The sequence below is a fragment of the Pseudopipra pipra genome, chromosome 1 (assembly GCF_036250125.1).
Source record: "Pseudopipra pipra isolate bDixPip1 chromosome 1, bDixPip1.hap1, whole genome shotgun sequence".
Taxonomy (NCBI): domain Eukaryota; kingdom Metazoa; phylum Chordata; class Aves; order Passeriformes; family Pipridae; genus Pseudopipra; species Pseudopipra pipra.
In genome coordinates this window covers 28,654,520-28,715,467 of record NC_087549.1, presented here as the reverse complement: position 1 = coordinate 28,715,467, position 60,948 = coordinate 28,654,520, and the positions used below count along the sequence as shown (strand labels likewise).

Genomic DNA, 60,948 nt, shown 5'->3' with positions numbered 1-60,948 from the left:
AACCTCGAAGTTTCCATTCCTTTGCTCTCTCCTGACTAAACTGTAAATTATATTAATACTTTCTTTAGCATCTAGATTTGCAGATGTACCTGCTGTACTTCAGAAATCCTTAGCATGTATGACCCAAGTAGCTTTTCAAGATTTTAAAAACACTTATGGTTGTAAACCTAACACTATTTTAGTAGGCAAGGTTCACTCTTTTCAAATATGTGATATCTGACACAAGATTTCACGTATTTTCAATAATATTTCAAAACTTTATTGAGTTCACTCAACCTCTATGAAGATTCATGTAGAATGTAAAAAAAGAGATTAGTTCCTTTTTTATTTTAACCTCCAACAGAAGTATAGTAAATTTCCTGGTGTTTGTTACAGCATTCTCATTCATTTTCATGCAGACAATTTTTGGTACAAAAAGGACTCAGACCAAAAGCCGAGTAACTTTATGAAATCATTGAGGTAAGAAACATCTCTTTCTAACAGTGTTTTATCCTTCTGCTAGACAAGGCATTAAATGTTTTGGTCTTTTCTACAATGGAAAAAAGAAGACAGGTGTTTTGTCCATAGTTTTATTTCACCAGGAAGGTTGATACAGTTCTGCATAAAGGTCATTGTATGCACAGTCTGAAGTACAAAGCTCCCTTTGAAAACTCCAGCACAAAGACACTGCATATTGACAACATTAAACAACGATGTGGGTGGTATAGGGAAAAAATTAAAACAAACCAGCATTCTTCCTATTGGAAAAGCAGAATAAAACAAGGCACTTTCAGTAAATAAGTGAACAGAAACAAGCTGTATCAAAGACTCCACAGAACTGACCGAGAGCACTGTAACAAAATTCTGCAGTAATGAACAAGTAAAATACAAAAAGGCACTACATAATCCTCTCCCTGCAACTCCCCTTTCTCAACCAATTAGCCAACTGAACTTGGCACAATGGAGTCTTAATTATAAAGTGCATCTCCTGTCTCAATACATTTTGAAAAATAGGCTATACAACATAGGTACCAACATGCCCATGTGTAAAATATGTTGAAACAAAAATACGTTGCAACTAGATTAAATCTAGTTATGAACTGTGCAGGAAAAAAATATGGCTTCTTTACAAGTCTTTCAATAACCTCCATATAATCTTGAATATTTTTAAACAAACATAAATGCATAAGCAATGTGGTAAGAGGTAGTGTTCTGAGTAAAAGGCAAACTTACCGATTTTATTGTTACATGGGTATATAGCAAAGGTATCCCAGATTTTCAAAGCAGCATTACTGAACAAAAAGTATTACAGCATGCTATTTTGGGATGAAAATACACAGTGTTTTGGGGGTCTCATATTAGTTCCTTCAGCAAAAATGACCAGTTTTAAAATGTCCAACTATAATCCCATTTCGTAAGTACTCCTCTCTCGGTACTGGAAGTTTTCCTATTGCATTGCATTAAAATTTCCAGGGAAACATTCTTCAACTTCAGAATTTAAAACCAACACATTCTCCATTCTTACACAGAGATGAGTCCGTTTTTACTTCAACAAGCATTAATTTATGGCTATAAGAATATGAAAACACAAATACCAAACACATGAACACATCAAACGTGTCACAACAGTGGCAACATATGACATGGGAGTTAGATGTGTTCAGTGATTTAGTGTGGAACTTGTCATTCCGCTAGGAAAGTGAGCCAAATTGTGTATGTACACTATCTAAACTTCACCTGATTTTAGCCCTTATTAGACTTCGATTTATTAAATATATAAAGGCTAGATAAAAACTGAAATCAAAGCAGCACTAGGTATATTTCTTACATTAATAATTTGTAAGGATTTATGTAAACATTCAATTGTGCATTCTTGCTCTTTGCTGTAAATTCTTCACAGCTACTCTAAGCTGCTACCCACAGATACATCCCAAACATGAACCTGTAACAGCAGCTGCTGCTCATCTATTCTTCATCTGGAGTATATGCTACTTCAGCAACCTCAATTTCTGGGACAGGATTTCCAGCCAAAGAGCCACTCCAGCATGGCTCATGGTTCTCTTTGTCTGAGCTGCAATGACAGATCAATAAGCTTTGTCAAATGGGAACTAGTATGATTCTCCATAGTCATTTTATGCAGACAATCCACAAAACATTTACAACGCTTTTTCAATTTATCATATTCCAGATCTAAAATTATCTATCCTAAGGGCTTTTATGCAGCAGAGGTGTGCAATAAAATGCTGAATTCCTCAGCTGTGCAGAATTTATGCAAGACCAAACATTTTAAAAAATGTACTTTAAGAATAACTAAAATATAAGTAAAATAATAGTATTTACCAGCTGTCCTCACCCAGGGTACCCTGGTCTGCTTCTACTGCAGAAGACTCCACCTCACCACTGCACTCACTTTCTTCTCCTGACATTTGACGAGTCATTTTTCCTAAAGATAAATCCCTACAACAGATAAGAACAGAGTACCACCAATCCATAGAGCAAACATTCATCACTGAAGAACTGTTTGTTTCATTTTAACCTTTGCAGTTTCTGGGAACCTCTCAATCTCACTCCTACATGCTCCATTTCTTTTATTAGTTCAAATAGGTAGGATCTGCACTGGGTAGCTATTTAAACAGTTTATTTGCTCCAGCTGCTTATTCCTGAATCTCTGGGCTACCAAGACAATTAGAGCGATGGAGCACCTCTCCTACGAGAAAAGGCTGAGAGAATTGGAATTGTTCAACCTAGAAGAGGCTTCAGGGTGACCTAATTGTAGCCTTTCAGTATCTGAAGGGAGCCTACAAAATGAAGAGAGACTATTTACAAAAGCATGTAGTGACAGTAAAAGGGGGAATGGTTTAAACTGAAATAGAGTAGGTTTAGATTAGATATTAGGAAGAAATTCTTTACTGTGAGGGTGGTGAGGCACTGGAACAGGTTGCCCACAGAAGTGGTGGATGCCCATTCCTGGAAATGTTCAAGGCCAGGTTGGATGGGGCTCTAAGCAACCTGGTCTAGTGAAAGGTGTCCCTGCCAATGGCTAGGGGGTTGGAACAAGATGATCTTTAAGGTCCTTTCCAACCCAGGACATTCTGTGGTTCTCTGGTTGCATCACAGTTTCACAGCTTTACAAAATTCAAGTTGTAGAGGAGTGTGCATGACTTTAGGTAAAAAATTACAAGCAGAAGATCTAAGCCACACACATCTTGCCTAAACGTCAGAAGGGGATTATAACCAAAATATAGTCAGAAGGAAGACAGGCAGGATGATAAAAAGATTTCTTCAATAGTTTTCCAAGTTTCTCACCGTAACTTTACAAAGTCAGATATTACGTTTCAGAACAATACGTTTTCCCATTAATGATAAAAAGACAGGTAATAATTTTTTCTTAATGGCAACACAAGATAACAGTCTGACTAGCCTGTATATAAATGGGAATAAAGTCATGTAAATTGACCAAGGAAATCCTTTCTTCCAAAGCATTGCTGTGTGTGGAAAACATATACCAATTTAGAACTGAAAGCTGTGACTTGAATTGGAAATAAAAGCTTGTGACCCATTTTGTGTTGAAAGTGATACTACTATATGTCATCCCCTTTTTAAATTACTCTACCTACTGTTTCTATTGTTTTATTTTAATGCATGCATTTTAAGTAATACCTCAGCAGTATTCTTTAACATTATTATTGGCCAAAGCCAGCAATATATAAAGGCCTACAAGTCTCATGTCTTGTCAGCTGTCTTCCCCTTCTACCTCACGCGCATTTTAGGTACTTGGCCCTTAGAGTATGTAGGCATAAGATGCTTTATTCTTGCTGGGCCATCAGATAGAAATTCCACTTCAACAAGGCCAAAGACAGACACATTTCACAGAATCACAGAATATTCTGAGTTGGAAGGGACCTACAAGGATCACTGAGTCTAAGTCTTAAATTAATGGCCCATATAGAGATCGAGACCACAACCTTGGCATTATTAGCACCATGGTCTGACCAACTGAGCTGATCTCAGAGTCTTATTTCTTTTGGGTTCATTTCTCCATCAGACAGACAAGCTGAAGTTCTTTAACAAGATCGTGAGTTTTCTTGGTAATTTTTACAACTATAGATCACAGAAGTTATTTTCCATCAAGACTTCAGACACTACTTGGCTGATTTTCAATAATTTTATACATCTGGGAAACTGGCAGGGTGTTTGTGTATTTAAAAAACATTATCTATCTATCTATCTTCAGGGAAAGCACTAAAAAATAAAATCCCTTTTTGCTATTCATGCCTTCTTATCTTTAGCCATACAGAATTTCTTATCATTACATTTTAGCAAAATGCAAGTTATTTAATTTTTATTGACTATTTCTCTATTTAAGCCAGCAGCACACCATATCTCTCTCATCAAACATGAAAAACATCTTTCAAATGTAATTACTTGCCTTCAGGAACAAGTGACAAACTGAATATGGTATTCTGATCAGAATTTTCAGTAAGCCACAACAATTCCACTTAAATCTTTTCCCATTACAGTTCACTTGAAACGTACAAGGTGTGGTTTGTCAGTCAATCTGGATATGCCAGACTCAACAACCCAGGCAGTAAGTAAAATAAAATTTATTTTGAAAATAATTTTTTTTTTTAGTTCTGTCAGTGTCTCTGGTCATACACACACACCCAGGGGATGTTTTTTCACCCGATCTCATTATCAGGAAGAAATTCTCTACTATTAGGAAGAAATTATTTCCTGTGAGGGTAGTAAGGCACTAACTGGAAAAGGCTGCCCAGACCAGCTGTGGTAGCTCCATCCCTGAAAGCGTTCAAGGCCAGGTTGGATGGGGCTCTCAGCAACTTGGTCTAGTAGGTGGCATCTGTGCCCACGGCAGAGGGGTTGGAAGTAGATGATCTTTAGGGTACCTTCCAACCCAAATCATTCTGTGATTCTACAAAATTCTAGTGGGACCATGGGAATTTACTCTTTCACTAAGAAAATGCTGCAATGACTGACTCAGCAGCTCTAATGGGACACTGAATAGCATATCAATTCCCCTGCCACTGCTACAAAATTTAGCAGACGGGCACCATAAGACTCCACTATTTTTTCCTTGGGTTTAAATAGACAATCTCCAGTGTTATTTAAGTATCTTCAGCATCATTTCTGGCAATTCAGAACAAAGTTAAAGACATTATTAGACATATAATTGCCTGATCACTATGTTCTGTCAAAGCTTTGAGTACAGGCAGATTTTTATAACTCAAAGCAATTTTCCCCCTCCTCTCATCTCTAGCAGGGCATTTCATGTTTCCAGCATTTCAAAAGCAAACTTAAAGGATTAGGAAACAATCAAAGTTACTTTAGAGGGAAAAGACGGGACAAGTTTCTCAGTCATTTGTACTAAATAACTTTTAGCCAGCATATGAGAAAGAGCTTACTGAAAATATTGCTTTGTGTGGTTATGCATGGAAAATGTTTTCCAAGACTGTATCTAAAGCTGGTATTTGTGACTAGATAAGGTCACAAGATAAACTCCTAAACCCCATAAAATTTCTACATACCTAATTCTTCTTTCAACAGCATCTATATGAAGTTGCTTTTCACTCAGCAATTTCTTCAGCGATTCAACTTCCCTTTGTTTTTCAAGCAGTTCTTTTTGTAGGCGGTAATTTGTTTCCTCTAGAGTTTCACAGAAAGCCTAAAAGACAAATTTAAGAGCATCTTCAATTTTACTTCAGTGTACTGCCTTTATTGATTTTTCTTTTAGAAATATGAATCTGTAATAGAATTATAGCTGCTTTTCTTCAGGCTGATTACATAAAAAGCTATGTAAATTTTAAAAAAAGTTCTGTCCTTAATAAAATAATGCTGCTTTGTTTTGAATAGTGAATTTATTATACTAAGCTGCAATGCAAATAGTTTATCACATCATTTGTTTGTCTCACAAAACTCTAAAGAGAAACTTTAGAAAAGTAGTGCCCGATTTTGAACCTTCTTGCCTATACAGAACATAAGCTGAACTCCCTGCTCCCTTTTCTCCTCACAAAGCTTTGCTTCCACATGACTTGGAAATCGATTTAAAAGTATCTAATTATTCCCACAATGCAAAGAATATTCGGATTGAGATAAAGACAAAGAGATAAACTCCATACAGTTCTGTACCAAACACCTGTTACAACTATGGAACCATGACAGAAGACCAATACAAAAACATTTTGAAGAAGTTTAATGGAATGCTGTGAACAGCAGCTACTCAGCCATGACAAATATGCCATGCTCCTCTGCTGAGCATGACATGTATTTATAGTACACTTTGATGGATCTGACAATGAGCAATCTCAAAACTTAATGTGATGAGCCAGTGTCTCATGCAACATCCAATGAATGCAGGAAGTGACAGAAGCCTTGGCACAGAGCCTGCTCATCTATTACTGGAAAGCACAAGTCCTGCAGCAGTACCATGCAATTCTGATTTAATAATTTACATGTTCTCAATAAGTAAGAATCCCATGTGGACTTTCTTGGGTTAACATTACCAGCAACTAACCACTAATTCAGAGTCCGACGACTGTAAACGTTTTATACGAGCTCAGTTAAGAACAATGCTGTTAAGATACTGTTTTTCTTAAGTTTTAAAACAGGCTACAAACATCAAGAAGATACTATCCTTGGCTTTAACTGAAGCAGATTCATCATCCTTAAAATGTTTTCTTGTGATTATACAATTCAAACAAATGTAGAGTTTTTCAATCCAATAACCATATTTTTTTCATTGAATTTTAATTTATTTTATTGACTCAGATAGGAAATTTATCTTTTTTAACAGACACTGAAGACCAGTCATCAGTTAAATCATAGTGTTATTCATGTCTAATAGAGCCAAGAACATGTGGCATGCAGTTCACTCTTCACACAGCATTTGTAGTGATTGCTTTAGCTATCACTCCAGTTAAGCAGTCATCCTGTTTCTTCCAAGCCAATCAAGTAAATTTGACTGTATTTTATAAAAATATTTGGTGTTGCTGGCCCCTAGCTCGAAACTGGCCATTATTTAAGAATATAATGAAGTTAAATTATTTCTACCTTTATATTTATGTGCATGGAAATTTCCCTATTCCCAAAATAGCTAAAAATATTGTATAAGTGTTGTAGACTGTTTCATTGCTCTGCATGAGAACTGACAAAGCCTTTTGGAAAAACTCATCTCTACTGCAGTCTGGATATCAGCTGCCTGAGGAAAGGAAGTCACTGTTCTCAATGAGTAAGAAAACATCAACATATTCTGAAGGAGGCTGTAATAGCAGAAAGGTGAACCAAAGCTGAGAAAGAGAATGGTGTGTAATGAGATATCTTGCTTTTTTAATAGCTGGAAACCTGGAGTCTGGGACAGTTCTAACACCCAGGTTGGACCAATTTTCCCTATAACTCTGAAAGGGCAACAGAACTAAGCCAGCTGGAAGACAGCTTTGCTTCCTTCTTCAGTGGATCATGAAATACAGATGGCTGGGAAAGGATCTGTGCAAACAGCTACCAAGGACATGACAAAAAAAGATTGCTTTAGTGAATATTTTGTCTACTTTTCTCTGATTAAAGTCCTGTAAGGTCTAGTTAGCTTGTAATGGAAGATGTACCTGTATCCCTCCCCCTAAAAATATAAATATGTTTTGGCAAGTCCTTATGGAACTGGAATAGTAGAACAGACGTAAACCAAATAGAAGACATCCATATTTCCATTATCAGGAAAACAGTAATAGAAGATTTTTTTTTTTCCTGGCAATGCTTTGTATGAAAACAGTAAGGCAAAACAGACATAATTTTTGAGCTACCTTTAAAAATGAACTCCAGGAATACATATGTGAACCTTAGTGCTTTTCCTGTAGTTAGGCAGTTTAGGAAAAGCAAAGCAACAACCTGCAAGGGATGGATATAAGATACTTTTGGTATTTGGTAGGAGTTCAGGCTCCTAGCAGCCACAAGCCAAAAAGCATGACCATGACTATGGATTTTAGGCTGAACAGACTTCAATCTCTTCAGAAACCTACTTGGAAGAAAGCATCCATGGGAAACTACCTTGGAGAGAAGAACAGTCCAGGAGAGCTGGTTGATATTTAAGGATCACCACCTTCTGGGGTCAGCAGGTAGAGCTCAACAAGTATGAAATCAAGCAAAGGATGCAGGAGGCCTGTATGGATGAGCAAGTAACTCCTAACTGAACTGACAGATAAAAAGCAAGTGTACTAGGGGTGGAAGCATGGAGAGGTGACCCAGGAAGAATATAAGGTTGCTGTCTGATCTTACAGGAACAGGGTTAAGAAAGTGAAGGACAACCTGGAGCTGAATCTAGCAAAGAAAACAAGAAAGGACTCAACAAGTACATAATCAACAAAAGGAAGACTAGGGAAACCATGGACCTGTTGTCTTGACTGGCAAAGATCAGCCTTCAGTAATTCCAGACCTCTGCAGCCAGAGGAAAAGACAAGGAAGGGCATGACAAATTTACCCTCAGTGGAGAAGGGACCAGGTCAGGGAGCACTTAAACAGCTTGTACATGCATGTAAGTCCATGGGGCCTGACAGATGCACCTGTGGGTGCTAAGGGAGCTGGCCTGCTGTCCACCAGAACCCCAGGTCTCATGATTCAAATATCATAATAGAAGATAATGGACTCGAGCATCTTTCATGTGATAAAAGGAAGAGAAAGCTGAGAGACTTTAGTCTGGAGAAGAGAAAGCTTGGAGTGATCTTATCGATGGGTATAAATACCTGATGAGAGGGACCGAAGAAGAGGGAGACAGATACTTTTCAGTAGTGCCCACTGACAGGACAAGAGACAATGAGCACAAATTAAACCCCAGGAAATTCAATCTGAACACCTGAAACACTTTTTTACTGTGATGGTGATCCAAAACTGGAACAGGTTACACAGAGAGGTTGTGAAGTCTCCTCTGTAGAATACTGAAAACCTGACTGGACATAGTCCTGGGCAACCTGCAGTAGCTGACCTTACTTGAGCAGGAGGGTTGGACTAGACAATCTCAAGAGGTCTCTTTCAACCTCAGTCACTCTGTAATAAGGTGGAGTGTCCCTTGGAGAGCAGAATTTTAAGAGTTGTCTCTAACAACTTAACAGAATACAGCTATTTTAATGGTTTGATTAAATTTCTGTGGTGGGAGAATAACACTGAGACTTCACCACAGCAGGCATTATCGAAATTTCAATGAAGGCAGTACTTAGATTTTTTAATTATGTGAACAAATACAGTAATTTTAAAAAATTTTCATCAGCTTAAATAGCAACAATGAAAAGTGATTATATGGAAATCAAATACGAGCTTCTAAAAAAACCCATGCACACAGTAATCTAGCAAGAACCAAGGCACTCCTACTTACATGCAAAACAAACTGGTAAATATAAATTTAGTTGAAGGAGCATCAGTTAACATTCACAATTTCTACAAGACTAACAATATATGTACAGTTCTAAAACACAGTTATTCTATAAAGCAAGAAAACTAACATCATCTGTTCTAGGCAGATTCGATACAGCTCTGCATCCCGATGAAATTTACTTCTAATAAAATAGGCTGCAGCACACAGTATTATTTGTTCAGCGTGTTCATATACGCATGTTGCAAGGCTGCTGTTTTACTACACTACTTGTAGTGTAGTAACATGTCACTAATTAATTTTCTGCAAGAACACTATTTTTAGTGGTCAGAATTAATCTTTTCATTACATTTATTACATGGGAAGGTGTCCCTTCCCACAACAGGTGTGCTGGAACTAGATGATCTTTAATTCCTTCCAACCCAAACTATTCTATGATTTTATAGCAAGAAACATTTCACTGCAAGACCTGAAGTCCAAGGCATAAGCATTATAATAATGTGCTGAATGTAAACTTATAAAATCTCTCCTTATATTCAGTAGTTCCCTTATATAAGCAGATGCAGTCCCCGTAAAAAACAAACGCCATCCACGGCTCATAAAAGACAAAAAGGAAGATGATATATTTTGGGACAGGGATGAAGTGCAGCAAAGATGATCAGCGTGCACCAATAATCAGACTGGACCCGTTTCATAAAGACAACCTTTTGTGATTTTTGTGAAAGAACAGAAACAGAAGTGTTTCACTCCATACCATGCAACAGATCTTACAATATTCTAACAACAACTGCCTTTTGCGTTCTGATTTTATCCTATTACTTAGCACTTACCCTGCTCTCTTCTAGACTGTCAAAAGGACCCGGAGGATCATCCAGACAAAGAAATTCTCTCACTGCAAGGCTTTACCAAATAAAAGAGAGTGAATTACTGAAGTACAAAACCAGCAACAACAAATATGATCATACAATGGAAGTATTTCTTTAAGGGACACAAACACCTAGCCTCAAATTTTACCCCCAAATATGCAAAATAATGTTAACAAAGAATTAAGCCTCAGTTGTATGTGTTCACCAGGAAGAGTATTTAACTTATGAAGTATTTAACTTATGAAGATGAGTAAGCAACTTTAGAACATGATTTTTCATGTTCTTTTTTTTTAAATTTTAATACAATTTGTCGCTACATGACAACTGACAAGTTTATCACTTTGGTATTGAAGATGTATGAAAAATTCCCCTGGTGAAAAATAAATATTATAAGATGGATGAAAAAGTTTGCTGTTAATATCCATATGCAGATCCCTTCAGGTAGTATCAGGGGAACTAAACATCAGTACTGAATCATGTCCACCTGTATCCATTTTGCTAAGATCATAATCCATTGACATATACATAGTATATAACTTTTATATATACAGTACATATTTTTATACATACATTAAATAATTTTTATATAAAGAATAAGTTATAAAATAATAAGAGACAAAGTTAACGTGCCATGGATATTCTACACAGCCCTCTCTAAACATACATTTTAAACTAATGCATTCCACTTAGAATTGTGTAACAGCTGTCATCCCCCTCTATGAATCGCTTTGCAAAAGTCAGAAGAAGGAAGTATGTGCAATCCTGTGGTTTACTACAGAGTATTTCAAGCATCTTGCTCATTCTACCTTCCAAGTTTAGATTACTTCTCAGAGAACTCAAACATCTCCAAACATGTCCCTTCAGTTACCTTTTTTAAGATTTTCCAGCTTGGTTATATTCATTCTTCTACAAATAACCTCCAATCAGAACACTGTATTCACAATTAATTAGCAAGCAGTAACATGAGCAATGCTGTGCTTGCACTCACTACTTTAAATCATCTCCTACTGCAACGAATACACAAAAATGGAAGATGTGAATCTAAATTTAATTTCCTGTCTCCTCCTCCCACCTCCTGAGTGGAAGGCAGAAAAGGCAGTAATTTTCTGCCTTCCACTCATTCTCTGCATTTGAAGTAGACATGAAGTACAAACACAAGACAGGAAACTTTCACCCAGCTACCAACCTAATGTTGGTAGCTTCAGGTGTGGCAAGCAAAATGAGGAGAAATTTCTTCAAACACTGATCATTGATTATAGCATCACTTTTAGTTCTAAAAAGGCTCTTAAGAATATTTATCTAAACTACACTTAATGCTTATTTTGTTGATCGATTTTTCTAAGTCTGTTTTCACACGCTTATTGCATATGTGTAGATACAGGTGGCCAAAGGTTGGTGAGAAATCTTGTCTTTGTATCTACTTTTACCTCATCAGCCTTTACACCAAACTGAATTTTTTTTTCTATAATCATTCCTCTCCCTACTTAATTTATGTGACAAATGTTTTACAACTATCCATCCATAGCAAGCCATAAGCCTAAATCTGTACTATTAAAAGAGCTTCTCTCATGTACTCAAATAAATAATGAAAAATTCTGCCACCTAAACCAAGATTATCACTCCAATTAGCACAAGAACAGATAGCTGGCAACAATTCCTCAGGGAAATGACCAGAAAACATAACTTGAAATGAAAGTTATTCAGGCATTTAAAGTACATTTCAAGGTGAAGAGCAGGGTTGTTTTTTTTTCCCTCCTCTCCAAATAGTTTAATATGTTTGAGATGACCCTTTTCTGACATGATGCTCAAGTCCATTTTTTTTAATGAAAAGAACAATTCAACCATTAAGATGCTGAAGTAACTCATATTTGGCCAATATAGAAGAACTCATTATGTGGAAAAACTTCTGCTCACCATTTTTCTTCAGCATCTTCATCCTTATTCACATATGCAGCTCAAACATGTTTTAAATATATTCAGTTATTTTCTTGTGTTATTAAAGGGTAACATTAACATGGCATAACACACAGTAATGCTTGTGAGTGAAAATCAAAATATCCAGGAAAATAAATGTAAAAAATATCTAATCCACATATATCATCTACTAACATCAGGTCAAACTTTTTTGCTTTCCCTGTGGCTGCTGGCAGAAAACCGTGTCTTCTACGGTTTTCAAAACTACTTGAAATTGAAAGCTGTAGATTCATTATTTTACATAAGGAGGTCAAGAAACCTAAAGCCACAGGTCAACAAAAACATTGTTTCTTTACCTAAAATATGCACCTGATGGCATAAACATCTGCAGCCTAGCTTTACTCAGTATGCGCTGATCCTGCTTCCCCCTCCATGTGTTACACCTTTTGCTTTCATTTAACAAACAGAAGATCCTGCCTTAAAAGTATCACAGAAATCTTTTGTATCACATGTGGCAGAGTTTCCTGTACATGGCTTCTTTCTTCACTTGTGTGCTGGCTGACATCCCTCTCCAGGGAGGCAGCAATGCCAGCATTAGGGGCAGTGTGGCACATTGGATCCCTGACTCAAAGCTGACACAGGGCGGAGGCAGGAGAGCTGTACCATCTCTATAAAGCCCGATGACATTTCTGTTTAGCAGAAATGTCTTCTTTCTCCCACTTCATGAGTTATATGAAACTTTCCTGAACACATTAAACTCTAGGAGAATTTCAGTTTGATCTTTCACTGAAACTTCAATACAATGCAAAATACGAGAAGAAATCCATGAAATAGGTACTAAATTTAGTCCCCTTCACACCATCCTACATCTTATCTTTAAATTACTTTGTGAATCTAGTTTTATTAAAAATAGGTATAACCAAATGAGGTCTCCTATCCCCGAAGGGCAAAATTCCTACTGTCAATGTCTCAATGATGATAAAGCACATAAAGCACAAAGAGAAATAAAGAGACTTCTCTACAAAGAGAAAAGGCTCATTTGGTTTTGGTGTGACCCAAGCACTTTGACTTATTTGCAAAACTGTAGAAGTAAATGGTAACTTGTAATGGGAAAGCATGGTCAGATGCTCATCATAGCTCATGTGACGTGCAAATATTAATTTCCATTAATAGTAACTTTTATTCTGTGATAAGTGGATAAAAATATTAAGGTAGATCGAACCTCACCAGTTATAATCAGTTCTCGAGGAATTCAGACCTTCCTCTGGTTATACTAGAACATAACCTGTATCAATAGGTTATAAAGTTTCTTAAAAAACTTCATCTTTATGCAGAGTGTTACACAGCCAAGATCAGAATTCCGAAAATCACATTTCAGGTAACTATCTATCTGTTCATTAGCCAAAATACAAAGTAATTCCAGAAACATTTTATTTCCCTTTTGTATCAGAGGAGCAATGCAGTCTAAAAGTTATGGTTTCAGTTTTTGCCTTAAATCATGACAGAGTATTTTGTCCAAAATGTTCCATTATTAAGATATATGCAAGCTGGTTGAAATACCAAACCAGTCGCAACAACATGAAGCACAAAGTCTTCAGATTATTTTAAGTAGACTAAAAGTCCATTCCGCCCACTAGTCTGTCTCCAGTAGCATAACAGAAGTGACATTTAGGGAATATTAGAGAATAATTCCTTTTTTTTTTGGCACACCTATCATTGTGTAATTTAACAATAAGGAAGTTCTCAAACTTCTTGGCTGCATACCTCACCCACATAATTACATTTAATAGCCACTGACACAGAAACTCACAGGTTGATCTCAATTTCTTTTTGAAACCATTTAAGCTTTGTCTTTGACATCTCATAACAAAGCTTCACCACTCGGTGTGACATACTGCAAGATGACTATGAATCATCCAAATATTAACATTCTTTACTCACCTTCCCTATCCCCTTTGATGATTTCATATGCCTTGTTTAGCCAGCTTTTACCCAAGAGACAACAGATTAAAGAGAAAAGAACTCTTCTTGCAGGGAATTTTTCTGTAGCTTCATCTGTTGTTGCTTGCTTTCTCTGTACCTCTAGCAGACACTTCTTTTGAAACTGAATGCTGTGCTTTACCATTGGACTACGCAGAAGTACAATTCAGATTCCCATAGCAATAACTTTTTTCCCCTTTTAAGTTCCTCTAACAATTTTAATGAAACTTTTTGACTATTGCTGAATACTGAACTGATTCAGAAAACCAGTGATATCAGTACCAATAGTTATTTTCCAGGTTGTAAAAACCAGAGTTTACAAATCTGCATGGATGTACTTGCTGTCATTTTGTACTACAAGACAAGAAGACTAGTATTAGTCACTCAGTGCCTCATGATCCTTCTACAATAGTTCATGATCTCAGATAATTTCAAGACATTCCTGAACATCAGTGTCCATAACTGATCTAGCTTTCCACATGTAATACCTCTAAATTTCCATCAGTCCTTTTCACCTTGTCTTTTAACCGTTCTATATGAGCCTTGTCATAAGTACTTGCTTTTTAGATGTCCCTCTACAAAAGACATTATTGCTTTTTCAAGTATTATTTTTATTCACCTCCTAACCACTTTGGGTTTTTTTAATTAAAATAAGTACCAAAAGTCAGACTTATATATGAATCTCTAGTTTCCAGACACAGCAGTCAAACACCTTATAAAAATGTGCCAAAAGCAGTAACAGCCCTTCTACTAAAAAGTAAAGTAGATATAAGCATTATATGGTCTCACACCCCAGCTTGGCAATTTTACATTTTAGTTCCTTTAAAATTCTTGAGGTAATGCTGTTTGCTTTAGCAAATTCCTTATTCTTTGTTTTGAATGAAGTTTCTGATGATGATACATCCTCAGACTAATTCCTCAAAGAACCTCTGGTATGGTAACCTCAACTTTTTTATTTCTGCTGCTGGAAAAAGTTTTTAGAACTAACTGCTCTGCCTCTAGCAATCTGCTTACTCAAATTTCATTCTGTTCTGTATTAAAATAATTTTACACTTCATTTGCCAGAATTATGCTCTATTCATCTTCCAGCTCTGGAAGAATTTCCCACTTTGTATGAAAGAAGATACTGTTCAAAGAGACTTATGCACTTTGTTGATTAAACGCATTATGTTTTTTAAACTGTTAGGAAATTTTTTATTTGTCTTTTCAATTTACTTCCATATAGCAATCTACAGACGTACTCCCATTACCATCGCGTATCACGTAAGTTAAAAACCTGTAGTTTAATACACATTTTAGAAACTGATTCCAAACAGTGTAGGTACTTTCCACTATGAAAGCATAACTTTTAATCCCGGTATAAATTAACAATATATCAATTCTGCATTAAGCACAGAGAAGTAATGTTTTAGGAGTAATATTTTTAAATATTACAACTTTTATTAGTTATCCATGTACAATTCAAAATTCTTCTCTTTTTTTATGTTGATAGGATTAATTTGAAAGGACGCTAAATATATAAATATTATAAATATATATAAATATATAAAATATAAATAAATAATGACGAAATGCACAAAATGAATGCTAATAAATCCCTTACCACATTGCTCAAAGACACACTGCTAGAGTCTAGGAGTTGATAAGAGCAGTTTGGAAAAAAACAAACAAACAAACACAAATGCAAAAGCAAAGTTTAATCACATACCAGTTAGCAATATCTTTATGAGCTACTAGGTTCTGGAGAAATGCTTGCAGTCCCAACTGTCGATCTTCCAAGAAGTCAGGATTATAATTATCCTTGAACCAGCGCTTTGGTGGAAGGGCCAACCGAAAGCCAGGAAACATATCTTTTAGCTGAAATTGAAATGAAACCCAATTAAAAAAAAAAAAAATCAAGAAAAAAGTCTCATCGAAATACTCATTTTGACACAGGCACTGACTTCACTCAGAATTACGAGATCTTTCTGACTTCTGCTAAGTTCAAGCACAAGGTAAGTCTCAACCATAAGTACAATTCAAATTACAGCATAAATTGTAGACATAGTTCTGTCACTTGCTGTGCTGCCTTATGCAATTCAATGATCTCTCAAATTTACCAGATAAAAATGGGAATGAAAACCTTTGCTTTGTTATTTAATGTCCAGTATCAGATGAGTAAGCATTTCAGTGGTGTTTCTTCTAAAGTACTCAGGCACAATAAGTACTATCTATCTATCTATCTATCTATAAAAATCCATTACAGATCTACAACTCTGCAACTTGTCTTTTTTGGGGGGCTAGCAGACTAAATTACAACACATGCCTGAGGATACTTCTAGTGAAGAGTAGCTCTTTGTACAACAAGAATATTAAAATTTCAAAATGCATGTATAGCTCAAACCCTAGTAGTAACATGTAAAATTGTACTGAGTTACTTAAGTAGCAATGGGGTATAGTTGACATTAGAAATATCTAGATTTTTTTTTTAATTCAGAAATGAAATATGCAAATGAATGGAAGCATAAAACTATATAACAATGAACCTATCAAAAAATGCCAATTATTTTTCTAATATGCTTAACTATTAACACTTGCATAAAAACCAGTTTTTTGAAGACTTTTCTTAGCAGGGATGCTTGACACAGAAAAATCTTGGAAGAAGATTTACAACCAGCAGGAAAAAGCAAACTAGTTTTACAAAATCTGATATCCCAACTGCCACAAGAATTGTTTAATCTTTTTTTCTGAATACAGAATCAAGCCAACTTTTGTCAGAGATGTACTGCATACACCTAATATATTTACATGAACATTGCAGTGCCAGGGATTTTAGAATCTGCCTTGAAAACAGTTTAGCACTCAGTGTTTACAAAGCTGCAGTGTAATTCTTCAGTGAGTGTCCTGATCCCTGCTCAGCAAAATTTAACCCTTGACAACAAGTGTTATCTATTTAACTACTCTTTATGGACTCACAGAAAATGCTAACGGGTAGCTCTTTCAGCAGATTAAGTTTTTACAGATACTGCATTTCAGATAGAATCTCTCTACACAGTTTCAAGGAAGAACCACGTTAATGGATCACCTTTACTCATGTAAGTACCATTTCACAGCATGAGAAGGGTGCCATTTAAACATCACAAGTATCGTATATTGAAATATCCCACCATAAATACCAGTTTCTTATTTACAGAATAGTTTATCGCCAAAGCCTTGCTCTTTTTTTCTGCATTTAATTATTTAAGTGTATGTTTTCCTCTTTCTGAATTTCATCTTGATATTAGACTCCTCTTGATATTTTTATCTTTGGTCATCCACCGTTCCTTCATCTATTACCAAGTAATCATAAATACCACATATATAAGTATCCTCTATGCTCCATAACAGCTCTTAAGTTGATAAAATACTGAATAGGACTGAACCCAGAGATTATAACAAAATGAGTTCCTGTGTTAGTTGTACAGAAGACCGCAGATAACCATTGCTGGGAAAGCTTTTCAACCACACAGATTCCTGCATAATGGTTAATTTCACTTGTCTGCTCACACAGATCGTGTAATTTATTTCTAAGGAAAGAGTAAGCCTACCCACAGACTACTACTTTCGTGGATGAAGAGTATGAGAAAGCCAGCTGCTGTCAGCAGACTAATTTTCAACAGCACACTCCTGGGGCATTCTTTCTTGAACACTCCTCAGACCCAGCAGGAGGGTCAGACAAGTTATTCTGGTCACGATTGCTTCCTTGTATCCAGCACCTTTTCTACATGTCTCACTCCTACATCATCATGTGATACATTATGCACCTCACATGAGGCAATCTTGGGGAAAAATGGTTAACTTTTTGGTTCTTAAGACTGGTCATTTCATTATCTCTTCAACATCTCTACCAGCGTAGTAACAAACTTTAGAAAGTTCTTTTCCTACAGTTCTTTGGGGTCAAAGTACTTCTCATACTTCTCCAGCCCAGTAGGTGGTATAAACAAAACCTAAGCATCTAGCCAAATGTCTGCATTTTAGTCTTTGCTCCTAACCTCTCCTTCCAGCATGTTCCAACACCCACTAAGATTAAATTTTTGTTAATGTTATAGCAAAAGACACTATTTCAGTCTTTGCTGTAACATTCACTGTTTGCTTTCCATAGTTTGCTCTCAAGTAATGGATCTTTTATTTTACTGCCTCTTTCCCTTACTTCTGTCTCTGATGATTTATAATACTTTTCCCATAATAAAAACTTGTGTTTTTCAGACAAGAATTTTTTGCTTTCAAGTGTTCTAAAATCATTGAGTTGCAGATCGAGAATTCCTATTTATCTCCATCTTTAAAGTTCTGATATAGTATTTTGCAATTAGCTTTGACGACATTGAAAGCAACTGAAGACTGACCAACATACAAAGAACTTCATGAAACTTCAGGTTTATCATGAAAAAAGTAGAGTTTGTTACAGAGAAATACACTGAATAATTACTGGATCGTTCCTGCAAGAGAATACAAGTCCCTAGTTCTATTTCCACGCGGGGGATAAATATTGAAGAGTTAATTTCCTTTACCACATAGACTAGGAATAAATACAAAGTCTGAAGCACACTAAGCTTCAGATGAAGCTGTTACACCTTCTTTGTATCAGCTGTAGTGATTTCAAGTATCTTTGAAAAAATAAGGAATCATGATTTTCTAGGCATTAGTATGTGTTTTATATGCAGTAAAAAAATCAAGAACAGAAAAGAAGTGACAAAAATGTGAGAAACAAAGAAAATGAGACATGAAAGAACAGTGAGGGAAGACAGCTGAGACTTTATCAATGTATAATTCCCACCTTGTCATTAAGCCTGGAGAAGTCAGTGTACCGTCTGAAAACTACCCAATTTTCCTCTGGACTTCTTTTTACCAGTATTTTGTATACCTGTGTGGAAAGACAGGAATATCACACTGCATTGTCTGGAAGGCTGAAATTACCCTTTATCTCTTAAGGAAACAAACTGATGGATAAAAAAAATTCCTAATCAGATTAAAATAAACCCAAATAACTTAATTATCAGTACAAACAGTATAAATTAATTTCAGAATTTAAGGAAGGAGCTACTGTAATGCCTAAATACATTTAACTATTTCTGTCTATAAGAAAGGGTCTGTGAAACTGTATCCATATTTATTCTCGAGCAAAACACAAGTCTCAGCTATCAAAGAGGTAAAGGAAGTATGTTTTACTGACCTACTTTAACCTTTGCTAACTTATAGTTTTATTCATTGATCCTTGAGGCCAATCTGTTTTTAAGATGACTGTTAATAATAAGGTACTGTGATATTGTTTTCAAAGGTCTCATCTGACTTGCTTCACAAGGAAAAGTGAAGCAGAACAAAATTACATCCTCCTTTGGTTGCATTTGTCTTGAAAATTAGCTTTTGTCTTTCCAGGCAAAATATGACTTCATTCTGATAACTGCATCAGAATGATTATACTAACACCGTATAACTGAAGTCATGGATCCTTTGAATCAGATTTAGCAAGACAATAGCACAGCACTACCATACTCCCATTTAAAATGGATAAATAAACAAAACAATAATAAAAAAATCAAACTATTACTTTTTAGGAGGACTAATGCTCAAATGCCTGAACACAATGAATCTAACAACATAACTTCAACTAGAAAACATTAAACAGTGTCTAATGTCAAAACCTTACTTTCTCCAATGTAAGGAAAGAAAGGTTCTGCAATTGTACTGGGTTAGTGTTCCCAGTCTACGTGTCTCTAGTTAAAAAAAAAGTAAAATACAACACAGAAAAAGATATTAGAATAGTAAGGATAAGAAATCCCTTACAGACACTTAACCAAGTTCTATTTAAAACATTTTCTAATCTGTTACATAGTAAAATATTTTCCAGTATGTCATGCTTTCACAGCCGGTTTTCTTAGCTGATAAATGTATTTTTCTTGTTGCAGTCCCAACATACGATAACCCTTCTACTTGCCAACCTCTGTACATGTGTGAGATTGGTTTTAGCAATTTTGTATTCTATAATATATTAAGTAGCAGACAGTTACAGAAATTACAGATAACTACGGTGCAAACTAAAAGCAATTTTTCAGCAAGTACTTATCTACGATTTAAACACAGAAGTTCACTTCTAAGTAACATCATCTCTGGAAGTCATGGATTGTGACTGAGGAGAAAGCTATTAGCTTTTAAAACTCAAGCTGTATGATGTGCCTACAAAGACAGCATTAAAATGTAATTCTTCTGTCTTGCATTTTATGTATAAAAGCTTGTTCAAGTATTTTAGCTTTCCTAACATACTAAAACTATAAACAATTTTCATAAATAAAACAAATAAAAAAAATGTAAAATTGTGAAGACTCTTCGCTAGTACACAGTAAAACACAGAACAAGAAACTTTGGAATATTCTTGTGGAAGTACTTGCTAATCAGTATTCTATTACATTCTTTTATTCTACTAAAGGTTCTGCAAAGGCATTGCTTAAAAACGCACACATGAAAAAAAATTCATTTAGTCTCAGCTTCACTTTAAATGGTTTCCAAGTAAACATTAGACAAGTTGGTTTTTTTTTTAAAGTCTTCACAAATTATGGTCAACTGAAGTGTGACAAGGAGTGCAATCAGCTTGTAATTAATGGTCTCCAAAAATATGTTTGACTTTTCCCTACAAGCTGAAAATGAGATGGTTGGCTTTTTTTTTTAATTTATTTTAAAGATTACTAATTAATAAACAAGAACTGGAGTATTTAAAAACCCAGCTCTCAATTCCTTCACATGAGATCCTGGAAGAAAATACAAATGAATTCAACAAATTCAATTAATTCCAGTCAATCATGAATTGCCTTATTCCACAAATACAAAATATTCAATGAAAATATGCCAATATTTAGTATCAATCTCTGGCCAATTCAGCATCTCATTATCACTTCTACTTGGCTCAAAAGAAAGAAAAAAAGTGCTAATTGAACATTCCAGGACTGGTAATTCACTTGAGACCAACTGCTCACAAGGAGATGTTTTTCAGCCTAGGTTTTCTCTCACATAACCTTTAGCAGCCACGTACTCCAACATGCACTAACATCTAACTTTTGAAGTTAGGACATCATCCAGCTTAAGTAGTTCAGATTCATATTTTTGGAAACTATGAGATGCTACCAATAGTAAAAGAAACAAATTCAGCAATTAAGTCCCCTCTCTTTTACAGGTGATCTCAATTTAACTTCCACTGTCTTCCATCTTACTGATTTAGCACTGCAAAAGCAATTCAAATTTCTAGGACAAAATACTTGCTGGCCTTAATGCAAAATAACAAGCTTATTTTCAACATCCAACTGAAAACACAGTTAATTACGTGCTTTCAGAAACAAACACAGTAGAAGTGAATTCAGGAAGAGCAAAAATGCATCCAAGCATTTTAACAATGGAAGAGTGTTTCACTTGTACCATTAACTGGCCTTCTACATAAAATAAGGAGTCAAAGTTGTCATTGTAACTACAGTTGAAGGACACCTTACATGCACTGGAATATGCCTTGGCATATTTTTGCCTTATTCCTTCTTCAAGGAAGAGATGGAGGTGCTGGAGTGCATCCAGGGAAGGACAATGGAGCTGGTGAAGGGACTGGAGCACAGGTCCTGTAGGGAGCGGCTGAGGGAGCTGGGGGTGTTTAACCTGGAGAAAAGGAGGCTCAGGGGAGACCTTATTGCTCTCTACGACTACCTGAAAGGAGGTTGTAGCCAGGTGGGATTTGGCCTCTTCTCCCAGGCAACAGCCTCAAGCTGCGCCAGGGGAGGTTCCAGTTGGACATCAGGTTAGGAATCCCTTCATGGAAAAGGTTGTTAAACATTGGAATGGACTGCCCAGATAGTGGGAGTCACCATCCCTGGAGGTGTTCAAGAAACTACTGGACATGGCACTTAGGGCCATGGTCTAGTTGTCAAGGCAGTGATCAAAGGCTGGACTTGATCTTGGAGGTCTTTTCCAACCTAAACGATTCTGTGATATTTTCAGTCTAATCTTTGTCAATATAGCAATATTAATCAATGTTTTAGTTTTGAAGGTTATTTTTTAAAAGGAATTTTTTAATCTACATGTGAAAAAATTCTGCTCTTCTGTTATCCTACCATGCATAAACATATTAGAAACAAAAAATTTTAGGAAAAGACAAGCTATCATTCTCAAATACCTAAAAAGCAGCATTATTTAATATTTTGCAAAGAGAACTTGACTTCATTAGTATTTTAACTGTCATAAAGGCACCAGATTCCACACTAATATAAAAGAAAACAGGAAGGAAAAGAAGTTTGTCTGCTATTTCCTTCTCCTTACCTATTTCTGATTAATGTTGGTCATCTGAAGTAATTAATAATCAGTAACAAACAGCTTCCATCAGTCCCACAAGCATTACTGAATTATCTCAAAGAAATGTTTCAACCACATCCACAAAAACAAATGTAGAAATGCATTGATATATTTATGGCATGTAAAAAAAAAAATGAATTGCCAGCTACAGTACACTTTGAGAAAAATCAATACAAACTAGATAGGCTGGTGTTCTGGCATGAGATATGGCATAAGTGAATTCTCACTCTCATGTTTGCAGAACAGACTTCCCCTTACTAAAACTCAGCAGGGTAAGAAGTTGAAACCTACATGTTTGCACTTCAATGCAAATATTTTAAGCTACTAATAACTGTAAAAGGCAAATATCAGGGTTTCTTATAATTAATTTCAAACAAAAAACTACATTTTATTTAAGATGTTTAGCTACCTAGAACTCCTACAAGTTCAATTTCACAAGGAATTGTAACTCTGCAAGGAATTCCTGACTTTTCCAGCTGAAATTTACCTGAAGTAGAATGAGTTTCTGCTATTCCACATACACAATTACAGGAAAGACTGCTTCCGAGTTCCAGTTTTCCACCTGTGTAACGGGATTGATATTTTCCTGTCAGGCAGTACTTTGAAGCTAAGCTGTTAAACTAGTAAAGCACTCCAATATCCCTGAATTGCAGGATTAATTACTAAAGGAAAATGCAAAGCACATTTAATTGTTATCTTGGAGTTACAGGATGAACTATGCTACACCCAAAAACTTACAGTGAATTTTGCCCTTTCCTCCATCACCTCATAGCCCAGTATAGTAGGCGTAGACGGTCGATCTTCCCAGCTCCTGGAATCTGTATTCTGCTCTATTTCTTCTACAGGCTGAGTACAATATTCTATGGATGGATCCAGACCTGTAAATTTAGTCCTAACAAGTGGACTGCTACACGCAGACGACGTAGAACCAATCTGGTCAGGCACGCTCATCTTTTTAAAACTACCAATTGTACAGTCCTCCAGCTGTCCTTTTGAGGAGCTCGAACTTGTCGAGATGCTCCCAAAAGAAGAACTTCTTTGGTTTCTGTTTGTAAAGCTGGATGATGAACTTCCAATAGGAATAGGAACAGGAACATATGGTGTTGCCATCCTTCATGAAGAAACCTCTCAGTTTTTGGTGCAGGAATTTAAGCTTCATTCAGTGTATAAGCCATGTTTCCTCTTCTTTTCAGGAACAGTACCTGCAGCGAAGGACAGAAAAATACTGCTCTCATTTCTAAGTCAAAGCAACAGTAAGATACTGATCTGGAAAAAATCTGTATGAGCTTTGAGATGGTACATAGCAGTACTGATGGCTAAACATTTTCACAAGGAATTAGGCTTCATATAAAATGCTGCTTTTAGATCGTATTCTACCATTTGACAGAGAACTTCACAGCTCTTTCACAACTATTAAAATTAAAATGACAAAAAGTTAAAGCAAGATTACAAAGAGAAAAATATTTTTGTCCCTTATGGTTTAAGTACTATTTTGTTTTACCCAAAGCATCAGCAATTTTTGGGCATATAAGAAGCTGATGTAGCTTTAGAGACTTTAATTTTAACAGCACGAGAGGTTTTCTCAGAATTGCTTCTTTAAGACATTCAGAGCAGACTACCTGAGCCAAACACACATGCAACAATATACATGACATGAATCAAAAGACATGACAGTAAACAAATTAGGTGAAAAACATATTTGCATATTACACATTCACTGAAGTATAATGGATCTGTTTTCAATGTTTTTCAAAACAACTCTATTGCATATAATGCTGCAGGTATTTGTCACAATGTTAAATGGGCATACTTTCTGGAGTTTGAATTGGAGCAATTAAGTTTTACAAGCATGCACATCAGAAGCAGGGTTTTAACAACAGCCAGTTTTCCATTCCAGCAGATTAAAATGGAAAAGCAAGTGTAGGCAAAAAAGATAAACACATTATTTAATATTTTTTTCTTCAACAAAACCATTTCAAACCAATCTTTTGTGTGCATGTGTATATATGTATAAAAAAAAGCAAAATAAAATTAAGACAGCAGTATCAAACTGCCAAAAAACTTCTTGTTTTAGCAAAGTACCCAAATAAGAACTCTTACAAGATGCAAATTAAATGCCACCTTTTTGGACTAACAAGATTTGAGCCACCAACCATTTCACCCAGGAATATACCAATCGACCGTGATGGTGCAGGAGGCTGTGGAATGGGAAATGGTCAACCTGATTCACATCATATTATCAATCATCTACTGCAGCAAAAACCAAATGAGTTTGCTAACTGTGAGGGTAAAGTGATGCTTTCATTCTCTTGCTCTAAATAAATCTTAGAGAACATGAATAAGGAAATAAATTTTAAATGAAACAGCATCAGCAAGACTGAAAAATGCTGTTGAACAAAATCCTTGAGTGAAGAAAAAAATAAACTCAGTCATCTTTTTAGCTGTATAAGGAAGTCCTCACACACTCTGCTAGAAAGCTCAAGGAACTTCACCAGCAAGAACACTTTCAAACTGGCAGTTATTCCTCGGGAACACCTCTACTTCACTGTGGATGAGGCTGGACGCTCAGCAGCATCTCAGGGAGCTGAAACGTCACTATCATAAACCCCTGCTGATTGACTTTGCTGGTCAGGTACAGGCTTTGGAATATCCAGCAGCTTCTGTTGCAGCACAGTCCTGTGCTCGGCTGTGTGACTGAAGCCACGTGTCAGGCAGCTGACCTGCTTCAGCCTCCCTCAGTATGAGAGAAAACAAGTCACACCTGCTCCTGAGACAAGATGTTCTCCTGGAGCTACACCAAGATCTAAATTCCTTTTTCCACCTGTATCTCAGTTTTCACCTGTATCCTGAACAGTAAGCTTTGCAATAATTTTTCTTTAATACAAATAGACACACTAAGGTATGAAGTATTGTCTGGTAAATTTTCTCTAGCAATATTCTCTAAATAAATAAATAAATATCTAAATGAAACACCGAAAAAGGTAATTCCTTTTTCACTTGCCACTTCAGTGACTCTTCCATGCTACCTGCGTAAGGAATTGAGAACATGCCTTAAAGAATGTCCGATACAGGTACGTTACTAGGATGTGTGATATTAAATCCCTACAAACAGAAGAACCCAGCTGAAGCCAGATTGCAACAAATCGAAGAATCTGTAAGTAAAAAGTGATTATCTTGTGCTGCATGACTACAAACCAGGAGAGGAAAGTAAGCACCCATCTCAAAGAATCTGCTGAAGTTCACTTAGGAGTCTGTAGAATTTTGAGAAGAAAAAATACTTGTGCTTTTCAGCACTTTATGATAAGAAAAACAAACAAAAAACCAAAAAACCTTCAAAACCCTACACAGATATTTTCATCAGTTACAATACTTGTGAAAAGTGTGTTTCCTAAAACAACTTCTTTCTTTAAAGTGAAATGCCAGTCAAAAACTCACTATCTTGAACTGATTTACTTACTACTCCTCAGTGCACATGCATTTCTGAACAGCTGCACATAATAGTGGCATGCAACATAACAAAGACTAAGAATAAAATACTGAGAATAAAATACTTGGTGTTAAGAAGCCAACACCTACACTGAATGTGCTTCAGCAGCTTTCATGGCAGACCAGCTGTAATTTGGTACCACTGCCTGAATGCTTATTAGCAGCTGGACTGCACTAAGCCCGCTCCCAGGGTATGTTTTCTAGTTCAGTTTCTTTTGTACTCGGTAAGGCCACTCCAAATCACAAGTACATTACATGGTGATGATGACCCTATTTTCTTCTAAAGGACGTTCTCTATTCAATCTGACACAGTAAACACACCCATAAATAAATAAAAGGGGCTGATACTACAGTGTCACAGAAAAGTATTCTCTGAGCAGCAGAAATGGCAGGTCTAGTGAGCAAAGGGCACACCGTGTCACTTAATTTGATTTTTTTTGTCAAAAACAAACAAAAACCCAACCCAAACAAACAAAAAACCCCACCAGCAGAAAGAGAAACATACAAAAACATTACATTAGAACTTAAAAGACTCAAAAATACATATATATGCATAAATATGTATGTAAATCCATCTTGAACTGCAGAAGCATCCTAATTTCCAAATATGTAAAATATTTACATGCTATGAATTACAACAGGGTTTAAAATCACATTAATTTGCACTTTATGAAAGCTGAACATTAGAAAAAAATACAATGGTCAAACGAGGGTCACGATCATAGGAATCAAGCCTTTTCTACGAATACAGTTTACTGCCAATTCATGCAATAAAAGAAACAGTAAATAAATTCATTAAAAAGAACCCTTTTACACAAACCACATCACTCCTTGCTTATGTTGGTGCAGCAAGAAGGGAAGATTTAGCTGTGTACTGCTACTCCCCAAGCTTCACCGTGGACTGGTCTCACATGTCACTGCACAGAACTAGTAGAATCATTGCACCACACCAACTTCCAGAGCAAACAGATCGCTCACGACACCTATGAGACAACCCAGAGACTGCACTTTCTTGTCTGGATATTCACTCTACTTTTTGCAGGAAATTTGCTTCTTGTTCAGAAGCTGTATTTGGTTTAGGTTGATTCCCAACTCTAAGTTAAGAACAGAACAGAAGGAATAGAACATTTGCTGGAAGCACTGGACTGCGAGATCTGAAACAGGATAGGACAGTCCCGGCAACCAAGCCGTCACATGCTACAGAGCAGCATGACACCAGCTTATCCCGGTGTTTACAGCAGCCACCTCCCTTTCTGCGGGTGAAGCAAAGAGGCTGTAATAAAACCACTTAAAAAGGGTTCGCCTCCAGCTTGCAGCTATCGCAATGCCAAACCCTCTTAAGCTAATGGTTTGTACGTTCAGAGAGAAACATGTAAGCCACACGATTCAAGGATAATAGACTGGAAACAAAGCAATCCTTACTTAACAGCTGTAATTGGATTTAAAAGACTTTTAGCTATGCAATACTATTTGTGATCTGGTTACAGATATTACGCCTCTGTTTGGACAACGCAGACGAGCTGACCTCTGATGTTTAGGGTTTAAGTGCTACTGTGGAATGTCCACTGAAGAACAAGTGGAATATTCAGAGAAACAACTTGCTCAGTTAGGTTTAATGATTTTTTTTTTAATAATAATAATTTTGTGCCGCCTTCAGCCAAGTTACCTGACAACATTTTTCACCCGGTTATGAACTCGAAACTGGGGGGCTTATTTATCACACCTCGCGCATACGCACACACGGAGGTGGGGAACTCCTGCTCCAAAGAGTCTGTGACAGAACTAGAAACCACTGAATGTACCCTGCCTCCAAAACCTGCACATCAGGATGCGCCGCCTCCTCCGTGACGGGACGGTTCTGAAACGCGAGAACCGCCCCAGCCCCGCCAGTACAGCCCAGGATAGTCCAGTCCGGCCCCGCCGCGCTCGGGGCCGCGCTCGGGGCCGCGCTCGGGCAGCGCCGCCACCGCTTTACGTAACTCCCGGGGCGGCCGCCGAGCCCGCGGCACCGGCGGGGCCCCGCGAACCCCTCCGTCCCTTCGCATGGGGGCTGCGGGGATCGGCGGGTCCCAGCGCGGCGCCGGAGGAACCACCCCGAGGTGCAGTTGGTGAGGCGCCGCTCCTCACCCCCGCCCCGCCCCGGGCAACGGGGGAGGCTGTCCTCGCCGTCCCGCCCGAGTGCGTTCGGACCCGGCGCTGCCACCGCCCGCGGCCGCCTCCGCACAGGTGCGCGGGAGCTGCGCCACTAGCGCGGCGCGGAGGCGGCGAGAGCCGTCCTTGCCTGGCGTGGGACGGGCGGCGGCGAGGTTCATCTCCGCTCCCGCGGCCACCCCCGCCCGGGCTCCCGCCCCCGCTCCCCCCATTCCCGGTGCCGGCGCCTCCCACCCCGCTGCTCCTGGCACGCGCCCGCGCTCACCTGCTCCCGCCGCCGCGCGCGCGCCCCGCTCCGCCGCGCCGCCGTCAGCCCTGCCCCGCCCACCCCGCGGGGGCGGAGCTCCGGGGCGGGTGGGGCGGGGCCGCGCGAGGACTGCAGGAACCAGCGTGTCCGGGCGCGCGGTGCATTGTGGGTGTTGTAGTGCCCCCGGCTCGTGGTGTGGCTCCCGCGGGGCGGGGCCGCCCCCTGTGCGCGGCTGCGCCTCCGCGCGGGACAGCAAGGAACGGGAGGGAAGGGAGGTTTTCGCTTTCCCGGATCCCTGGTGCGAGAAAGCCCTCGACCGGGTCCAACTGCGGGTTGTTAGCGTGGTTTCGCGTAGCACCGCTGTAAAGCCCGGGAGTAACAGTGGAGCGCCGTGAAATTACACGGGTAAAAGTGATCAGGGAATTTCCCGAGGGAATAGGGGGCGTTGTGTGTGGGTGTGGAAGGGGGGAGGAAATCACTGTTCTGAAATAGTGGTGGGAATAAAGCAGCATCTCGCTATCTCGTAGCGACCTAGGGTATGTAAACAGGAGTGTGGAACTCTGGAGAAAATGAACATAGCACAGTTTGTGTTACAAGTACATTATGTGTATTTTTTTTATACGTCACGTAAAAACACAGTACCTAGAATTTCTGAGAAAGTCTGTCGAGTTTTCATCCGGAGGTTACCACGTACCTGAGTTTTTCTGGTGTTGCCCTTTCCCCCTCTTCGGATCTATTTTCTGGCAGGTACATGGGCATTTTAGGATTTCACGGTGCTGGCAGCTGCTAGAGCAGTAGCTGTGCCTGCTGCCCGACATCTCTCCTGTTTTGTGGCTCTGGAAGATATGGCAGCTCTTGTTCCTGCTGTGCAGCTCATCTGCTTGTTTATCGTAAACTCGATACCTTTTGCAGGGCACGGGCACACAAATAGTGTAGCGAAACTGTGTTGTAAGGTGATCTAGTCTGTGACTGCAAACAGGTGTATAGGCCTGTGGCATTGCCCATGTCACTATACTGCCCTGGGGGCTGCTGTTACCATCAGAGTGAAATTCTTCTACAGGAATTATATTCTTAGAGTACTAGGGAGCTGCTGTGGTGGGGGTTTTTGTTTGTTTTGTTTGTTGTTTTTGTTTGTTTGTTTGTTTGTTTTCTTTTCCCCTGTGCCACGTTTTTTCAGCGTACACTGGGTTGTCTGGAATTAATTTTGAACTTACTGGTTTTTATGGATGCTGGTCTTTTAAGCAATTTCCTCTGAGTCGGCAGGGTAGCTGGTATTTGTCATGATTAGAATTAATAGTTTTGAAAAGCATTTATTTGTGAATGACTAGTTCAGAAGCCATGCTACGGGGATCTTTTTTGGATCTAATTCCCTCTTTAACTTCTCAATTCTGTTTTAAATATGTAGTACTCAGAAGAGAAAATGCACTGGATTTTAGAAATGCATTTTAGTAATAAATATATTAAATCTGAGGAAATTTAATCAATTGCATTTTGAAAATTGCAGTGCCGAACCAGATATGCTGAGCGTGTAACTACTATGAATTTAAACTTTATATCACTCAAGATGAAAATTTTGTTTAACATATAGGAGCAGAAAAGAAAAAAGAATGTTAGAAACAAGAGAATACTAATTTCCACTTGTTCAAAACACTTCTATAGTAGTTGATCATGTCTAACCATTACAATGATTTTGTTGTATATTCTGTGTTTGAATTTTTTTAACTGTAAATAGTTATTTATAAAGTTCCCTACCTACACCAATCTAGTTTTTGAAAGCAAATGAGAATTTTTTTTTCCACATCTAGAAGCATTTGATAGTTATGAATGCATGTTTTTCAGTTTGCTAGTCTGCTATCCTAAGAGATGAGACATGATTTTATTGTACAGGTTAACATAAAATTTTTAACAGCCTGCCCAATGATAGTGAAGTCAGTTTTCATTGTGCCGCTGTCGGTCGAACAAGAGTCCTATCCCAAATGCTTTGAAGCAAACAAGATATATTTTGTCACAGTGAACAGGTATAGGAACAAGGTGTGAGGTTGCATTTTTTTTGTCATTTGGAAATTCCAAAGAAGTTCGTAGGATTTTTGGCTGCTGAGGAATGTGGGCTCAGTGCCCTCACAAGGCGCTATCCACCCACAAAATCATCAGGAAAGACTGTTGTTTCACTGGCAGGAGAGAAACTATGCAGGGTTAAGATGAATTAAAATTGGGTCTGTGCCCTTCCTGGTTTTCTCTTTGTGGTCGTTCTTCCCTGTGTACTCCGGCTGTAGCAATCCGTAAGGCTTTGGGAAAGAACAACCTCACTTTGGCTACTTGTGTAAGCAGATAAGTCTGTTCCTCCCATCGCAGGCGAGATGAGCCACCCTGTGGCAATACCCTGCAATTCACCTTCATGGAGGCGAAAGTTCAACAAAACTGGTTGCTAAATGTGTAAAACAGCGGAAAATATTTGCTCGCTTCTTTCTGCACATATTGGTACCAGATGTCATCCGTGTTCTGCCTTCATGTGTTAGTTATTTGATTTTCCAGAGGATTAGTGTATATTTATTATAGGTCTGATCAAAATCTGTCTGGCCATTGTAATCCTTTGTGCCAAAGACATGATTTTTGCTAATGCTAGCTGGTTTGCTAGCTTAATTTAACCTTGTTTGGGGGCAAGGACTTGCAGAATCAGAAAAGCCTATTAACGTAAAAGAACTTTATGCAACCTCTGTGAACTTCCCAACGCTTTCTCTGCTAGGAAGAAGAATGCAGAAACTGTTAATTGTGTAACACTAGTGGTTCAGCAATGCCTCCTTCTGTTTTAAAAAAATAACCCCCAAAAAATAATCCTATAGGAGAGAACTCTGGCATAATGTTATTGAATTAAATGCAGCTTCTTTTGTGCTAGTTGAGGCATAATGTGATACGTTTTCAAAGTCCCACATGTCCCCATGGTCATGTGAAAAACTGAAGGTAGACTTTCAATCAGGTTATGGGACTTAGGTACTCAAATCTCATTGCATTTCAATTGGATGCAGGCACTCAAATTCCATTGTATTTTAGTATCCATGCATTCAATTCCATTATTTTCCAATGGGATTTGGGTCTTTCTCTCTCAGGATACTGTGAAATCTATGACTTGGAGGATATTTGTTTTATGACAAAACAGCCAATTTTCTTTCTCAGCTGTATGGTCTTCAGCGTTAGAAGAGATGGAGTTTCTCCTAAAGGCAATTCTTTGTTTAATTCCTTCCAGGTGTAAAAACTACACAACTTTAAAGTACAGCTGGGTACTTTGGAAGTAGACATAAGCATTAGAACTGGAAATTTCATAAAATGGGGGCATCCAGATCCCGAGTTTTGATCATGTAATACTTTTACCAGTTGCTATGTGTCTCCTAGAACACTTCCATCAACGCTGCCTCTGTACAATCCTGAACATCCACTGGTCAGATTTTGTGACCAATACATCTGTTCTAGAACAAGCAGCAGTCACAAGTATAGAAGCCATGTTGATGAGAACACAGCTGCGGTGGGCAGGGCACGTCTCAAGGATGAAGGACCACCGCCTCCCTAAGATCTTGCTTTATGGTGAACTTGCCACCGGCTGCCGCAAGAGAGGAGCCTCGAAGAAAAGATACAAGGACTCCCTGAGACAACATCTCATCCTTGGCCATATTGATCACCATAACTGGTCTACTCTGGCCTCCAATCGGGAGGCCTGGAGACACACCATCTATAACGCAGCTGTCTCCTTTGAGAACGCACGCAGGATCACTCTCGAGGAGAAAAGGCAGAAAGAACCGTGTCTTGCAGAATACACCATCTAAGGAGTCCTTCTGCTGTGCCTTTTGCAATCGGATATGTCTGTCTCATATTGGCCTCATAAGCCACCAACGTGCCTGTAACAAATGTGGATAGAGCCTTCCCAAATCTTCATTCGTGAAGCCTAGCCATGAGATGTCATTCTAAAGTGTCCCCACTTCCTAGGTATTGTATCAGCATGTGTCTATGTTGTGTCTTAATACTTCCTATGTCTGTATGATAATATTTCTGCACATATTCAGGGGGACCTTGGCTTTTGAAAGGCTGAAAAACCATGACTTTTTAACATACACTGTTTGAGAGCTCCTGTCCTTGGAAGGTTGTGCTACTCCAGATATCCAGTGGTCAAAAAGGACTGAGGGAGAGGTAAGAGATGGGATTTAAATTCCACTGTGGGCTGGCTCGTTGCAGGTTTGGCCTGACTTTCTGTGATTCACTGCTCTGTGGCTGACTGCATTCAAGTTTCCTTAGAACACATCACAGCGCACCTCGCTTGTGCAGTACAGGCTCCTGGAAGCCTGCACTTCTTGTTCTGAGTTTGAAGTACCACACTGAGGACTAGGCTCTCCCAAACTCTATTTCTTTCTTAGCTCTGAGTCTTCATGTTTTCTAGCTCAGGTTTTGAGTTTCAGACTTGACCCTTGACCAAGACTCTGAGGTGTGGGATACTGGTTGCCCCTTTGGCACCCAGCTGATTACTCTCAGCCTGGTGACATCTGTATCTTCTGATGCCCTAACCTTACTCACAATATCATGTTACACCTAAGTTGGTTGCAAGGTGGTATCCTGATAATAGTCTTTTTATGGAATAAAAGTAGACAAGATAGGCTTTTTGTGGAATACCAGGTTCACATATGTAATTCAGCTGTTGCATATTATTCTGGCGATTCACTGAGCTATGAATGGGACTTAACAATTTTCTATTCAGTTATGCCTGTTGTGATTCTTTCTCAGATGGGAGTCCTCAAGTAGGAAAGCAGAAGCAGCAGCCTCTATCTAAGGAGTTAAGAAATTTCTGCCTTCCAGAGGCTAGGTCTACTTTGAGTTATAAGGAATATTTCTCTCAAGGATTGCTTCTGGAAGGGAACCTTATGGGTGTTATGGCCAGAATTTTCAGGTGAATAAACTGTAAGTGTGGGTTTTAAAATACTATGAGTTGCAACATTTACTTTTGTCCTGTAGCAGAATCCCTAGGAAATTGCGTCCTTCCTTCTTTCTTCCTTTTTATCCTCACCATCAGCATTTTCAGCCTGTGTCCGAGCTGGATATATTTTGCTTGAGCTTGGTCATAACAAGCAGTTATGATCACCATCTGATAACAGTGATGTATCATTAATAAATAAGAATTTTTGGAAGTACTCTGATAATTGATTGTATTGATGCTTGAGCAAAATTGACAGCTGAAGACTTGTTGACAGCTGACTACCCTTCTGGAATGAGAACAAAACACTCAATTTTGACAATGGATAGATTTTGTGATATTCCACTAGGGTCCTGCTTTCCTTGCCTTCTTTGCCTTGGTTTTTACTGGTAAAATAAACTTTCTGGGACTCTTGGTCCCCTGTGATCAGTGGGAACGTTTGGGGCAAGGCAGATTTACTTTGGTGGAAGAGGATTATGTTGGGGAACATTTAAACAAACTGGACATATGGAAGTCTGGCGACCTGGTGGGATGTGTCCATGACTGTTGAGGGAGCAGGCTGATGTCACTGCAAGGCCACTCTCAATCACCTTTGAAAGGTCATTGGGCTGTGGACCAGCAGGAAGAAAATGTCACATCCTATTTCAAGAGGATGATGAGAAGGTGGATCTGGGGAGCTACAGGCCAGCATTTAATCCCTGAGAAGAGGATAGAGCAAATAATTTGGGGAACCATTTTTGAAAACAAAGAACAATAAAGTGATTAAGCGTAGTCAGCATGGTTTTAGGAAGGAGGAAACATGTCTGACCAACCTGATAGTTCTTGTTGTGAGATGACTGCCTTTGTGGGTGAAGGAAGAGGAGTTTAAGTTGTTTATCTTGACTTGATAAAGGCTTTTGAAGTAGTCTCACGTGATATCCTCTTAGACAAACTGAGGAAGTATTGTGGGGAAAAATTCCTCCTTCAATTTTAGAAAGACAGCAAAAAACCTGTGAGACAAAGTGTAATGGAAGGTTTTATTTCCGTGCACCAGGTGTCCAAAGCTGCTGGGGTCTGGAGGCACACCACCCATTTGAAATCCACACCTTTTGTAGTTCTTTCAGTTGTGTAAGTTGTTACATATTCACTGAATGCCGTTTTTTACCTTAAAAGGTAATTTCTCCGACCAGGGAAGGAGTGTTACCCTTCTTTTTGATTGATTGTGACCTACCCCCTTGGATGCAATAGGCTACCGTGAGGCAGAGAAGATACATCTTTATTTTTTGTATTTTTCCCTGTTCCCGACCACAAAAAGTTCCCTGGTGTCAGGTTCAGACAGAACCATTCAATTTACAACTCCGCGCCACACCTATTTTAATTAAAAAAGAAAAAAACCCACCCTCTGTGGTTAATAAAAGCTCCTCTCTTCTGCTTTTCTACTCAGTTCATTTGCTTGCAGTAAAAACAGGTTATTTATTTCTCATAGTACGGTCTAGGTAAGTGGGCAATAAGGTGGACTGAAAACTGGCTGAACAGGTGGGTCCAGAGTGTTATGATCAGTGGTGCAAAGTCAAGTTGGAGTCCAGTTACTAAAGGTATATCTGAGTCCCATCTTGTTTAACATCTTTATTAATAATTTGATTCTGTTGTAGAATACACACTCATCTGGTTGGTATACAATAAAAAACTGTGAGGAATGGTTGATATGCCAGGTAATTTTGATGCCATTTAGAGGGACCTCAGCAGGCTGAAAATATGGGCTGCTAAATCTCATGAAATTCAACAATGGGAGATGCAAAGTCCTGCCCCTGGGAAGGCATAACTCCATGGAATAACAATTACAGTCTGGGAACTACCCAGCTGGAAAGCAGCTTTGCAGAAGTCCTGGGGGTCCTGGGGGACCAAAGCTGAAGAGGAACCAGCAATGAGCCCTTGCAGCAAAGGCAGCTCATGGTATCCTGAGCTGCTCTAGGAGTGTTGCCAGCAGGTTGAGAGAGGTGATCCATCCCTGCAGCTTAACACTGGTGAATAACAACTGAGAACTGTGTCTGGTTCTGGCCTTCCCAGTACAGGAGAGATGGAGACACACCGAAGTAAGTACAGGAGAGGGCCATGATGATGATGATGAGCTAGGAGCATCTGACAGTGAGAAGCTAAGAAAGCTGGGATTATTTATCCTGGAGAACAGAAGCTTCAGTGGTGTTTTACCCATGTGCAGAAATACCTGATGGGAGTGTGCAAAGAAGTTGGAAGCAGGCTTTTCTCAGTGGTGCCCAGTAACAGGACAAGAGTCAGAGGGCACAAATGGAAATACAAAAGATTCCATCTAAACATAAGAAAGCACATTTTACTGTGAGGGTGATCAAACAGTGGAATAGATTGCCCAGAGGGGTAGTTGCTTGATCATATTTAAAACCCGACTGGACACAGCCATGAGCAACTTGCTCTAGCTGACCCTGCTTTTAAGCAGAGGCTGAGTTAGATGTTTTTGAGTGGTCCCTTGCAACCACAATCCTTCTGTGATTTTATGAGCTTAGAGCCTGCTATCCTGCTGTTGCTGGAGAACAAAAAGATACCAGGCACTGTTTCTACTTCTGTTTTCTTAAAAGTACCTAAAAGCATCTACTCTTCAAAGAGTATGGGAGCAAAAGTTGTTCTCCTCATTTGCTGTTTTGTGATGAAATAAAACTCAATTTGTGGCAAGTTGACACATAATCTTTGAATGTACTTTCTGATACTTTTTTTCCAAATAAGGGATTTTTTTATTGCCTTCTTTTTTCTTCCCTGTAATCACTGTGACAAGAACATTGTAAGGAAAACCCAGGGAGCAGAGAATAAGGAATTATTGTTAACTGAGTAGTAGACTACATGGTTTCTTTAAATAAAGTTATTATGGCAGGGATTTCAGGCATTTTGATTGAGGAGTCATATTCATGTACAATAATGAGTTCTTTACATGCCTGTGAAGTTTCAAGTTTAAAAATGGTTAGTTTGCTCTTAGCTAAAAGTAGGTGATTTTAAATGGTCTTTGTTTTACATCATTGAAACATTCACTTGCTTTCCTTGCAGGGAAGAGGTGGTTCTTTCCCAGTAATACTCTTTTGGACACAATGGTGCCCTAGGTTGTAATGTGATGTGACAGAGCTTCTGGTCCTTTGATATAGCCTTTGTTGAAGGTTTGGTTTTTCCCTCTTAATGCTCTACATCTTACTGTTTTGTATGGCACAATATATTATATTCTTGGTTTGTGAGAGGTCTCAAAAGTATTTCTTTCTCTGTGGGGCAAAGAAGAAACTTGGTCTTATTAAAACATGAGCAGACACACAAATGGGATAGACTGTTTATTGTTTCACAGGTTTCTGTGTGACCTTGGTAAAATGACTTAAATTTCACTTTATTGCCGATTCCCAGGTTTTGCTACAGGCTCATTAAGCAAGCTAACAAAGTTGCAGTGAATATAATCTTCTAATCTGAAAGGCATCACTATTACTAGTCAGCCCTGTGTTCTGAATTTAAAGTGATGCTTGTCTTTCATGCACAACACAGCTCTGTTACAATGCATTCCTTCTGCCCACAGTCACTAATACAGCCCTATAAAGGGCAGTGTTCATTAACTGTATCCTGTGCACAAAGGATATGAAATTCATTGTTTTTTAACCATAACACAGAAACCTTTCCATTTATTTCCAAAGTTCAAATAGCTGCAGTGGTGTGAAACAGCTTTGTCTTGGAGAAACATGTGTCGCATTGATACGGAAATGAGCACAGTAAGTGCCAGGGTGGCAATGTTCAGTACTGCCACACTTCAGTGAGCCTTTGCATTGTGCTCAGTTGTGTTGAGCTAGCCAAAATTCAAGTGGCTTTTCCTTCTCTGTTAGAAGTAGACTTTGAAGTACTGCTGTACCTGACATCCATGCATGTAAAGTTGGATAGAATCATGCCTTGCAAAGTAGCAAAATGGAGTTTGTTTTAAATTAATATTATACAATAGTATACTTCATTTATGGTAGAAAATGCTGCAGATAATATGGACTTTTGGCTTTGAAGAACAAAATCCCTGTCCTTCAGAAGGACTCTATCCATTGCTTTCTGTTTATTTAGCCTTTTAGTGTCTTTCTGTTTCAACTTTACCTTGTGAATTCCAATTCAAGGGTATGTTGCACACTGACATGTTAATTAGGCATTAACATTTGCAGGCTATTCTAAGGCTGGAGGCTACTGTTTAGTGATTATTATTATTGCTATCTTGCAGAGCCCAGAAATGTGCTAAACATTTGCAGACACACAGAAAAGCATAATTATTTTTTGGCTGGATTTGTAACTTTATATTGAACAGGATGAAACAAGTGATAAGTAACATTTCAGACTGAAGTTGGTAAGAAAGAACAAGTGTTATCACAGGAAGATCAATCACTCATCTGAGACCTTGACATAGAATTTATTATTAGGCAGTGTTTATCATGATGGATGATTACATGGAACAGCAGATCTGAGCTCCATCAGGTTTCACTGAGAAAGCGTGGTAGGGAACCCCTAAATCACAGAAACTGAGAGGCAAGTCCACTCCACAGTGTGTTCTGCACTACTAGTCTTGCTGTCATCTGGACGTTGTTCCCGTGTTTGGAATGCCGATCCTTTTCTTCTGAACTGCCCACATGTCTTATTTCCCAGTGAATGTAAGACTATGGGAGGGAAGCAGAAGGTAGGGTGATGCCAACATGCTGGTAGGATACAGCCACATCTCACACCAGGTTTGGGAAAGAACCACAGGTACCACAGCTTAGAAGTAGTAGTGGTAGTTTCACCTAGAAACAGGCACAGCTGATCACTAACATATTGCAGCATTCCGCAAAACTCAATAATTTTAAATGAATGGGAAAATTAGACAGTTGTATGAGTGAATAATATCCTTCTATGTGCTCAAAAGGAAGGCAATCTTTAGGATGTCTTTTGAATGAAAAGATTGCTGTGGCTGGATGTAATGGAAGGAGAAGGTGTTGCAAGTGTAGGGTGAGATGGCAAAAAAACCAAGGGTAGTTGTAAGAAAGGTGAGTGATGCTAGATGGAGATTTGCTGTCAAAACCGTCATGCATATTTCAAAGGAGATAGCATATGTGATGGAACAAAGTCAATATTAAAATGGTCAGGTTTCAATCAGAAATCCATATTGCCTTTTACCACTACAGGCATTAATACCCACATCCCCACAAATCCATACTACCTGCATAACTTGAAAAAAAACCCCAAACCTTATTTTTAATGGTGTTACTTTCATAAGTGTTTCTAAATGGTCTCATCTGTTAGTCTGACTCACTGTATGATAGTAGGGACATGAAGTTTCAGCATGAAGACCTTGGTTTATTAAGTCTGCAATTGACACTGGCAATTGTTTTAATCTTTTAATAAAGATACAGAAAAAAAGAGGAAAAATAGTTATGGAATTTAAAGTGTAATTTATTAAGTGGGGTTTTTAAATATACATTTTAAAATAAAATTGGTAAAAATACATAATAAAAAGTAAGTTTTCATTTAATCAGCATCCTCTAATTGCTTTCCTTTGTGTATGAAAATGTTTTAGAAGGGAGTTCTTGTTAAACTGTATTGTAGGTAGTATTAAAGACTTTATCAAATGTCTTTTTTGGAAAAACATATTTGGAGTGGATTCAAGCTATTGTTTTTCTTAAGTTTATGCTCCTATATCATTTGTTGGGAAACAAACAACACAAGTAGACATAAAAATGGAGAGAACAACAAAAACTAACATCACACTTTTTATTTTTGATGTGGATTTTTAGCTTCCAGTTTCATGAGTTAGAAGGACAGGCACAATATGCTATTTTAGCATCCAACCCAAGACTCAGGCAAACTTGGATCATCCACCTTTCAGGGCATGGGTTGAAAATGAAATGAGGTTCTGTCTTGGTTGGCTAAATCAGATTTCCACCAAAGAGGAAATGTGAAATAGGAAAGAACAAAAATAAACCAGAGCAAGAAAAAGAGAAATAGAAGAAATGTTACATGTAGGATCCAAATCCTATGTTCTGGATGATGTTACAGATTAGTCTAATGAACAGTGAACAATAATGGGACAAAGGGAGCTGGACTTCTCTTACTCTATACAATGTAAAATACAGGATTTTACATCTCAAGGCTCAGTGTATGAATTCTCCTTGCCTGGTATTAAATGAAGCTTCTTTGATGTGGTGTGCTGTAATTTGAATGTAGCAATCTGACTATTGTGCAAGAGAGGTGGTTGAAAGGAAGCATAAATAATAACCTTCCTATTTCTTTTTGACATGTAGATTGTGCTGCACATTAGATGATGAAGATATTTTGTCCTTTGATATCCTGTGCTCCCACAACAAATTATGGTACATTGAAGAAATGAGCTCTGAGTCTAAATGATAGTAAAAGTGATGAGCTAGAAAATAATGTAAAGAGCTGGTACATATGAAATTACTGCAAATGTCTGAAGAAATAGGGTAAAGGAAATTGCTCACAAAGTTGTTCAAATGACTTAAGCTTCTGTCTGAAAAATAAGTAATCTGGGAGATGACTATTAAAAATGAAATGTGATTAAAAGCTGAAGTTTTTGAAGCACTGTATCTGATACTGCATTACAAGCCATCTTTCCTTAACGTTCTTCCCTGATGAAAGTCTTAGAAAATTGAAGTGTGGGCAAGTAGAGGGCAAAAGGATTGCCAATGTCACAAAGCATCTAAGTCCTTTTCCAGCCATGTAAATAGTGGTTTGAAGTTGTCATTGCCAGAAGATGATTCAGTGGTCTATCTGATATGAATTGATTGTTTTGTTCTTATTCTTCCTAGATATTTACATGACAAAAAAAGATTGCCAGGATTGATACCACCCAACTGATGCCAAACAATGAACAGTGGCTGAGGATTCATTGCAGAGAGAAAATTGTAGTTAACGTGACAGACAGCCCTTTTAGGAAAGGGTCAAATGAGTGATGTAGAGTGGTTGGGAAACTTGTCTTCTTTGCTGACTAGGCTCTTGTGCCATCTGGTCTAGTCTCACATCAGTGGAGTGTCTTTCCCACCCACTTGAGGACAAGGCTTTTTCTTGCCTATGTTTAGCTGTCTGAATTTATGTTTGAGGTGGTTGTCTAGAAACCTTATAGCCTATACTAAAAAAAAAAAGACATTTTTAGAGGCATCAGTCTCTCTGAGATAACCTTTCTTGAGATTTTTTTGGATCACTTGGCACAGGTCGTCTCCGTACAGAAATGTTGAACTCCAGGTCATCCCTTCCTGGAGACACGGCTGGGTCTTATTCATATGGCCAAGAGATTCAGAGAGGAAATTCATGCATGTAGTCTTAAGTAAAATGATACGTGGGTTAAACTTTTCTATGAGAGCTACAAGATTAAGAGCAGAGATGAACAGAAGATATAATATGTATTCTGGGATACTCTTGCTATAAAACAAGAAAAAAAAAAAAGAGGAGAATGTGACATTTTTGTGAGTGTTAAATATTCATGTGGAAAATGTTGACGATGAAACTTACTCTGAAGGCAGAAAGCAGTGTTTCCTGTTACTTAAGAGCATGAACTTTTCATGACTTCCTACAGTGTAAGCTTGTCTTTGATAACTTTTCTTTCTGGGGCCTCAAATTAGTTACTGAGCTGTCTATTTCAGGTTTGGAGTCAATAAAATGGGAATAACAGTACTCAAGAATTCTGTGTTGAATTACAGGTGAACAGTGGTAGGTAGGTATGTGCTGTATGTGCTCAAAGGCCCACACTAGCCTCAAGATCTCTTGAAGTGGATGTTACGAACTTAACTTACATATCTAACTATTAAATTTCTATCAGCAAACAGATGTCAGTTAGAAATTTTCGAGCCTTCCCTGGTGCTTCCTTTTTGGCCTTTTTTTTTTTTTTTTCTTTGTCAGAGGGAAAACACAGAGCAGAAGGATTATTCTAAGCTGTGCTCCTGGTTATATATTTGGATGTTACAGAAAATTGAAAAACAAATTATTGCCATGTTTTATTAAAGATCCATGTGTCTGGACCAGATGTTTGCTCTACAGCCAGTGCTGCTAATGAGGAAAGAGGTAACTAACCATAACATGATTGATTTCTGGGTGAAGGTCCATTTTTGCCTCTATTCCTAGCAGGTAGTGCTTTACTGCAGAGAATTCACATTTTCTGTATTGCAAAGAATATTATATAGCCTGTCTATTATCAGAACTTATGGAAGAAAATGTGTCAACAGACCAACAGATCAGCACTCTTTCTTTAGGACGACATCCTTCCTTATTTATTAAAAGTATCTAGACAAGTGACAAGTGAATTTCTTTCATTATACTTATTTTATTGCTTTTGTTGCCTTGAAGTATGAATTGTGATTGCTTAGATAAATGCACTGAAAGACTTCTCTCTTTGGCTTCCTGAAATACCTCATTATGTTTTTCAGTGAGGTACTGTTTTGTAATTTGCAACATCAGTCTCATTTTGTGAATCTCCACATATATCTCAGCAACCTTTTCAGGAGTAATACAGTGTGGGTACTGTTTCCATCAGCTTTCCAACAGTGAAAGAATAATGTTTTGATAAAGCTGTGTGAAATTAGAAGACTAGCTTTTCTCTCTGCTAACTCAAGCCAGCATGGCTTCATGAGAGGAAAGTCCTGCTCATCAAACCTGATTTCCCTTTATGACAAGGTAACCCAGCTGGCTGATCAAGGGAAGCCAGTTGATGCAATCTTGGATTTCAGTAAAGCTTTCGATACTGTCTCTCACAGGATCCTTCTGGACAAAATGTCCAGCACACAGTTGGATAAACACATCATGTTGGGGGTGAGCACAGAGGGTGACTTGGGTGACATGAGACTGGTGACCTGTCACTAGTGGGGTTCCATAGGGCTTCATCTTGGAGCCTGTGCTCTTCAACATCTACATGAATGACTTGGGTGCAGGACTGGAAGGGATACTTTGCAGATGACTTAAAACTGGGAGGAGCTGTTGACTCCCTCAAAGGCAGGGAGGCCCCACAGAGAGACCACAACAAATTAGAGGACTGGGCAGTCACCAACCACATGAAGTTCAACAAGGGGAAGTGCTGGATTCTGCACCTGGGACAGGGCAACCCCAGAGGTACATACAGCCTGGGCAATGAGATGCTGGAAAGCAGTGCCATGGAGAGGGTCTTGGGGGTCCTGGTCGATGGCAAGTTGAATATGACTCAGCAGTGCCCTGGCAGCCAGGAGGGCCAACCGTGTCCTGGGGGGCATCAGGCACAGCATTGCCAGCCGGTCGAGGGAGGGGATTGTCCCACTCTGCTCTGCACTGGTGTAGCCTCACCTGGAATATTGTGGCAGTTTTGGGCACCACAATCTAAGAAAAATATTAAGCTATTAGGGAGTGTCCAAAGCAGGGCAATGAGAATGCTGAAGAGGCTTGAGAGAAAGCTGTATGAGGGGGAGTGGCTGAGGTCACTTGGTGTGTTCAGCCGGGAGAAGAGGAGTCTGATGGGAGACCTCATTGCAGTTACAACTTCCTTGTGAGGGGAAGACGAGGAGCAGGCATTGATCTCTTCTGTGTGGTAACCAGTGACAGGACCCAAGGGAATGGCCAGAAGTTATGTCAGGGGAGGTTTAGATTGGATATTGGAAAGAGGTTCTTCACCCAGAGGGTGGTTTGGCACTGGAACAGGTTCCCCATGGAAGTGGTCACAGCACCAAGCCTGCCAGAGTTGAAGAAGCATTTGGACAATACTCTTAGGCACATGATGTGACTCTTGGAGATGGTCCTGTGCAGGGCTAAGAGTTGGACTCAATGATCCTTTTGGGTCCCTTCCAACTCAGCATATTCTGTGACTCTGATTCTGTTGTTATGTAGGGTTTTGGTCAGTATGGTTAAAGAAAAGGATTGAAGCATCCCATCTTTCTGGATGGTCTAAAACTTCTGTCTTCTCCTGTCAGGTTTTCCACAAATGTACTTGAGCTTTTCTTTACGTCTTATGTAAATGTGGATGTGGTCTATCTAGACTTCAGCAAGGCCTTTGACACTGTCTCCCATAATATACTCCTGGAAAAGCTGGTAGCCCATGGCTTGGACAAGTATACCCTCTCCTGGATTAGGAACTGGCTGGAGGGTCGGGCCCAGAGAGTGCTGGTGAATGGAACTGCATCCAGCTGGCGGCCGGTCACCAGTGGTGTTCCCCAGGGATCAGTGTTGGGCCCAGTCCTGTTTAACATCTTTATAGATGATTTAGATGAGGGGATTGAGTGTATCATCAGCAAATTTGCTGATGACACTAAATTGGGAGGGAGTGTCGACCTGCTGGAAGGCAGGAGGGCTCTGCAGAGGGATCTGGATAGACTTGAGAGATGGGCTGATTCCAGTGGGATGAAGTTCAATAAAGCCAAGTGCCGGGTCCTGCACTTTGGCCACAACAACCCCATGCAGTGCTACAGGCTGGGCAAAGAGTGGCTGAAGAGCAGCCAGGCAGAAAGGGACCTGGGGGTACTAATTGACAGGAAGCTCAACATGAGCCAACAGTGTGCCCAGGTGGCCAAGAAGGCCAATGGGATCTTGTCCTGTATCAAAAATAGCGTGGCCAGCAGGAGCAGGGAAGTGATCCTTCCCCTGTACTCTGCATTGGTGAGGCCACACCTTGAGTATTGTGTTCAGTTCTGGGCCCCTCAGTTCAGGAAGGATATTGAGGTGCTGGAGCGGGTCCAGAGAAGAGCAACAAGGCTGGTGAAGGGACTGGAGCATAAGTCCTATGGGGAGAGGCTGAGGGAGCTGGGGTTGTTTAGCCTGGAGAAGAGGAGGCTCAGAGGTGACCTCATCACCGTCTATAACTACCTGAAGGGAAGTTCTAGCCAGGTGGGGGTTGGTCTCTTCTCTCAGGCACTCAGCAATAGGACAAGGGGGCACGGGCTTAAGCTCCGCCAGGGGAAATTTAAGTTGGATATCAGGAGAAAATTCTTTACAGAGAGAGTGATCAGGCATTGGAATGGGCTGCCCAGAGAGGTGGTGGATTCACCATCCCTGGAGATTTTTAAACGCAGATTGGACGTGGCACTGAGTGCCATGATCTAGTAAATGGACTGGATTTGGACCAAGGGTTGGACTCGATGATCTCGGAGGTCTTTTCCAACCCAATCGATTCTATGATTCTATGATTCTATGTCTGAATTTGAGAATCCCCATAAAGGAATGGAAGATTCAAGCAATCTCTGAATGCAAATTCTTTAAGTTGGAAATAGGACTAATAGAATCTCAGTGCATGTCCCTGAAAGATAATGCAGTGGCAGGTGCTGAATAGAGCATGCTTTATGATTTGCTGATGAATCTGGGGAGATTTACTTAGACACAGGATCAACCACTTTGAGAGAAGGGCCATAATTCAAGCACTTCTCCTGGGTGACAAGATTTCTGTCTTTCTATAGTTGAGTTAGTGTGTAAAGGTGCAACAAGCTAACTCATATATTTTCAATTTTAATTTTTTAACAAAAGGCAATAAATATAAAGCACCCAACTGTTCTATAAAGTCATCATAAAAAAAGGGACATTGTGTAATAAAGTACCCATTATTTATTTTAAAAAAGGATTTCTAATGAAAGATTAGCACTAACTGGATTTAATCACACTGGGAAAATAATGGCAACTTTCCAAGACATTTAAATCTTGTTCATAGGTATTCTACTTTAAGCCTTTCTAGATTTTTATCTCATCTGTGGAATTTCCACTGTTTTGGAAAATTACTTTTTCCCTAAAGACCTGAGGCAACTACTTTCAGTATGAATTATAAGTGTATATAGGCAAGATTTTGAATCTTGACTAACCACTCCGATTTACAGAGCAAACTCTTCCTTTTTACGATAAAACCTATGTCATATTAGCAGTTAACAATGTATATTGCTCTCCTTAATCTCTTTCTCCATATTCTCATAGCTTAGCATTACTTTCTTGTTCAACAGAAAAAGTTTTGAGGTTTTGAAGGATTTTTTTTTTGCTGCTAGTCTCATTCTAAATTTATCCCCATTTAACTGCATATGCTGTCATGTTGCTTGGGCATTTAGCTTAAAACTCTTGTGTTTTTGACTGTGTTTGCTACCATCATTGGCTGTGCTTTCAATTAAGTGTCACCTGAAAAATCGTTCATTTCTGTTTTTCTTTACTTTCTTTTCTGTTTCTTCTTTAACCCTTAAAACTAAAGCAAATCAAAATTTACCTGATCTTTAGTTAGATTATGTAATGGTTTGAATCTTGTTTTCCCCCAGAGGCTAAGAAAAGTGGTAGACCCCAAGGGGTGGAAACCCCTGGAAGTTTTGAAGTTTTGCCCAATGGGCGCTCCTGCAAAAATGTCAACATACCAACAAGCACCGGAAGAGACGATCTGTAGTTTGGTTGTTGTTGAGGAGAGGTAGCCATGTTGTAGAGCCACGAGGAAGGGGCTCTGAGCCCCTTGGGGCCTCTGGGGCCCCCCAGCCCCAGTTGGGGGCTGCAGAGACTTGGAACAGTGTTAAGCTGGACTAAGTGGCTGTAACTGAACCTGGAGATGTTTCTTCACTATGAGCGGCGGCAGCAGAACTGCACTGACCGGAGCGGTGGCAGAGAGCCAGAAAAGATAAGAGATGCGGCAGAGGCATTACAGGCAAGCAGGAGGGAACTCTGGAAAGAGAGAGAGAGAGAGAGAGAGCTGGCAGCAGAGCTACAGAGTTCTTGGGGTAAGAACTGATACCACACCCCCCAAACTCCTTTGAGACCTCCTGGAAGGAGGAAGATGATGGACTCTTACTTGAAAGAGCCTTGAAGTGCGACATGCACTGCAGAAAGGAGCTAGAGAGCTCCAAGAGGAATGCAGAGGGGGTGACCTTGGCTTTTCTCCTCCCTCGCACTGCTGCCAAGGTGGCAGCCTGAGGCAGTGGCACAGAGGCCCTGCAAGGAGCTTGAATCTCCTGGAGATACCAGACCATCATGAAGACCCCCTGTGTCTCGTGATATGACGTGGTGAAACAACCTTGTCTGGGGTGAACGTAGCCCACGGAAGACCCCTTTGCCTGCGTCAAGGGGCCGAGGGAGCTTGGAGGCCTCCCTTGTGAGTGCTGGCAGAAATCCAGCCATCAGCTGCTGCATGCATGTGGAGAGGACAGATGACTGCTGCTGTAGAAGATCCTGCTGCTCCGAAGAAGGGATCTGTCCTTCTTTCCCTCCTGGACTTCTATTTGGAGGGGAGAAGAGATCTGATCCATTGTAAATACTATATGTCATGGTAGAGATAGTTGTGATCATGTGTATAATGTGTTATAATATTTATTTGTACAGTCATTGTAATATATTCCCTTTTCCCCATTCGGAGTCTGGTGTGTTTTGTCTGGAAAAACGCATCTCACATTAAATTGAGATGTGGGAGGGGGCTTAGACTAGGGAATTGGATTTTGGGGCTATCTCAAACCATGACAGATTAACATCCCAGAAAGGAAAGAGACATTGTTAAGTCCTCACCTGGTGGATGAGGGGAAGGCTGTGGATGTGGTCTATCTAGACTTCAGCAAGGCCTTTGACACTGTCTCCCATAATATACTCCTGGAAAAGCTGGTAGCCCATGGCTTGGACAAGTATACCCTCTCCTGGATTAGGAGCTGGCTGGAGGGTCGGGCCCAGAGAGGGCTGGTGAATGGAACTGCATCCAGCTGGCAGCCGGTCACCAGTGGTGTTCCCCAGGGATCAGTGTTGGGCCCAGTCCTGTTTAACATCTTTATTGATGATTCAGATGAGGGGATTGAGTCTATCATCAGCAAATTTGCTGATGACACTAAATTGGGAGGGAGTGTCGACCTGCTGGAAGGCAGGAGGGCTCTGCAGAGGGATCTGGATAGACTTGAGAGATGGGCTGATTCCAATGGGATGAAGTTCAATAAAGCCAAGTGCCGGGTCCTGCACTTTGGCCACAACAACCCCATGCAGTGCTACAGGCTGGGCAAAGAGTGGCTGAAGAGCAGCCAGGCAGAAAGGGACCTGGGGGTACTAATTGACAGGAAGCTCAACATGAGCCAACAGTGTGCCCAGGTGGCCAAGAAGGCCAATGGGATCTTGTCCTGTATCAAAAATAGCGTGGCCAGCAGGAGCAGGGAAGTGATCCTTCCCCTGTACTCTGCGTTGGTGAGGCCACACCTTGAGTATTGTGTTCAGTTCTGGGCCCCTCAGTTCAGGAAGGATATTGAGGTGCTGGAGCGGGTCCAGAGAAGAGCAACAAGGCTGGTGAAGGGACTGGAGCATAAGTCCTATGGGGAGAGGCTGAGGGAGCTGGGGTTGTTTAGCCTGGAGAAGAGGAGGCTCAGAGGTGACCTCATCACCGTCTATAACTACCTGAAGGGAAGTTCTAGCCAGGTGGGGGTTGGTCTCTTCTCTCAGGCACTCAGCAATAGGACAAGGGGGCACGGGCTTAAGCTCCGCCAGGGGAAATTTAAGTTGGATATCAGGAGAAAATTCTTTACAGAGAGAGTGATCAGGCACCGGAATGGGCTGCCCAGAGAGGTGGTGGATTCACCATCCCTGGAGATTTTTAAACGCAGATTGGACGTGGCACTGAGTGCCATGATCTAGTAAATGGACTGGATTTGGACCAAGGGTTGGACTCGATGATCTCGGAGGTCTTTTCCAACCCAATCGATTCTATGATTCTGTGATTCTATGATTCTAAGTACGTGGGTCCATGTTAGTTCTGACAAAACTGTCTTCTGTTTCTACTTAACTTCAATATATTTGAGTCCATTAAACTATCCTGTTGGAGACCATAAAAAAATACATATTTTAATGCAGATTAAGTACATCGATACATATAAATTTGCATTTCATGCAATTAAATACCCTCTACTTTTTTTCCTGAGGATGTTTTCAAGGACAGTGACAGTAAAAACTTGGCTCCAGTCAAATACATGAAAATCAACTGGTTTACTTTTCAAAAGTCTTTAAAAGATTTCTTTAGACACTTCTGTTCATATTGTCTGCAGGCTGAAAAGATTTCTTCCCTCAGAAACTTTCTGTAATGAGCTTAGACATCAGTGCTTTTTAGCACTGATAAAATAACACCCTGTCAAATACTTGATGGTGGAGGGATGGTTAGTTGATCACTCATCTGACTGACCAAGTCACAGTCTTAAGATTTCAAGGTAGGGGGAAAAATACTGCTTTTGTTAATGCTTTCTCTCATCTCCAGGTGCCAAGAAGTCAAGTGAAGTTGATGTTTTTAGGAGAGGATTTTACCCAAAGTCATGTTTAATTCTTCTAACTTGATCTATGCACTAAAGTGCATATCGTGTAGAAAATGAGTTAATTTTCTTCAGAGCTAGTCTTCTTAAGTGATGCTTCTTTTTTTAATGACACCTTTCTCTTACTAAGTTTTGAGCCATGGTTCTTTGGGCCCCAGTCACATGTCAACATTTGTGATAGACCAATATGACTTTTTAGAAAGTTTGTAATAGAAAGCATTAGGAAAGCTCATATGGTCTCAGTGACTTCCACTGGTGGTCTAAGGGCTGAAGTTGCTGCTTTTGTAGGGCATTTTACTCCCCCCCTTTCTATGCAAGGATCTAGTCTAGCCATTTGAACATCTGATAAAGGAGTGGAGTGCTGACTATTGTGATACTTTTATTCTTGACATTTGGCCATGCACACCCATGAGTCATTCCTTGCCTGTCTGCTGTGCCCAGGAACACCACCTGTGTGTCCATCATTCACACTCTGTACGTTGCTAATGACTTTGCAGTATGCATGCACAGCAGTGATTTTGATTTAACATTCATATTTGCACTCATTTCAAGGTCCTTTTACAGTGCCAAAGCAGTGCAAAGTGCTAGTAGTGGCCTAGTTGTACCTAAGGAATAAAGCACTATTTAAACAGGAAGGGTTCAGTTCTGTCACCGTGACTCTATTTTGTGTATAAGTACTTGCAGTTTTAGTGCATCTGTTTATGTGATAAAGTGCTGTTTTTGTGAGAAAGGGCAGCAAAATCAGGCCCTTGAGCCCAATGGGAAATAGGATACTAAATGACTCTGTTACAGAAGAAAAGCTCTCATAAAAGAAATGTTTGATACTGGGGAGGAAAGAACAGGTCAGCAGGATAACGCACCTTGAAGAACACAAGTGGTAATTATGTGTCATTATTTGTCCGTATTCCTTTTCTGTAATCTAGAGCTACCTTGGCAAAGTTAGCTGCAGAGCTCAGGATTAACTCTAGTGGGTTGTGGGCATAGCTGAGTGGCTTCAATAATGCAAACTGAGTGTGATCTGTCTTTATTGGTAGCAGGCAAACAGAGGGCAATTTGGTCAGAATTCCTTCTATTATATTTTCAAGGATATTCCCTGTAGAATAAAACATTACTTTGAAATGTATTTGTTTTGAAGCATTTGCATCCATAGGGTTCATATTACCTCTGAGAACTCAGAAATAAAAGTTTGAGAGGAATGTCTGTGCATAACAGACTCTAAACTTATAAGCTCCATTTTCCCAACATGCATAATTCTAAATATTGAATGATGGCAATTACTAAGGGCATTTGAAGAGTGAGACATTGAGGAGTGTTGTCATATTATATTAGTTATGGGTAATAGCTGCTGACTTTGGAACAGTGATGTGAAAATCAGACCACTTCAGAAGCTCAATTTGGAAACTGGGGGAGTCATACAAGGTGACAGATCTGCACCAATCTAGGAAGTGTCTTGAAGGCAGATAACTGCTGTTTCATACATAAGTATTCAGAGTCCCAATATTTTTTCTATGCAAATCAGTGTCAAAATTCAGGTTAATCTGATTAGGATCATCTCCTTGCAGGAAAGGATTTTCTGTTGCTACATCACAGATATGAGTTATAATTACATTTTAGATGGAGAAAAGTTGTGAATTCCATCATTTACATAATATGTTCAATCTAGCAGCCCTAGAAAAGTTCTTAATATAAGTTATTGTCTGTATAGAGTAATTCTTGTTCAGAGAAACAAATGAGGAAGGTGCTTTTCTGTGAATTTAGGAAGGCAATTTGCATTGGTATGCATTGTATGCATTTGTGCTGATCCTGCAATATGCATTTCTCATAGATGTATCCCTAACTCACATTTGCTGAGAATACATCCCAGCAGACTGCTTGCTCATCTTTGGTACTTTGCCTAAAAGTGATCTCCATAGCTAATGATGCTTAAGGCTTTTTGTTGCATCTCATCCCTCATCTACATGGGGTCACCTTTGCCATTTTTGGAGAAAGACTCCCACAAAAGAAGGATGTTCAGGAGACATTGACAGAGATCTGCAATACGTCTCAGGGAGGAAGGAAGATTCTCTCTAATCTGTGCTATAAGTAATAAAATGTGGCCAGGCAAATCATTTTTCTTCTCTGGAAAAGTTCAAATAAACCATAAGGGAGATACTATGAACTCATCCAGCGTATAAAAAACCTCATGTTCTCATTCATTTATAAGGCGACAATAAAGAATTTATTTTGTGTCTTGCATATTTATCATTTTTAGATGTCAGAAGCATTGCATTCTGTCATCACTTTAAAAGATTTTCTGATAAACCCTTCACATCTTCTAAAGAAGATGTGTCTTATACCAGGAAAAGAGTTCTTTTGCTATCATACTATAATCTGTATTTTAGAATGGAATTAAATGTATTCAAAAAGAACTGTTTTTAATATCTGAGTGTATTCATTAGGAGTGTTGCCTTTGTAAACAAAACTTCCATACAGGAAAATTTTATAGATATGGAATTATCTTGGACTATGCAGGCTTCCTGAATGCAATAAAGTATGTCCCTGTTAAGATTTTTGCAAGCTATGCTGAGTTAGGAAGAAGTATATGTTGCAGTGAAATTGGTTTAGTAGGTTGTTTTGCTCAAATACGGAACACTCAATGCTCTTGGCAAATATGTAATTTCAAAGTTAGTTCCCCTGACTTGTCTCAGTTTGTTACCTCAGTCCCCTTCTCCAAACAGTGAGACTCCTATTTCTAGAATGTGCCCAGTTCATCACCAACATTAGTCCTTAGCTGAAAAATCCAAACATTAATGCAATTTTTTTGGCCATTGAAAATGATAAAAGTACTTTTCTGTGCTCTTTCTTTGCTTCTTTGTTCCAGTGCTACCTTTTGCTTGTGTACAATCTAATTTCTTTAAATTGTCTGGCAGAAAAATACATGTGCTGCTGTTTAGATTATTGCTCACATTATTTTAGAATTAAAAATCAGTGTTGTGCTGTGGTGTGTTATTGAGTATTTACAGTGATATACATCCTTGATTATTAGGGTAAGAAGCATTTTTTTAAGGACTGTAAAAGGAAGGAGAAGCAGAAAAATGCACAAACTTCGAATATATGAATTCCCATTGTTATATCTTGGATATAGTTCCATTCTCTAAGTAGCAATGTTCACACTAATTACATAAGAACTGTCTAATTTTTAGTGCTTAAAGTCAGGTTTGGCTTTATGTCTTTTGACAGCTCTGGCCCCTGTTTCTTTACATTTCAAGCAAAGAATAATATAAGTATACCTAAAACTCAGAAATAAAAACGGAGCATAACATGCACTGAGGCTGAATCCATTATCTGATGGTAGGTATTGCTTAGGATAGGACTGACTGTATTATGACCTGGTGTATATTTTGTATAATTTCTATATTTTCATAATCTTTCCCTTTCTAAATATTCTTCTAAAACTAGAAGGGGTTTTAGGGATGAAACAGTGGGGGGAATCTTTTCTTTTCGAAGCAAACACTTGGCTTTGCTCCTAGGAAGTGCTACTGGTATATTTATCTTTCTTTTTTTGACAACTCTGGGGAAGAGAGGTTGAACTGCAGTAAATCTTAGTGTATAGTGTGAATTGTATATTTAATTATATCTGTTCCCTGATGGACATGTAAGAACCTTAACGTTCCGGTTCTACAGTCTAAAGTTATTTATTGCATATTTTTTTTTCATGAGCGGATGCAACGATAGTACAATGAAGCTTCTTTTCTGGGAGCAGGATGTTGATATTTGCTACCATTCAGCAAACTTCCAAACAATAGGAAACTCCTGAATTTGGTGCATTTGCATATACTTGGAAAAAGTCTACTTTTAAATAGGACAGTGCTGTGTCGTTTTAAAGCACTGAAGAGTAAGTAATACAAAATCAACCAAGAGGATAATCTCTGACATTTACAAACATTTTGTAATGGCATTAGTTCCAAGTAAGTTAGCTGAGGCAATCTGAACCTGTAGACCCAAACGAATAAATAAGCATGGCTTGCCATCAGCTATTTCAGAAGTGTACCAGTATTGTTGTGGAGTTTTGTGCATCTGAATAAGCAGGGAGATTTCTCTGGGGCTTCCTTCAGTGAAGACATTGTCTGCTTTACTACGAAGCATTTCACAAACAGGTAAAAATGTTGTCACAGAAATTGCTGAGCTCTCTGGAATTTCTGCTGCAGTGTTTTAGAGCAGGTCTAAAAATAATCGGTTTACTCAGTTACAGGGCTTAAAGGTGAAATTAGTTTTGATGAAACGTCCCTGATTAGCAAGTTTGAGAAGAGTTTCCCTTGCTTACCTGTGAGACGACTTCATTGTTTATGCATCTGGTTAGAATATATTGTCACTGTGGGCCAGAGCTTGCACTTGTTCTCAAACTGACTTATGCCACATTCTCTGAACCCAAGCCAGTGCCAAAGCTGCTTTCTGCAAGCTCTGAAAAGTGCAGGGGAATAATAACTGTGCCTGTGCAAAGTTTTAGCATGAGCAAAGTGTGTGCTCAGCATCAGGAAGGAGAGCTAAGCATGGGTGTGCTGCTTTTGCTTGCTGTCTGCTTCTTGCCATAAGGGCCACAGTGACTTTCAGTCTTGAACTATGGCCATATGTAGGTCAGAAAGACCGATACTGTGGTCAGCATGTCCTTATGGGAAATATGTCACTGTGGCACGAGTGACCGGGGCAGTATGAGTGTGCAGAGCGTGGCGCAGGGAATGTGCTGTGCTTTAGTCTGCCCTTTAGTTCTGCAGGAACTTAGCAGGGCTGGCATGGCTGCAGGGCTTTGCTACACTGCCTCACAGCCAGTATGTTTTGCTGTATGAGGGCAGAAGCACTGGTATTTATCTCTGGACTAAAAAGATATTCAGTTCCCCACTTATTCAATTGCAACCTGTCCTCAGGGAAAATCTTATTTACTGAGGTTATCAGCCACATTATTCCTCAGGGAAAAACAGGTGAAGAAGAGTTGTTCAAGTCAGCAGTCTGAGGGCCAAAGGAGTTCAAAGACTAATAAGCAGACATGGCAACCACCTGTGTTCAGAGACTCAAGCAAGTGTGCAGAGTGGGGCTGACCAGTAGCAGAGACCCTTGGTAGGACAATACCACAGAGTCACAGAATATGCTGAGTTGGAAGGGACCCAAAAGGATCATTGAGTCCAACTCTTAGCCCTGCACAGGACCATCTCCAAGAGTCACATCATGTGCCTAAGAGTATTGTCCAAATGCTTCTTCAACTCTGGCAGGCTTGATGCTGTGACCATTTCCCTGGGGAACCTGTTCCAGTGCCGAACCACCCTCTGGGTGAAGAACCTCTTTCCAATATCCAACCTAAACCTCCCCTGACACAACTTCAGGCCATTCCCTTGGGTCCTGTCACTGGTTACCACACAGAAGAGATCAATGCCTGCTCCTCATCTTCCCCTCACGAGACAGTTGTAGATTGCAATGAGGTCTCCCATCAGACTCCTCCCGGCTGAACACACCAAGTGACCTCAGCCACTCCCCCTCATACAGCTTTCTCTCAAACCTCTTCAGCATTCTCATTGCCCTGCTTTGGACACTCCCTAATAGCTTAATATTTTTCTTAGATTGTGGTGCCCAAAACTGCCACAATATTCCAGGTGAGGCTGCACCAGTGCAGAGCAGAGTGGGACAATCCCCTCCCTCGACTGGCTGGCGATGCTGTGCCTGATGCCCCCCAGGACAGGGTTGGCCCCCCTGGCTGCCAGGGCACTGCTGACTCATATTCAACTTGCCATCAACCAGGACCCCCAAGACCCTTTCCATGGCACTGCTTTCCAGCATCTCATTGCCCAGGCTGTATGTACCTCTGGGGTTGCCCTGTTCCAGGTGCAGAATCCAGCACTTCCCCTTGTTGAACTTCATGTGGTTGGTGACTGCCCAGTCCTCTAATTTGTTGTGATCTCTCTGTGGGGCCTCCCTGCCTTTGAGGGAGTCAACAGCTCCTCCCAGTTTTGTGTCATCTGCAAACTTGCTTAGTATCCCTTCCAGTCTTGCACCCAAGTCATTCATTTGAAGAGCACAGGGCCTAAGATGGGGCCTGCAGAACCTCACTAGTGACAAGTTGCCAGTCTGATGTCACCCCATTCACTATTACCCTCTGTGCTTGACCCATGAGCCAATTGCTCACCCCCAACATGATGTGTTTATCCAACTGTGTGCTGGACATTTTGTCCAGAAGGATCCTGTGAGAGACAGTATCGAAAGCTTTACTGAAATCCCAAAAGATCACATCAACTGGCTTCCCTTGATCAGCCAGCTGGGTTACCTTGTGATAAAGGGAAATCAGGTTTGATGAGCAGGACTTTCCTCTCATGAAGCCGTGCTGTCTGTGACCAATGACTGCGTTGTCCTTCAGGTGTTTTTCAATACCTCCCCGAATAATCTTCTCCATAACTTTACCAGGCAATGAAGTGAGACTGACAGGCCTGTCGTTTCTGGGGTCCTCCTTTTTTCCCTTCTTGAAACTTGGGACAATGTTCATCAGCTTCCAGCCAGCTGGGACTTCTCTGAATTCCCAAGACTGCCCAGAAATCATTGAGAGGGGTTGTGCAATGACATCAGCTAGCTATTTGAGGATTCTGGGATGAATCCCATCAGGCCCCATAGATTTTTGAGGTCCAGCTGGAGCAACAGATCCCACACAATTTCAGGGTCTACTGGGAGTTGATCTTTCTCACAGTCATGGTCATCAAGCTCAGGGCACTGAGACCCCCTCAGTCCATCATCCGCGTTGAAGACAGAGGCAAAGAAAGCGTTAAACACCTCTGCCTTGTCTCTGTCCCTGTTTGTGAGGTGACCATCCTCATCCTGGAATGGGACGAAGATATTTCTGCTCTGCCTATTGCCATTAATGTATTTGAAAAAATATTTTTATTGTCCCACACATTTCTGGCAGCTTAAACTCCAGTTGAGCTTTGTCTGCACAAATTTTCTCCCTACACTGGCAAGCAGCATCTCTGAATACTTCCCATGTCACTTGACCTTGCTTCCACTGGGTATACACCTTCCTTTTTTGCCTTATTTCCAAGAGAAGATCCTTGCTCAGCCAAATTGGCCTTCTACCTTCCCTGCTTGACATCCAGCATTTGGGAATTGCCTGCTCCTGTGACCTTAGGAGGTGATACTTGATATGTGACCAGGTCCCAAGTCTCTGCATCAGCAGTGCACTGATAAACCTCTATCCCTCCAAACTCAACTCCAAAAACTTTAAATATTTGCCCTGTAAACCATTTAAGACAATTAACCTGATGTGGTGTTCAAAAGTAAAAGCTTGATTTAAAAGTAGGGAATTTACAGAAGCACAACTGAGAGTTAAATTTGGCTTGTGAAGCCTTTATTTCTGGTACTAATGTTTAAGATGGAAACAACCCAGCTTGACTTCCTGTTCCCCAGAGTGAATTTGTAGGCCTGAGATTTAGAAGAAAAAGCCCTTTTGCTGGTATTTAGAAGAAAAAGCCCTTTTGAGATATTTAACCTGCAAAACCATAAAAGAAGGCAAAAATGTAATTCTCACAACTCTTTGATGGCTTTTTTTTTTTCTTTTAGAGGGAAACCGCATTTAAAAACTAGAAACAATGCTAAATGCCACTTGTAAGATGCATACTTTGATGCTGATTTCCTGCTACCATCTGTTCTGTAACAAAAAGGCATTCGGTTTCTGGGTCAGAAGCAAGGCTCTGGTAGTAACTTTGTACTTGGAGGATGTCATGTGCTTTAAATCAATTCACTCTTGTGGTGCTGTGCAGTGGGAGGTCATCTGAAAAGATAACCCAGGACAATTTAAATCACAGTTTTAGCAAGGGTCTGTTAGTTTTAAGCACTAGCACAGTTTGGCCAAGGACTATGGGTAGATTGATTCTTCAAAGGTTAGTGCACATCTAAGTAAGACCTGGAGGCTTGCTGCAAATAGTTTTATGTTTATTCTTTTTCAAGACTTCCTTTATAGAAGTTTCTAACTAGGTGACACTTTCTAGTTTATATCCAACTTTTGTAATGGTGAACTTTAAAGTACAGGATGATTGTCCTGTCTGTAACTGCAATACATCCTCCTGGAATACGAATGTGTTATCCCTTCTCTATATTTTGTTCTAATAAATGACTGCTTTTCTTAAAAGATGTCACACAAGTCACGTTCTGAGTTAACAATATATTATATTTTCAAAATTGTTACAGTCGAGTTTTTAGAAATGCCTGAAATAAGTTATTGACCACTAATAAAAACTGAGAGGGAAAATTATTCTATTGCCATGGTGTGTGATCTAGTGCTTTTATTATGAATGGAGGTTTGTGGGAGCTGAAAGACTTGCTTTTTGTTACAAGCTTCCTGAAATTACTCTTCTGCTCTATTTTTTTGCCTTGTTTTCATTCCTTTTCCAAATGAAGTTCATATATTGTTCATGAAAGAAAATAGTTGTTAAACACTTTTAGTTGCTAGAACACTGTTTTAGCAGGTTTAGTTTGGGTTGTTTAGAAGAAACCCAGGAGACCAATATTTACAAGTATCACCACTTTGGAAATGGTCGTTGAGTATTTTGAAGAAGTCTGGAAATGTCTTGAAACTGGCAAAAGCAAAGCCACCAGCATTGAAAAAGGATCTAATCTTCCTGTCTCCTCTCTCCACTGACAGCATAGGGAGTCTAGCATTTCCAGGGGGTGCTGGAGTTCAGTTACACTGGGACCCTTCATCTGGGAAGTTAGGAAACCCATAGGATACACAGGGTTGTCCTAGTTGCCATTCTAGTGTTGGCATTGCCACTCATCTTCTACAGAGGAGTCAAGAAGCACCCCGGGGGAAAACTGATATTACAGGCCTTGCCCCTGGGGAGGGGCATGTGCTTTACATGGCTGGATTGCCAGATAAGCACAGACATGATTCCCAGTGAATGGACTTCACTGACCTCTCTTCCCTTCTTCTGTGGGATAAGTGGGCATCTTGAAAGCCCCACTGCCTGTCTATCACCAGGGTTCACCCTTTCTGGGTGCCCTGTCTGCTGGCCCGCTGCCTGTCTTCCTCCTGTGCCAACAGCAGTAAATCCCTTGTAACTTTTTTAGGGACTGAAGCGGAGTCCTTGTGCTTGTCTGCCTTGTTTTGTCTTGCCCTGGATCTTCACTTTCAGGTTCAGTGGTGGGTTCTCAGTACATTTAGCAGCCTACAATGTTGATAGGTGGACTTAATCACATAATCATAGGTTATGCTAGAAAGTAACTGCTTGGATTGCTGTCTTGGACATTCAGTGGGTTTTCTGGAACTTTACAAATAATTTTCTGTCCTCTTTTTTCTCCTATTAACCTAGGAGTTGAGTGCCAGTAATTGAATACCCTCTTTATTCAGAGAAACATGGGCAGTGGCCCAGCAAGGTTGCACATATCACAAGCACTTGTGAGTTTACCTTGCTGTAATGGAAGCTGAGGACAGAATCCATTGGAGAGATTAGAATTAATCCTTGGAAGTAAAATAAAGTTCAAAAATTGTTTATTTGACAGTTTATTTTATTTCTCTAGCTGCTGCTATCCTATATAGTCCACCTATCCCTTCTTGATAAAGTGATCATTTATCATTCAGAAATATGCCTCAGTTTTTTTCTGTGCTGGTGCACACAACTAATGCATGTCAATAATGCGATCCAGAGGGAGCAGTTTGGAAGATGAGGGGATAATTTACTCACCATGTGCATTCAGTCCTCAGCCTTCTTGCTGAGATTCCCCTGCTGATTTGGATTCTGTTTTCTGACATAAACCTACCCTACTTGTGATAACCAGAAATGTAGTGAGCCTACTAGTTTAATTCTAGGGTAGGATGGTACAAATTCTGGTTTTAGTCTTTGGAAATCAGAAAACTCAGTTCTGTTTTAATCTGCAGACATATGCATAGTTCTGGCATTGCTAACTCTGTTAAAGTTGAGAGCTACACTAGGAAAGACTGTGAAATAATTACAATCACTAAAATATGAACAGATTTTAATTTATATTAGAGAAATCAAACACTTCATACAGCAAGTAATGATAGTCATCTAAATGCTCAATAAATGTCCAATAATACATGTGGAAAAAAGCTTACCAATCAGTGTGGGTACTCTGGTTGGTGCTAACACCATCATAAGCAGGAACAATCCATAGGGAGTTTGAGTGGGTTTCAGTGAAACATTTAGGATGAGGGGAAAAGTTCTCTGCCTTCATCATCATCACTGGAGACACTGTCAGGAGGATGAGGCTCACCTGGGACCCCATGGCTGTCCTTACTGACTAGCCACCAGGGAGTTTTTCCTCCTCCTCTCTGCATTTTCCCCTCTCCTGTTCTCTTTTCTCTGTCCTTCTCTGCTTTTGTTTTTGTTTTCCCCCTCAGATTACTTTGTCTGTTAGAGTCAATGCATGTCATCGGCAGTGGGTCCTGCTGATAAATCTTTGTGCACATTACTCTGCCTCAGCATCCTTTGTGCCGCAGGGAAATTGACGATCAAAACTGAAGGAAAAAGCTGTAAGAGAAAGTAAAAGGTTGTAATCCAGACAGGTAAAAGCTGAAGAGGAAAGAGGGGTCAAGCTGCAGGACCTCAGGCCAGACATAGCGCTGGTATGGATTTGCTGCTGTGGTTGTGCTGATCTCTGCCATCAAAGTGCTCTTGCTGCGGGTACAGTTTGTAACAGGAAAATTATGGGCTGCTTTCATTGTTCTCTGCAAAATTGCAGTTTTTCTGGAATAAATGCATCTGTTCAAGGATGTCAATGGCACTGATATATCAGACACAAGGACTCTTAGTGCCAGCAAATGTTTGTAGGACACCAGAGTGTGTCTCTGTGTTGAAGAAAGTGCACAGAGGCACAGGCTTGCATCCCTAGCTGGATGCAGAATGTATCAAAGTTCTTCTGCTTATTAGGTGTCTATTAAATTGCTTCTCCTGCTTCCTGCTACAGAGGGTGCTGGATACTGCGTAATCATAGACTCATGAAGTCCTTTAAGTTGGAAAAGTTCTGTAAGATCATGGAGTCCACAAATGGAGAGAGACAAGCATCCCAACCAGTGAGCACTCATGAGTGAGCATATATGAGCCCAAAGGCCGGCTCATCTGCAGGAGCTGCACGGCTGAGGTCCCCACCACAAGGTGGGTTGGGTACTACATCCCACCAGCAGTCCCTGCCTCTGCCTGTCAACCCCAGCAGAGCTCCCAGTAACTATCAGAAGCCTGTCTGCAGAACTATAGAACCAGGAGACCCTGTAAAGTGACCCATTTTTACATTCGCTACTCCTTTTGCTTATAAAACCAGATTTAGCTCGATCCTTTTGTTTTATTTTTCTTGTATGTATGCTAATTGTATGTTCCATGGCAAAATATAACCGTCTGACTTATTCACAAAGAGATACAATATCAAATACAGTGTTATTTTTTTTCTATTCATAAGTATGTGATAGAAAACAGCAGGTGTTATATTTTGTCTTGGAGCAGATAACATTCAAGGAAGAAGAAAAGGAAACCTCTCGTTTTCCCATGGTTAAGGGAGTGATAAATTATTCCAATGATAGATAAGGATAGAACTCACCCAGGTAACAAAGCTTTGGGAAAGAAAGCACATAATAGTAATAGTGGTAGTAATAAAAGGAGTAATAAAAGATGAATATATGCTTACACTGCTAAAAACTCATTTGGATGCAGAGCTCCAAAGCTTTGCATATTATTGTATCTAGAAGAAAAGCTTTTTATTGCCTTTACATTAAAAGAAAGAACAAAACCAAGCCACTGTACAAATGCAGTTGATTTGAGGCTTTGACTGACAATGGATGATCCGAAGTCTTTCATTTTTACTTGCATTTGTGTGTGTCACAAAATTGAATCCCATTCTATAAAGAAGAATTTATAGCTCCAGCTGTCTTTGCATCTATCAAATAAGGAGCATAAATATGCAAACACTTCTAAAACCCAAGAAAATTCTCATGGGAGGGCGTTGAAATGAGAGGAAAGGAGTCCTATTCACCTCCCTTTTGTTTCCATTGGCTTGCTCTTTGTCAAGAGGGATATTCCTTCAGCACATTTCTCCCATTGCTCTTGGTATCTAATAAGCATATCATATACCCAATGAGTTCTCAAGACTCATTCAAGATTCCTGATCTATTGCACAACAGCTCTAAGGTGTCACAGTGCCTGGCAGGGAACAAAATCACAGTTTCCACCCTCCTTTTCAGTCGGACTGAACTGTCCTTATTCTCATGCTCCTCAATCCATTCTTGGTGACTTGCTGTGTGGTTTTGCCAAGGTCTGCTCTGCAGAAAGCTGTATGCCAGGTTTGGGTCTACCATGCTGCCATGCAATCTGCTGTCCTGTGCCCAGAACCTGCTGTGTTGCCGGGGCTGCTCCGGTGGGCCAGAGGGAGGGTAAGAAAAATCCATGTGGAGAAGTTCACAGTGAAATGTCTTTTTGGCCAAGACAAAATTT

At 39.7% G+C, this 60,948-nt stretch overlaps 1 protein-coding gene across 2 annotated transcripts; it reads right to left on the bottom strand.

Moving 5' to 3' along the window:
* Positions 1 to 555: 555 nt before the first annotated feature.
* On the bottom strand, positions 556 to 28,430 carry SNX16 (sorting nexin 16). 2 transcript variants are annotated; one of them, XM_064649913.1, is made up of 8 exons: positions 28,346 to 28,430; positions 23,182 to 23,645; positions 18,899 to 18,985; positions 15,815 to 15,963; positions 10,177 to 10,246; positions 5,523 to 5,659; positions 2,320 to 2,436; positions 556 to 2,050 (listed from the first exon to the last, which is right to left on the bottom strand). In XM_064649913.1, the coding sequence occupies exons 2-8, from the start codon at positions 23,551 to 23,553 to the stop codon at positions 1,945 to 1,947; spliced, it is 1,038 nt and encodes a 345-aa protein (XP_064505983.1). In that variant the 5' UTR covers positions 23,554 to 23,645; positions 28,346 to 28,430; the 3' UTR covers positions 556 to 1,944. The 2 variants fall into 2 exon arrangements, with proteins under 2 accessions (XP_064505983.1, XP_064505993.1); XM_064649923.1 differs by lacking the exon at positions 2,320 to 2,436.
* Between the last annotated feature and the right edge of the window lie 32,518 nt (positions 28,431 to 60,948).

Excerpts from the sequence above, each read along its gene's own strand:
- SNX16 (XM_064649913.1), bottom strand. The coding sequence starts at position 23,553 with ATGGCAACACCATATGTTCCTGTTCCTATTCCTATTGGAAGTTCATCA. Across the intron at positions 18,986-23,181 it reads AGGAAAGGGCAAAATTCACT|GTATACAAAATACTGGTAAA; the intron begins GTAAGTTTTTGG and ends CTTTCCACACAG. Across the intron at positions 2,437-5,522 it reads GCTGTTGAAAGAAGAATTAG|GGATTTATCTTTAGGAAAAA; the intron begins GTATGTAGAAAT and ends TATCTGTTGTAG.